Raw genomic sequence first — 58,257 nt, forward strand, 5'->3', positions numbered from 1 at the left:
TTGTTGTTAATAATGTTGTTATTTTATTTTATTATTATTGTCAAAAACGTTTTAAAACACCTAAATAAATTTTCTGAAGATTTATAAATTGCATTTTTTTATTTACAGTAGGCCTATATATCTTACATGCCGATTAGTCGCGAGAAATGTGAACGGTAAGGTTCTCTCCGAGCTCCTAAAGTGCTGAAATGAATTGCGTGCGTAATGAATAAATTCAAAAGCTTTGACAGTTTCTAAAATCTAAGAGCGTCCAAATGAACCAATCAGCGTGTGTTTAGGAGGAGCGTGCTAGAGCGGGAGACGGTCAAAAACTGATGTCTGCACGCGTACTTGGCATTGCGTTGCATAACGGACACAGAGAGACTTAATGAAAACACAAAATGCATAGACTGCAGTTATAGAGCAACAAAACGTACAAAAGAAACCATCTTAAAGAATTGTCAGACAATATTACAGACGGGCAGGTCAGTGACATCATTGTTAAGTGTAAAGACTAAAAAAAGAAAGATAAAAACATCTACTTTTGATAACGTTTTTAAGTTTGTGTCCATGGATAAATCTAAGAACTTTCGAATTGATGCTCTGTTGTCAGAGAGCACTCAGCGGATAGTACGGGAGGATTCACCGGGACTGTGTAATGACATCGAGCCCATGACATGCCAACGGACTGTCAACTCTCCTCCTCGATCTTATCAGCTTCATACAGGGGTCATACCTAAACCGGGTATGCTAAATAATCCTCACTCAGGATTAACTTCACTTTCTCAAGGGTCTATGCCAGGAATGTATCTCTCACCTATGTACTCCATCACAGCACTTGCTGCGCAGCATCCCACCTTCGCGTATTCTGGTTTCGCGCCACCCTACCCGGAGCACCTGAAAGCTGCCGCCATGGCCAGCTCATTCCCGTTAGAACACTGGCTCCGGGCAGGGCTCATAATGCCCCGCCTCGCAGACTACAGCGGTATGTATGGAAGCATGCGTTGTCCCTTCTGTGTAATATAATTGACATTTTATAAATATATATATATATATTTATTTATATCTATATATATATATATATATATATATATATATACATATATCTTTTTACAGTTTTAATAGTAAATAATTTTACTAATAGTAAGATTTATATACACAAATTGCAGAACCAAATATTTTGTTTCCTAAAATGTAGGGCTAAATTGGGACCAAAATAAAAATATATAAATTATACTTTATTTGCCTAACTTTAATTTGTTCATTATTTAATGTGTTTGATCCATGCATACTATTGTATCTCTCAGCAAAAGCACAATAAAGTGAGTTCATGGGCCATAAATATGCTCTAGCATAACTGAATCAGTATTTACTGCTAACGGAACTATAATGTTAGGTTTTTTATTTTCAGTCATTTCATTGCATCATAAATGACAACTCCATTAAAACTGCCTTCATTTGAAGGAAAACTATAAAGAAACACTTAACACCGGTCTAAGCTTCATCAATAAACTTTTCTGGTAGCATTTATTGAATTTTCATTAAGTTAATGGTGCTCTCAGGTGTTTTATTGTCCTGCTAAAGTAATATCTCTGGGCCCTGTCATCAACAATAAACTGAAGTAAAGCTGTTATCATGGGGGGGGGGTGAGTAACGAGGGGTGAATATGTTCTACCTTGCAGCATCTGCCTTGTATCTCATCTGCATTTCTTAATGTCTCACACATCCTTTCTCAACAAACTTTCTCCTTAGGGGCACCTCAGTCCAGTCTGATTGGAAAGTGCCGGAGACCACGCACAGCTTTCACCAGTCAGCAACTACTAGAGCTGGAAAATCAGTTTAAACTCAACAAATACCTATCACGCCCCAAACGCTTTGAAGTGGCCACATCTCTGATGCTAACTGAGACACAGGTGAGGAGAAGAGGAGAAAAGGGAAACAAAACATTGAAAGTTGGTCACAAGATCTGACCAATATAATCTCCATGAATTTGCATTGAAAAGCTAATAAAAACTCATGATAATAATGGAATAACTGTCTTTTGAATGATTGAGATACTTTATGCATTTACCAGGTGAAGATTTGGTTCCAGAACCGCCGCATGAAGTGGAAGCGCAGCCACAAAGCTAAAGAGCAAGCTGCACAGCTGGAGACAGGCAAGAGAGGAAACAAGCTAAAAGACCTTAGTCGCTGCATTGCACAAGATGATGATGAGGATCTGGAAGCAGAGGATGAAGATGATGAGGAAGAGGAAGAGTTCAGAAAATCTATTAACGTAGGTGTGAGTCTAGCTCACCCCTCGGACTTCCTGCAGCACAGCTCAGAGTTGAGTTACAGCTCTCATGGCTCTTACTCGGATGATGACCTCGAAGAGATCGAAGGAGACAGAAAGATCAGATTAGGGTTATGAGGAATTGATGGCAGCTTTGTGTTCATTATTAATTGGGAAGCTAACTACATCTAGGTTTTAGAACCCTCAAACATCCATAACCTAAAGACTGAGGCTGTTGATATCAAAACTATCCTCATGAGTTCAATGTAACATTCTATAATGAATATTTACAGGACATTTACAGTCATAAATCCAGTTGTGGTATGGTAACACTTTACAATAAGGTTCAATTCTTTAAAATTAGTTAATGCATTAGGTATCATACAGTGAACAATATATTTTTACAGCATTTATTAATCATTGTTAATGTTAGTTAATAAAAATACAACTGTTCATTGTAAGTTAATGTTAGTTCATAGTGCATTAACTAATGTTAACATATACATCTTTTCATTTAAAATATATTAGTATACAGTATATTGTAATAAACTTTAACCAAGATTAATAAATGCTGTAAATTAATTGTTCTTTGTTAGTTTCATGTTCACTAATTTTGTTAACTAATGTTAACAAATTGAACCTTGTTGTTATGTGTTACCGAAGTCATTAATGAAAATGGTCTTCCAGTTTATTTGCACTTAAAAACAAATTATTGACTGCTGCTTTTAAACTGCAAATGTAAACTTTTCCAGACTAAATAGTTTTTTCCTTATGTGATCAAAATCTTTACTCTAAATGTTAACATTTTGGTTGACAAAAACAGTTGTAGATCTAAGAACTAAACGAGGAAGCCTTTGCACTGAAAGTCACAGGCTGACACATGTGCTTTACAGCTGTTCATAAATGCAACTGTGATTTCTTGAACATATTTTGTTCAACATAGGCAAGAGTGGACACCAATGAACAGAAGATTGTCCAAAAGGTCACTGGTGTCAGTTTTCGTCCAGTTGCGTTGACTGAGGAACATGGAGGAACGGCTAAATCCTCAACAAATATTGAACAAGGGCAAACTGAACAGTGCATTACTTAGTCCATTAGTTTATGTCATGTTGTTGCTGTTGGTGTCTTTAATGTTATTTAACTCTTATAGATTATATCTAATTTATTCTGCTGAAAGAGATCAGTACTGTGTTTGAAGGATTGTGTGACCGTCAAACATTGCTTTGAAAATATGTACTTGGAGAAAAAGGGAAATAAACACAACCTTGAACATGAGTACACAGAAATCAATCTGTTAATGTCACTGAACCCTCATGTACTTCGAGAAAAACACTGTGCTGTGGCACAGATTTCGAGCACACGAGCAAAAGATTTCAAACACAATTAATATCCCTTCTTTCAGGCACCCCTACCCCACATATTCATTGCCCCACTCCTCTCCTTTTTAACCTCTAGCTGACATAGATGTGATTACAGCACAGATGAATCTACAGTGCATTATAAACAATGTAGGCCTTGGTATTTATAGCCACAACCTATAAAATATGAATTACTCAGGGGGGTTTACTGATAGGAAAATAATTAAGTTAATGAAGGAGAGGTAAAATAATCTACTCCTTATGCTGATGTCACTGGGCCATTTAATTTGCTAAAAGATGAATTACCTCAATGACCAAAAGAGCATTTTAACGGAGGCGTGGTGTAAGGCCAACAATTAGATATGCAATCTCAGCCAAACTAGAATAGGATATATGCTGATTAAATGCACTGCAGTGAAAGGAATAAATACTTATCCAAAACCAAAGGGAAATCGGGCACTTAAGGAGGCAAATTGTAAACTTTTATCATGCATTTGGGAAATTACACTTGCGTCTCGCAGAAAAAAGTCTCGCTGTCTCTAAATGTCCCTCGGCAGTTTCCGTCGTTTCCATGGAGGTCGAATACACAACTGAACCGTCAGTGAAACTTTCAACATAGGGAAACAAATACTAATATAATTCGCCACGTTTTCCATTTCGTTTGATGGTTTTTAAAAAGAACTGCACGACGTGCAGAAAAAACACTTTGGTAAGCTATCATTTTAAAATACATTAAAAATTGTTTTACGATTTCTGTGGTTAAATAAGGAAGAGGCGCTAGAATAATAAGCGTTTAACTTGATAAAATCTGTTTTAATACTTAGAAAAATGATGTATGATTAATTTAAAGAGATGGTGTAGTTATTAATTTCTGCTTGTACTGTAATAAATATGCCATATTAATCAAAATTACAGCATCCACAAATGCTAGTGTTTTCAGAGATCAAAACCCGTAGTGTAAACCAGAACAGCTACTGCATCACTTTATCAATAACATTTAATTGTATTACCCTCTGAAGCAATCACCTTTGCTGTCTGTGTTTTCCTTTAGGCAAATCACTTATGTTAATAGAGAGCTAAAGAAATGAGTGGCAGGATAATAAATCGCACCTGCTTCAGTTAAACTCAGACATCATATCAGGCAAATAACAGACAATGCTTTTGAGATAAATAAAGAGGAAGACTGTTGAGAGTAAGCTAAATGGCTATACAATTTTTGCACTTTAAAGAAATGCATGAAATGCAACATGTAGTTTACTTTAAATAGGTAGCCTATGTTCATTTTCATTGGTCAGAAGGAATTTAGGTTCACCTAATTTAGGCCTGTTAACATAAAGTAGGCTACTAGAATCACATCTGGTCATATTAAAGAAGACCGTGAATGCCGTAGTATTTGACCTCATGTGGTTTGACCTTTTGTTTTAGTTGTAATGTTGACTGATCGTCCAGTGAATCCTCTGAACTCTGGCATTCCCTTTGGAGTTACACACAATTCCCATAGAAAGGTAAGAAGTGTTGGCAGTTTTTCTTTTCTTTTTTTCAAAATTTTTTGACAAAATAGCTATCATTTAGCTTTGATTATGTGAGTAAACATAATGGAGAGAACAGAAATAGTCACACTTTTGTGAATATAGGGCAGGTTTGGTTGTTAAAAGGATAGTTCATCCAAAAATGAAAATTCTCACATTATTTACTCGCCCTCCTGGCATCCCAGATGTGTATTCCTTTCTTTCTTCTGCAGAACACAAATTAAGATTTCTAGAAAAATGTTTCAGCTCTGTAGATTCTCACAATACAAGTGAATGGGTGCCAAAAATGTTAAGCTCCAAAATCCACATAAAGGAGCATAAAAGTAATCCATATGACTGCAGTGGTTAAATCCATGTCTTCAGCCATGATATTATAGGTCTGAGTGAGAAACAGATCAATATTTAAGTAATTTGTTTTATCATATATTCTCCTTCCTGCCCAGTAAGTAGAGATCTGCACTAAGAATGTCAATCACCAAAAACACAAGAAGAAGAATGAGAGAGTGAAAGTAAAGTGGAGATTGACTGAGCAGGGAGATGAATTTATAGTAAAAATGGACTTAAATATTGATCTTTTTTCACCAACACCTATCATATCACTTGGAGAACTTTTATGTTGCCCTTGTGTGAATTTTGGAGCTTCAAAATTTCTCACCCATTCACTTTCATTGTATGGACCTGCAGAGCTGAGATATTCTGCAAATAATCTTTGTGTTCAGCAGACGAAAGAAAGTCAAACACATCCGGGATGGCATGAGGGTGAGTAAATGATGAGAGAATTAAACATTTTGGGTGAACTTTAAAAGTTAATTTGTGGCATACAAAAATAAATTTCACATTTCCACCATCATTGCACTGGAAAACGGATAAGCCTACAGTTTGTTCATCGTACACATGCTGACCTTTTATGACAACATACAATGGGCTTTTCAGCCAAATGTAAACATAATAAAATAAAACAGCAGTAAATAAATAAAAAGATGGCATACAAAGAAATATCACATTTTCAAATAATATAAAACATTTTCTTGTTTTTGCAAAGAATACATTTCTATCTAATCAAATTCTATCTAATACCCCGAACACAATTCAACCTTTCAGAGTTAAAATCTATCGTCATAATTCAGTTGACCCTTGCCTGAATTTATCCTAGATTGGTTTGAATGTGTTCAGTTGTTTACTCCGCATCTATCGCAAAAATATGATATTGAAATTTTAATTTAGAGTATAAAATTCACAAAGCAGTGTCATAAGACATTTGGTGCTTGAAACTGACATACAAAACCGCTGACTGAGATAAGAAGCATTTGTTTGTTTAAACTTATAGTTACTGAGAGCCCTAGTGACAACAGCCCCATGTTAAAAGAGCCTCTGTCTCTCCTTTTCCATTGTTCTTTATTCTTCTACTTCTTAATCATGTTTCATGCCTTCTGTTATGTTCGTAGAAAGTTTTTGAAAAAAGTTGACTGGTTCGCTTTGGCTCTTCGTAATCAGCCTGCTAAAATGCTTCACTGATGTATACTGCTCTCTGGTGGTGTAAAAACGAATTACACAGCTGCTAAGCTTAATTGAGTTGTCAATGATTTTGACAAGATACAATCCAAGGATAGGCCTGTAATCCATGCCGACCTTAACGTCACTGAAATAACAATGAAATAATTAGAAACAGTTGATATCTATTTTAGATCATGAATTGCTTCTTTTGTTTTAAGCAGGTCTCAAGCCTCCGGTCAGGGGGCCCTAAGAGGAGAACCCAAAGCTGCTTCTTTGGGGTGGAGACTTGGGCTGAGCTGGTTTGGGAAGGCTGGGAGCCGGGTTTAGAGTATACCAAACCTCTGTTTCTTAAAAGCATACATGAAAAACTTCTGAAACTCAGCTTCAGGTCAGTCCCAGGAACTTAAAATAATTATGTTGATGTAAATTGTAATTTTTTTCAGGGCTAAATGTACTGAGAAGCAAATATTGAGTGTTTTTCTAATTATTGTGTGAATTTCAGACCACCTGTGTCCAAGTTCTTCAGCACACCATTTCCTCAGACAATTCTTCTGAGCCCAGGAACATCCTTTTCTCTCCCGGTCACTTTTCAGCCCCTTGAGAAAGTAAGGTTTAACTCACCCATGTTTTTTAAGTTGGAATAAGTTAACCTGTAATTTGAGATAGACCGTTATTCGGTTTGATTGATATTTTTAACACATATTTAAACTTTTCCACTTCACCTTCAGAGGTTAGTGATCAATGATGAAGTTGTTATTGTGCCTAAAAGCAGAAATAAAACAAAAATAAAAAATCAGTTATGCATATCGGTTATTGGACAATTGAACACAAATTGTCCAATAATCATTAATCATTAATCCATCATTAAAAACCAATATCGGTTGAACTCTAAATTACATTATAGTCTTCTATTATCCTATAATAAAATAATTTCATATCAACAGTTTCACAACAAGTAGGGGCATATTTTGCATGGAATGCGCTCAGGACTTGAAGTTTTTTTGGTAAACGTCAACTGCTAACTTCATCCGGTCCTTAAAATATGTATTTAATCAACTAGCATTGTCAGACAGTTTGCAAGAGCTTCTGTATTCCTGCTCAGAGGTATAATTCAGGCTGCTGCAAAAATAACATTCTGGATTTGCTTATGCAACTTTTTGCCCTGCTCTTTCCATTTCTAGTTTGAGCATGTGGACACTATAGAGTTTCAGAGTAAGGAAGGCACATTCCAGGTGTCTCTGCGTGCGGTGATTCCGCATCATGCCCTGGAGGTACCAGACATTGTGATGCTGCCACCCTGTGCTGTCCAACACCGCTCTCAAACCAGCTTCCTCTTTCGAAACTCCAGGTAAGGAAAAGGAAGGCTGTGTGACAAAAGATATTGCTGTCACCTAATGTAAGAAGTCTTGAGACTACTAATTACAGTGTTGATCACAATACAGATAGTGTTTTTGGATTATTGTTTTAATATGCAATGCTAACTGAATAATGATCCAATATTATGTATCAATAGTGTTATAAAACCTCTCTGAATGTACAGTACATTTTCCCCCTAGTAAGCTGCAGACAGGATTTAGATGGTCTGTGGATCCTCCGTTCCAGCTGTCCCCAGAGACTGGACAGTTAAAGGCAGAAGAAGAGTGCAAGATTACAGTGGAGTTTAAACCATTGGAGGCTCTGGTGTACACGGCTGAAGCCTGCTGTGCTTTCGGTGATGATGGCGAGAGCATCTGTACTGTACTTCTGCGTGGACTGTGTGAGTGGACTAAGCTTATTAGGCTCCGAGGTCACAAAAAATATTATGCTTAATATTTAGTTTGGTGATATTTTGAGAATTTTAAAAAGCAGGTTAAAAAGTTGTAGGGTATATTTTTGTCTTTTTTTACACACGACTTAAAGGTGGGGTATGTGATTTTCTTTTTTGACCATTTTTTCAAAATAACTTGAAATCCTATTCCTAACCCACTTACTGGCTGTAAATTAGAAGCACTGAAATGAAAATTAAGCAATTTAATCATCTGTGGAACGGGCAGGACTCGAAAAACTCCAGCCGATCATTTTCAAGACCATCTAGAATCATTGGACAGAAAATGTGTCAATCAAACGGTCGTACCATGCCCCCCTCCCCCCACCACCCTGGCGCGCGTGTCCCGTTCGTGCGCATACTCAAAGCTCCTGACCCAGTAACAGGAAGTGCAAGTCGCCCTGGGAGAGAGAGAGAGAGAGAGAGAGAGAGAGAGAGAGAGAGAGAGAGAGAGAGGTGAAGGTGTAGTTGCTTCCGTTTGTAGAATGGCAGACAAGACACCATCACAGAAAAGAAAATCTATTTTCGAGAGAGCAATTGCGAACAAAACGGCCGAAAGAGAAAGGTCAAAAACAAGGGTCATTCTAGGCAATGCTTTTAAACGTTGGCGGCAACTGAAGGACTACCAACAGATGCGGCTGTGGCATGTTTTCTGCTTGACAGGTGAGAAGCTGATTAACTAGTAGTATTTAATCAGGGAACTGTCTTTACTGACGATATGCGCATGAGAATTGTAGCTGTTCTAACGTTATAGCCCAGCCATATGATGAACTATCTAGCTAAACAACCTGTTTGGGGAGGAAGCTGATGTGAGCGATTGTATTTATGTATGGAGAATAGAGCTTTTATAGTGCTAGTGGGGTTGTTCCACATTTCTATGAATCCTGTTTTGAATAGAAGACCGCTGTACAGACGCCAGGGCTGGCTATGTTCTTTTTTTTTTACAGTTATGAGAAAATCAGCTCCAACCTATGCTAGCCTGGCTCGCTCTCGCGCATCTGAGTTTTCGCTCGTGCATGATTGCGCGTCCATGTTTTTCGAATGGGTGGAGTCAGGGCCAGCATTGAAGGAGAGAAGGTAGGACCTTATGAGTTGTGTATTTTCAAAATCTGCCGGCCGTTTTGCAAATCACATACCCCACCTTTAAGTGTGAAATTTCTGAGCCACTTTAGCATCACCAAACGGAATTGCAAAAATAATGACAAGTTAAACATCTTGAATGAATACTTCATGCATCTACCTTGGTCTGGCATGAGTTTGTCCCACCCCAAACTCATGCCATTGGTTGAGCCCATGTTGTTATAGCGCTAGTCAGGAACAAACAAATAGAGCAGAGCAGTTTTGATAACACCACAGAGCCATAGTGTTAACACTTTTCAGGGCAATCAACCTACGAACGACATAATTAGTTATCTCTGCATATTATAATGGTTAGGAGAAAGTGTTTTAACATTGAAAATATGTCACACATTACCTTTAATTTCCTTTCCACAGCCAAGTACCCCCACATTCAGATCATCTGTACTCAGCAGGAGGAAGGCTGTAAGCTGCTTGATTTCGGCAGTGTAGCAGTAGGGGACTCTTTTGAAAAGCACTTTGAGATCTACAACCCCTCCACTGTATGTTTCCTTCACACTGCTTTCATTGCTCATTGAATACATAGACATTACACAGATAGCCTATGTCTTTTCTCTCTCAGTCACTTTCTCTGTCTCCGTTAGGTTACTACAACTTTCATTCTATCTTGGTTGAGACGACCTGCTCTTATGGAGTCAGTGTTTCGCTGTGAGGTGCGCGAGGGGCAGATTGCTCCAGATTCAGTGTTAAAAGTCCCTGTCTGCTTTTCCCCATTTACGGTGGACAGCATAAGTATGGACTACCTCTGTCTTACCTGTCCTGGGGCTGTAAGCAAAGACATGCTCAAAGTGTCAGGTTCCTGCATAGGTACGTAGACCCAATAACACCTTTTCCATAGCTGGTGTACACTGATAAAGAGTGTTATGAATAATCAGATCAGGTTAAATATTGGTTCATTTTGGTTTTATAGTCTTCTTCTGTCCACTCTAGGACCAGTAGTATCTTTAAGTACCACTTTGCTGGAATTTGGCTGTGTTGAAGAGGGCACAGAGGTCACACAGAGGGTACAGATAATCAATTCCTCAGAAGTATTGGCTTATTACCAGTTTGACGTGGATTCTGGCAGCCATAGTGTATTCAGTGTTGACAAGCCCTGTGGCACTGTGCCAGGCAGTAGCAAACTCACCTTGCTTGTGAAGTTCCGGCCACACTACCCTATTGCTCATCACAAGATAATGACGTGTTTGCTGCTGCATAGGGTGGGTACATCCATCCATCCATACATCCATCCATCCATCATGATTTCTTAATTTGCAGTATTTTGATTGATAAGTGCTGTTCTCTTTAAAGGAGCCACTGTTTCTGGATTTGATTGGCAGCTGTCACTCAGAGCAGATGAAGCCAGCCATTTTAAATGCAAGACATCTGGATGTGTACAGATTAAATCTGTTACGAGGACTCACCTGTTACCCTCCTGACGTACTGAGTGCCATGTTGGAAGAACACAAATTGAAACTGGATGATAGCGGAGCATTGCTAATGCAGGAGGTGGGTGTGTACTTGTCTTCCTGTACTGTGATTTACTTATAGAAATGTTTTAATGTTGCTTTCACTTAAACTGTATTTATATTTTTCTTAAATAGCAAGACAAACTTTAGAAGATTATACCCCTCAGTTTATTTTTGTACAGTTCTTATTCACAAAAAATGTAGGGTGCACCACCGAACCAAAAAGTTAAAGTCTTCCATGAAAATGCATTGGTGAGGCATTACATAAAATTGTGTCTCAATGGATCTCACCAGCACTCCACAACCATCTTCAGCCTACGGGGTCCTCAGGAGGAGTATTTCCACACTAATTCAGCACCTGAAGCAGAAACAGATCTTGACAACATCTTAAACCCCTCCAGGTTCCCCACTCCACATGTTACAGTTCAGCCTTCTGTACTCCTTTTTAATGATGGCCCAGCATCTAAGTCAGTTTCCATCACCAACCAAACCAAAGGCAAAATTTGTCTTATGTGGTCTCCTGGAGCCAACTCTCATTTCTCCATCTCTCCTCTGTCCTTTGATCTGAGCCCTCTAAAGTCCACAGCCTTCAGAGTGACATACAGTCCCAACCAAGAAAACAGCTTCCATGCAGCACACCTTGAGTGCTTTGCTTTTTACAAGGTAATGTAAGACTGAAGTGAAGTTGAGTTTTTAAATGGATGTCATGTTGTAGCGTTATGAGCATTTAAATTTTAGCGAGACAAAAGGCTTGGTTTGAATTGTTTTTTGTCATCCACAGATTCTCAGGGACCATAGACACATGGAGGATCAGGCTTTGTGCCCTCCCTGGTGCCTTACGGTCAGGGTAAGCGGTCATTCCTTTCAGCCTGGAAAAGAGCACTTCATCCCCAACTTCTCTCTTCAACACCCTCAAGTAGTGAGTCAATGCTGTCATCTTTAAACATACAAATACTGTAGCAAGAGAGTATAGATGGAAAAAGTACGTAAATGCACTGTAATTGTAAGCCTGAACATCTCCATGTGCCCCATGTGTAGGTATTCCCTGCATTAAAACGGGTATCCTACCGCAGTATTCTCCTGCAGAACACAGGGGATCTACCCTTGATCTTCAGCCTGGACCCAGAGGAGTGTCCCTCAGCATGTGTGCTGCCACCCAGTGGCTTGGTGCCTCCTGGCAGCCACCAAATCCTCACATTCAGATCCACTCCCTCTGAGGATCACCCTGCCAGTATGCCTTTGACATTACAGATGAATGCCAGCCCCAAACACACACAGGTTAACACGATATCCTTAATGGCAGTATGGTAACTAGATAATGCAGATAATGCAGTGAGTCCAACTCATTCTGTGCTGTGTTGTATGCTTGAAACGTCTTGAGTTATAGAGAAACATGTCCATTTGACTAGAATAAACTACTAGAACATTCTGTTCTGATCTTGATGACTAAGAATCTTCACAGACTGTATGTGGTATTTCAGTACCTCATTTTCCAAAAGAGAAGTTGGTCATTTCTAAATACGTAGTACGTTGTAGTTTAGGACAAGCCTTTAAGTAACATATCAGGAAATCTCATTATAAAGCCAACTGAAATTGAATCTATAGAGTATTTTGCCAGATCATTTAAGCCTAAACTTTTAAATGAAACGTTTTGTAGGTCCTGAATGTGGTCGCTGTAGCAGAGAAGCTTTCCATATGTGTGGAGGGGGGTGGAAGTCTCTTCTTTAAGCCCATAGCAGTGGGCTCCTGCTCTGAGCAAACCATGTGGGTGAAGAACCTGAGCAGGGTACCAGTGGAGTTCCAGTGGAGGCTGGGCAGATCTGACAGAAGGGTTCTCACTGTACTGCCAGACACAGACACACTCCAGCCCAATGAATCCAAGGTGATGCTGGTGTGTGTGTGTGTGTGTGTGTGTGTGTGTGTGTGCTTGTTTGTGGTGTTTTGGGGCATAATAATATTGCTTTGTTTTCAGGTACAGAAGTGGTATTTTGCCCCAATTGAGGAGATGATGTACAACATGAAGCCCAGTCTCACTTTCTGGCCTGTCCAAACACCACAATGCAAGAAGTCTCGTCTAACCATTAAAGCTGTCGGACTGGCATCCAAAGGCTATCTCCAAGTGTGTTCTTTAAATATTAGATGAGGACAAAGCTGACCACCTGATTTGGAACTCAGATTATTAGTAGGAAAATAATTGGCTGTTTGTGATATAGAAAAAAGCAACATCTATGACATTTCAAATTCTGAAGTCTTCATTTGAAGTTATAACCTTACCTTTTTAAATCTAATAACTTTAATTTTAATTTAATACAAATTTCAATGTGGTTTGAGATATGGTCATTTATAAGTATTTCATGTATAGGTTTTTCTGAATAAATACCAAAGCGTTCGAAACGTTGCAGTTGTTCAATAGAAATTGGATCAATAAAATCAGCATTGTATCCTACACCTCTACCCAACTTTGGTTGGATGTGTACACCTTTATATTATTTCTCCAAAGGTTTGTGGTAGGTTTGTGGTATATCTGTGTATCTTAATGTTCTAAAATTATTTATCCCAGGCAGAGCAGCCTATTATAGATCTTGGTGAGGTGCTCGTTGGAAGCTGTAAATCATTTGGTGTTTCTCTACTGAATGACAGCTCCTGTGCTGTCAGCTACACTCTGACCGCACAGCAAAGTGTTACTGTTACAGGCCTCCCTGATGTCCTGACTCAAGATTCTTTGGGTAGGGCACACTACAGTTTATGAATTTTATGCATTGTTAAATCTTTTTTCATAGAAATTGTGTTTTTTTTTTTTTGTCTGCCATTGCTGGGAGACTTCAGAATTTATATTAAATTGAAAAAAATGTGTAGAAGGATGAATTAAATGGCTTTCATCTTAGGCCCTGGTAAAAAACATTTGAATGTTTTTGTTTTTCAGTTCTGGAGATGGAGAATGTAAATGGAACCATACCTGCTCACTGCAGACTGCTGATACACTGCACAGTAAAACTGGCTCACAGAGCCCATTACTGCTGGACCATCAGTTACCACATCCTTAGTGCCACTGGTAGTATACAAATATTTTGTGTTATTTATGGTTGAAATTGCAATTCTGGATATTTTGTTGTATTAGACAATATTTCAATACTTTCTCTGCTGAAAAGACCAGCATTCCTGGTCACCACCATCCTGTATGCTGTGTTTTTGATGCTGGTCTCCAAACCAGCAGGTGTGTTGGTATACCAAACAGGCTTTTATATAGCTGAACAAATGTCTTGGGTTACTTAAATGTAACCACTGTTCCCTGATAAAAGCGGAACGAGATGCTGTGCTGATTTTGTGCTTCGGGAACGTCTTTAGGAGTGACCAGCTGTGAATATGTGTGCAACACTTCAATGAAATTGACTAGAATGTATAGCCTCTACTGGTGACATCATTGGATGCACCTGTAGCAGGGCTATAAATAGATGCGCCACAGGTGCATCGTCAGGTATTTTGTCTGAAGAGCAGTCCTGGGGCATACTCAGTGTGGCAATGATGTGCAGCATCTCGCTCTGCTTTTATCAGGGAACAGGGGTTTACATTTAAGTAATCCGAGACGTTCCCTATCAAAAAGCTACACTTTGATGCTGCACTGATTTAGCGCTTTGGGAACGAGAATACTCACGCCGCTGCACCATGGGTGTCTGGACCCCTTACAGTTGTGTAATTGTGCTCACAAGAGCTTGAGAGGTCTCAGATATGAGCTTGTGATGTTGACTCAAGGACCTGAGAGCCCGGAGTGGCATGAACATCCAAACTATAGAATCTTATGAATGTATGCGGAGAAGACCAGCCTGCCGCATTACAAACATGTTGCAGAGGGACACCTCTGGCCAAACCTTTAGAGGAGGCGACCCCCCTCTAGTAGAGTGAGCCCTGATACCTCCTGGCGAAGCTTGACCGCACGCCTCGTAGGCCAGGGCAATACCATCCCTCACCCAAGGCGACATAGTTTGCTTGGTGGCGGCTGCCCATTTGTTGCAGCCCCATGGAAAATGGATAGTTGCCCTGACCTACACCACTAGCTAGTGCGGTGGACATAAGTCTGAAGGGCACAGACTGAGCACAGTTCGTGAAGTCTTTCATGCTCCGGCGTTGTAAACGGCGGGGAGCAGAAGGCTTCGAGAGTGACCGGATGTACGGTCGAGAAAGAAACCTTAGGCAGGTAGTCAGGATGAGGGTGCAAAATTGCTCTAGCAATTCCTGGGGAAAAATCTAAGCAGGCTGGCAAGACAGACAGAGCCTGTAGATCCCCAGTTCTTTTTAGAGAAGTAATTTCCATAAGAAAAACCATCTTGAGAGTCAGAAGTTTATCAGACGCTGACTCTAGAGGTTCAAAGGGGGTCTCAACCAGACCCCCAAGGACTATTGCTAAGCCCCATAAAGGGTTCCTGGTCCTAGCAGGAGGTCTCAACCACATGGCTCCACGAATGAAGCGAACGAGCAGAGGATGTCTCCCCAACGGCATCCAATCAGGGCGTGACAAGTCGATAGAGCTGCCACGTAATCCCTGAGAGTGGCGGGGCATGTGCCTGCTGATAATTTTTCCTGCAGAATGTCCAGAACTGAAGCAATCTGGCAGTTAACTGTATCCGCATTATGTGCACTGCACCATCTTTCAAAGACACCATATTTATTGGCATAACTTCCTCTAATTGAGGGAGCCCTAGCACTTCGAATGGTCTCGATAACTTCAGGTGAAATCCCAGTGTCCCTCAGTTGGTACCCTTCAGGGGCCTAGCATGAAGGGTCCACAGCTCGGGACGGGTATTAAATATTGTCCCCCGTGCCTGGGACAGGAGGTCCCTCCTGTCCAGAATCGCCCAAGGCAAGCCGTCAAGAGAGACATTATCTCCGAGAACCATACCACCTTGCTGGCAAACTTTGGCCAAGACTCCCGGGAGCAGAGAACTTTACACTTTACACAAATGAGTGCTCAAACAGGCACTCCAAAAATTATATTCTTAAATATTCTGATGATACTGCTATATTAAGTTTATTAAACAAACATGATAGTACCTCTATTTATTATGCGGAAATTGAGTCGTTTGTTGGTTGTGTGATTCCAATTATTTAAATCTAAATACAAATAAAACGAAGGAGATTATATTTGATCCTGGAGGCATTGGTGACTATAGCCCTGTATTCATACATAGCCAGGAAATTTGTCAAGTGCAGTCCTTTAAATATCTCGGAGTCTACATTGATATTTTACTTACTTGGGACAAACATGTTGATCTGGTATGTAGTCAACTTTATCAAAGACTGTATTTTTTGCATCGACTACGATACTATGAGGTGAACAACAAAATCCTTCTGCTTTTTTACAAAGCTATATTAGAGAGTGTTATAAGTTATGGCTTAACCACATGGTACGGAAACCTTAACTGTGAAATCAAAATCCAGACTGACGCACATGACTCATATAGCAATGAAACTGACAGGACAGAGGGACTATTACAGCATCCAGTCTCTGTATGAACCGTGTACGTTAAGGGAAGATAGAATAATTTTAAATGACCCATCTCACATTCTTTTTGTTAATTATGAATTGTTACCTTCGGTTTTAGAACCTTAAGGTGTAAATTGAATAGATTTAAAAATGTATTTGTGCCTTTTTCTATTAAAGTGCTAAATTATGCCAAATTATGTAGACTGTATGCTTCTATCGTGTTTTGAATCTTTATGTTATTAGATGCTTTTACTGAAAGATATACTTTTTATGATTGATGGAAATGTATGCTATGTTGAATTGTTGTGTATTTGATGTACCCTTTGTATTGTTATTTTATTATCTTTTTCGGTGATGTTATGAAATGCAAAAATGTTGAGTCCACCACAAGTTTCCCCTAACAGGGACAATAAAGTACATTCCATTCCATTAACAGAGGAAAGTAGAAAGTTCTGACAGTCAAGAAGCACAACACACACAGAATGATCTGAAGACAAAAGATCTGATGATGCATCTGTGGTGCATCTATTTATAGCCCTGCTACAGGTGCATCCAGTGATGTTACCAGCAGAGGCTATAAATTCTAGTCAATTTCATTGAGGTGTTGCACACATATTCACAACTGGTCAGTCCTAAAGACATTCCCAAATCGCTAAATCAGCGCAGCATCAAAGTGTAGCTTTTTGATAGGGAACAAGTCTTCACTGGTCCACCTGCTAAGTTAGCAACTGTTAAGCAACATGACTATGCTGGCCCACCAGCTAAATCAGCATCAAACCTGCACTATCCACCATCAAACAGCCTCAACCTGGCCTATGCTGGTCTTTTCAGCAGGGTTATTGACAAAATCTAAAATCTGCCATTATGCCTGTTTGGGAGATATGCAGAGAAAACATATCAATACATATTCTGTATATTTCATTAAGATCACAATTTAAAGTCTTACATTTCTCTCTGTGAGTGACTGTAATATACATTTTTCTCCTCTTCTGTATTTTTCTGTTCTTCTTTCTCCATTGGTCAGTGGGGTGGCCAGGTTCTGTGGGAGGAGAGCCCCAGTCGGTGTGCCAGGTGAAGGCAGAGGGAGTGTACCCCACACTGGAGGTAATGGATGTCCGTAGCTGTGGCAGTGTGGAGGGGCTGAGTAAACTGCAGCTCTGGCACCTCTTCAGTTTGGATGCACTCAATGCTCACCTACGCAGTGATCCAAGTCCAGCTGAGCTCACCTTCAGGGTGCCCACTAAACACAGGTAAAACATGCAACATCTTTTAAAATCCGAACACAGGTCACCCTCAGTTCTGCATGAATTTCCATTCTGGTCCAGGCTGGTTTGGTGCTGGTCTGTCTAGTAGACCACCATACTCCTGGTGTTTACAGTACCAGCAAAACTTGGTGGAGGCATGACTTTTCTGATGATGCTGGTTGACCAAGGACGTGTTGCTAGTTAACCTAGTTTAGAAACCTGGTGGGCAAAAAGCACCAGCACACTACATACACTGGCAGCCAAAAGTTTTGAATAATGTACAGATTTTGCTCTTATTGAAAGAAATTGGTACTTTTATTCACCAAAGTTCAGCAATGACAGCTTTGCAGATCCTTGGCATTCTAGCTGTCAGTTTGTCCAGATACTCAGGTGACATTTCACCTCATGCTTCCTGTAGCACTTGCCATAGATGTGGTTGTCAGGCACTTCTCATGCACCTTACAGTCTAGCTGATCCCAAAAAAGGGTTAAGATCCATAATACTCTTTTCCAATTATCTGTTGTCCTATGTCTGTGATTCTTTGCCCACTCTAACCTTTTTGTTTTTCTGTTTAAAAAGTGGCTTTTTCTTTACCATTCTTCCCATAAGGCCTGCACCCCGAGTCTTCTCTTTACTGTTGTACATGAAACTAGTGTTGTGCAGGTAGAATTCAATGAAGCTGTCATCTGAGGACATGTGAGGTGTCTATTTCTCAAACTAGAGACTGCTGTACTTATCCTCTTGTTTAGTTGTACATCTGCCTTCCACATCTCATTCTGTCCTTGTTAGAGTCAGTTGTCCATTGTCTTTGAAGAGTGTAGTGTACAACTTTGTATGCAATTTCATGCATTGTATAGCCTTCATTCCTTAAAACAACTGACGAATTTCTAGAATTATTTTCTTTTTTTTGCCATTTTTTTTAACCTAATTTTTAACTGAAGACATGCCAGTCTATTGCATACTGTGGCAACTCAAAAACAAACACAAAGACAATGTTAAGCATCAATTACCAAACTGAACCAAATAGCTTTTAACTGTGTTTGATATAATGGCAAGTGATTTTCTAGTAACAAATTAGCAATTTAGCATAAGGTGTTGGAGTGATGGCTGCTGGAAATGGAGCCTGTCTAGATTTGATAAAAAATGACAGTAGTGATGGTGCTGTTTTTTAAATCAGTAATGTCCTAACTATACTTTGTGATCAGTTGAATGCCACTTGAATTAAAATATAAATTTCCTTCCGAAACAGCAAAATCTGGACATTATTCCAAACTTTTTGCCACCAGTGTATGTTGGTCACCATTTATGCTGGTCTTTTCAGCAGGGAAATTGTTATGGACAACAATGCAATTGTAGCTTTATTGTTATGGTATAATTAAAACAGCTATGAACTCAAGGATTTCTCTCTTTACCCCTCTATCTTTTGATATATTTTTAAAAACCTCCTTTAGTCTTCGACACTGCCCTTCCATCTTCACCTCAACCATGCTGGATTTTAACTTCAATGCTGCTCCACTAGACTCAAACCCCTCCAGTATTCTGCTCATGTTTAAGAACACAGGAAGTATTCCTGTAGAGTGGTGAGTATCCATAGCTGTGTCTGAGTTTATTTTCTTATGTAGTCATTCATAAATAAATGATAAATTGGTCAAAATGGTCTCATCTGGCACTCAGGTCATTCTTGTTCCCAGAGGACCAGCAGATTGAGCTGGAGTACTGGGCTGAGAATGGAGATTTCAGCCCCTCTGAGCTCCAGCTGATGAAGATTCAAGACCATAGGCTTTTCTCTGTCTCCCCACGCTCTGGAAACCTCCGGCCAGGTCAACAGAGGACAGTGCATTTTTCATACAGGTCTGGTCAAAGCACAATTCTGCTTTAACTCAGTATTCAGTTTGTTTTATAATGCAAAATAATTCAAAAGGAATATGCTTCTCTCACAGACATGGCTTTGTAGGGACAAATCGTCTTCCTGTCCTGTTGAAACTTTCACATGGAAGAGAGATATTGGTGAGGCAAAGTATTTTTCAGTTTTTATTGCATCATAGTTTTAAATATAAAGTCAAGCTCAGTGGTAGAGCTGGCATTTTCAGCACAAATGGAAAAGCCTGGGTTAGATGCAAGCTCCAGTAATTATATAAAGTCCATATTAAATAGCTGTAGAGGCAAAGGCCTTTTAACCCCCAAATAATAGATCACTATTTGTTTAAAAGCCTTGTCTGCTTAGTTTTAATACGTTTTCTTAACTGTGCTCATCTTTCCAGCTCAACTTTTCTGGAGTAACTGTGGAAAGAGATAGACGCTACATTCACCTTTCCTCCAACAGGCACATCTTTGCCCCTGTGGAAATCGGAGGGTTCAGTCCTCCGAAACAGGTCAGTACAACTTCCCTGAATTGAGGTTTTGTTGAAAGCTGTCGGTTCACACAGATCTCACAAAAAATTGTAAACACCAGTTTGAAAGTTTTGAATGCTAAAATCATTGTTTGCTTTCTGGATGTTCAAACTGCCCATTTGCAACAACAGTTGCGATGCACTCCATGAGCTCAAGTACTTCTTTGAATGGATGTGACATGTCATGTGACTGCATGCCCAATTTTCAGAAACATCTGAGTAGTAATGGCATTTATAAACCACTAACCTTAACCCTTATCATTACAGTACTGAGACTAAAAAACATTATTTTTCACAGATATTTACAGTCATCTAGATGAAGATATCATCTGTTTATTTTGAAATGGTTACAGAAATGTATATTTCATCTGCACAGGTCTATGAGCTGTATAACGCAGGTTCTCTCTCACTGAGGTACCACATCGACACCACTCCACTGAAGCAGCTGATGGAGGAGAATTTCAGTCACCCAGTCTTACAGTGTCTGAACCCTGATGGAAAGGTGGAGCCAGGCCTCACAGCCTTGACTGAATGGATCTTCTCCCCACTTGAAGCTAAAACATACAGTGTTAGTTACTCCTCATCCACAACCTCTTAAAATAAGTGCAATCATTTAGTTCTGGCTACCTTGTAGCTTTAACAGTTGTTTTTGTTTTAAAAGAGATGTATTCGTGGGCCATTTTGATATGCATAATGACGCATTTGGCCAGAGCCACTCAGTTTTGTCTTTTAAGTGTCATAGTGTTTAAGAAGGGCTGGGTAGCTCAGCGAGTAAAGACGCTGACTACCACCCCTGGAGTCTCGAGTTCGAATCCAGGGTGTGCTGAGTGACTCCAGCCAGGGAGGGTAGAATCACATGATTAACCTCCTTGTGGTCGATAAAATGTGGTTCTCACTCTCGGCGGGACGCGTGGTGAGTTGTGCGTGGATGCCGCGGAGAATAGCGTGAAGCCTCCACATGTGCTATGTCAACAAGCCATGTGATAACATGCTTTGACTGTCTCAGACGTGGAGGCAACTGAGATTCATCCTCCGCCACCCAGATTGAGGGAAGTCACTACGCCACCACAAGGATTTAGAGTGCATCGGGAATTGGTCATTCCAAATTGGGGAGAAAAAAAATACTAAATAAAACAAGCAGCATAAGAAAGGATACAGACCATTCTAGTAAAATGAATGTGATACATTTGGTGGCTGTAGGAATGGAAGTTAAAAGAGTCTTTTGCTGGACCATCCTGAAAAGTGCAGCCTTTGGTGTGATTTGAGCTAAAGTATCTAATTTTATGATGCCGCTGTTGTCTGATTTTATTGATGATGGCCGGCAATAGAACTGACTTGCCTTAAAGGGATTTTCTTGTTCTTATTTTGTTGCAAAATGCCTTATTTTATAGGTAGATATTCCTATTCATGTTGTGGAGGGGGACAGCATGTTTGTTACATTTGAGGGCCGTGGCATTGATGAAAGAGAAGCCATTCAGGTATATGATGGATGTGTTACTGTGCCCTGCACTCAAAGAATCCCAGTACCTGGACAGGTAAGAAAGGGGACACAAGGCATACAAGTAGTTTTCCACACAAATGAGAAACCCTGCTGAATTTAGTTTCTTTTTGTGTGTAGGTGGTATTCCTATCAGAAGAGAGAGTGTGTTTTGGTGATATCCCAGTTTGCTCTCGTAGTACACGGCTCCTTTTTTTGACCAATGTCTCCCATACGGACCACATCGTGTATAAATGGAATGTAACAAGCACAGACTGCCAGCAGGTTTGTACATTTATTATTATTGTGCTTGTATCAGAAAGGTACCCTGTATTTTTGATCAGACAACATGGCCAGCCTGTTCAATATATGTCAATAACTATTGACTGCATGTGTTAATTTGTTTGTATCATTGACTGTAGGCGGTAAAGATTTGTCCTGAGAGTGGTTGTCTAGCACCAGGGGAAAATATTCTCTGCATCCTAACACTACAAGCTTCAGGCAACCCCAATTTCTACCAGCAAGATCTCATCTGTGAGGTAACGCATAGAAAGACACATATGCATGCATGTGACACATACTTTATGGAACTCTTCATCTAAATGTTTGGTCCTCTCTTTAACAGATAACTCTTGAGGAAATGCTATCACAGTATCAAAAAGACCTTCAACAGTGGGAGGGTGAGACCGAGAGACAGAAACATGAATTTACGATCACTGAAAAAGACCTGATGCAGACAAACCAAATGGATAAATGCGCTCAGGTCAGAAATCAAACATTTACATTCACTGGCAAGGCACTGGCAAATACCTTGTTACATACCACTCCATGTATAAAAACATAATGTTAACAAAAATATTTGACCCCTCTTGAATCAGGAAGGTGCAGTGTTTGAACAGAAAACTGGCACAAGAAAATATAAGGTAAAGCACATACAGAAATTACAGAGAAAATGTAATTGATCTTAGTCAGTTTTAAAGGGATAGTTCACCTAAAATAAAAATTCCCTCATCATTTACTCACCCTCATGCCATCCCAGATGTGTATAACTTTCTTTCTTCTGCAGAACACAAATCTAGATTTTTAGAAGAATATTTCAGCTCAAGGCAATACAAGTGAAAGGTTGTCAGAACGTTGAAGCTCCAAAAATCAAATAAAGCCAGCATAAAATTAATCCAACCGACTCCAGTGGTTATGTCCATATCTTCTGAAGTGATATGACAGGTGTGGGTTAGTAAAAATAAGGACATAAATATGTATCTGTTTCTATCAATCTCCACCTTTGACCAGCCCCAACTAGTTGGTGACTGAAAGTGAAAGTCACTTAGACAACAGAATTTGAAAGTGAAAGTGAAAGTGGAGATTTACAGAAAAAAACGGATTGAATATTTAACTGTTTCTCACCCTCACCTATCATGTCACTTCAGAAGTCTTGGAGTTAACCACTGGAGTCTTATGGAATGCTTTTATACTGCCTTTTGGAGCTTCAAAATTATGGTCACCGTTCACTTGCATTGTGAGAACTAACAGAGCTGAAACAAAGCACTCTAATGAATAAACATCAACAATAAACTTAATCGAAGTTATTTATCAGCAAATGAGAAACCAATATTTTTCCGTGTGGCAGACTCTTCCGCCCATCCGTAGCAGTGATAAAGCGGTTTATAGTTACTACGTGAGACCCAGTCGGGCAGAGAGGCGAGCCCAGCAGCAGACAGGCCAGGAAAAGAGAAGACGTCCTGAGCCTCCCCGTCCTGCATTACTACACTTGGGTGTCACTGCACGCTCTCACCCCCTAATGGAGTACCAGACACATTTCCCCACTCAGTTCAACACCCATTATGTCTACAGGTATAGTGGGGTCAGCATCTGAGAATGAATTATTTTTTTTTTTTTTCAATTAAACCTGAAAAGCTTTCGTGCAGTACAAAGACGTGTCTGTCTCCAGTAAAGTTATGTTCGCACAGCATAGGTTTGCTGAAAATGCAGTTATGAGTCAACCGAAATGTGTGAACCATATTAAGCATTCAAATACAGGACTGACAACCATATACCACTATTGTGTGAATGTGGCCAATATGTAGGCTTTGTCATACCAACATAATTAGAAAAGGATGCAGACTAGAATCATTTTCACTAGAAGTATTTACCTTTTACCTTATCAATAGATATAGATACTTTATTTTATGCAGATGACTTAATGTTTCTTTTTATTATGATATTTCTATTTCTGAATGCTTGTTTAGATCTTGGCAGCCCAAGCTTTCCCAAACTGGCACAGGTGAAATATCCCATTGCCCTGGAGACCTGCCCCCTCTCACCCTTGGTCCTGAGAGAGACATAATTACACATGTTCTCACAGATATACTACGGTATATCCCCTTACATTGTCTAGTGCATTCTGCAACTCTTCTGTCTCATCAAATGGAAAATGTTAATTCCCAAAAAATGCATGCAAGTTTTACTAATAGGAGGTCACTGATCATTCTGCCTTCTACAGGAGTCTTTTAGATGAGCCTCAGTTCCAGCAGTGTCTAATAGAGGGCGACACTGAGCAGGTGCCATACTTCTCACAGCTGCGGCCTGCCCAAACTCTCCCCACACAAACAATACACCCCTCTGCAGTGGGGAACAAGAACCCTGGAGAAATGTCCAGTGTTTCCACTGCTGTTCAAGCAGAGCTTTACACAGAAAGCACCAGCACTTCAGACACACAGAAGAAGAGTGAATGTGAGCAATATTCTCTGCAGGAGCTTCCGCGGGAGCTCAAGATGAAGGTGCAAGAGTCCATTCGCAGGTGCTCCTATTTTTAAGCAGACAGAGTTTTAGTTCACTTGTTAGTCTGATATACAGCATAAGGTTTTCGTTGATAAGAAAGTAAGGAGGTCTATAATACCTGGAGAAAACTGTCAGCATTCTCGTTCATCTCAGTGGTACCTGCTCGGTTGGCGCATGCATTCCTGGAATTAAATTATGCTGGGCTGTCTCTAGCTATAAGCGGCCAATCAGGGCCCCGAGCCACCAGAGGGCTTCGCAAAGCAAGGTCGTTTAAAAAAATAAATAATTTAGGGCTTTTGATTTAACAAAAAATTAAATAAATTACGCAATTTAAATCGCAATGTCCCCAGATTGTAATAAGGAAGATTACTGAGAAATGCAAGCTTGTAGTACCACCTGTTGACTCCAGAGGGCAGTAATTGAAATTTCAGCTGTGTGGCAATGCGCAGTTTATACAGTGAAAAAACAACCAGACAGCACAAAACAGACATTTGTTATGTTCTTAAGATAACGTTGTATAATCATTTCATCGTTATATAGTAAATTATTGTACACAAATGCAGGCTTCTGTCCACCGAGGCGTTTTTTACATTTGAAGCTCAGCTTATTATGCTGAATTCATTTAAATCTGTGTTATGTGCCCTCATCTACAGACCACCGTCATATAACAAAGATTTTATAAATGAGTTCTCAGATTTTTTTATCTGCTATTATTCCTTGCTCAGATAACATTTTAATTTGGGGGGATTTTAATATTCACGTGTGTTGTCCTTCGAGACCACTGGTCAAAGAGTTTGTTAATTTATTAGATTCTTTTGGTTTATTTCAGAGTGTTGCTGGCCCTACACATATATGTGGTCATAACCTTGATCTGGTTTTATCTCTGGGTTTTTCTATCAGCAATGTGCAAATTGCTGACACTGTGTTCTCAGACCACAAGACTGTTATTTTTAACCGACATTTTTCATGCAGTGATCAAGTTAATGATGGCCCTGTTGCTGTCACATCTCGTTTTATCACTCCCTCTACTGCTAGTAGTTTTTCAGCTGCTTTTAATGTTTCTCCACTGAAATCACTGCTGGAGTCTCCTTTTTCTGATATGGGGCCTGAGGATTTGGTCTCCCAGTTCAACTTGTCATGTTCTGGCATCTTAAACACTGTGGCTCCATTAAAAATTAGGAAGAAAAAGTCAAGGCTCAGCCCTGGTTGAATAGTAATACCCGTGCTCTTAGGCAGGAGTGCAGGAAGGCTGAGCTGAAAGTGGCTTAAAGATAAACTACAAGTGTCCTATGAAATTTTGAGAGACTGTTTGACTAAATTTCAAAGAGCAGTTAAATTAGCCAGATCAAGCTATTTTTCTAATATCATTTCAAAGAACTGTCATAATGCTAAAGTTCTCTTTTCTACTATTACATCATTTCTTCATCCAGTTGCCCTTACTCCCATCTCCCCTTCGGTGGACACATGTGAGCAGTTTTTAACATTTTTTACTGTTAAAATTTCTGGTATACGCTCACAGATCTTACCTACTATTAATGATCCTGTTACCTATCCTGTTCCGCAAAATTTATTGACCTGTTTTGTACCTGTGTCCCTGTCTCAACTCAAACATATAATCGCACTTATGAAGCCTACTGGTTCTATGTGTGATGTTATTCCATCCACTTTGTTTAAAGAGGTGGTGGAATCAATTGGTCCAAGTGTGTTATCGATTATTAACAGTAGCCTGACTACTGGTATTGTTCCCAACTGCTTTAAGCATGCTGTTATTCAGCCTCTTCTTAAGAAAGCAAACCTTGATTCATCTGATATGAACAGCTTTAGACCTATATCAAAATTATCCTTTATGTCAAAAATATTAGAGAAGACGGTGCTTGCACAATTAAATGATTTTTTAGCCATCAATAATTTGCTCGATCAATTTCAGTCAGGCTTCAGAGCTGGTCATAGCACAGAGTCAGCTCTGTTGAGAGTTTTAAATGATATTTTATTAGGTGTGGATTCTGGTAGTCCTGTTGGTCTTCTGCTGCTGGATCTTAGTGCCACTTTCGATACGGTTGATCATGACATACTTATCAATCGCCTAAGAGACCAGGTTGGTATTCAGGGGTTAGCCTTGGATTGGGTCTCCTCATATCTCAAGGGTAGAACGATTTCAGTCTGTTTAGAGAACTGTTATTCATCAGTTGTTCCTTTAACATGTGGGGTTCCTCAGGGCTCCATTTTGGGACCCGTTTTATTCTCCCTCTACATGCTTCCGAAAGGAAAGATCTTTGAGAGGCATGGCATACACTATCATCTGTATGCTGATGACTCTCAAATTTACTTTCCTATTAAACATGGGAATCACCACTCTTTTGAGTCTCTGCATAAATGCATGGCCGATGTGAAGTGTTGGCTGGCAAACAACTTTCTTCAATTAAATGAGGATAAGTCAGAGTTTATTGTTTTTGGTCAAAGGGGATGTGACTTAAATTTAGAAAGAAATTTGTCACTGCTTCCAGGGAAAAACTTCCCTATGTAAAAAACCTGGGTGTTATATTCGACTCTGAGCTCAGGTTTGATCGACAAATAAATGCTGTGGTTAAAAATAGTTTTTTCCATCTTAGAACTATGGCAAGGTTGAAGCCCATCCTTTCTTTTGATGATTTGGAGAAGGTTGTGCATGCCTTTGTGTCCTCTCGATTGGACTGTTGTAATGCTTTGTATCTGGGTGTGAGTCAGGCCTCTCTCTCTCGCCTGCAGCTGGTCCAAAATTCAGCTGCTAGGCTTTTAACTGGAACCAGGAAAAGAGACCATATCACCCCAGTTTTGATTTCACTACATTGGTTACCGATCCAATACAGAATCAAGTACAAAGTGTTGATGTATGTGTTTAAGGCTCTTCATGGTCTTGCACCTGAGTACATCTCTGCCTTAATAAGTTTGAATCAACCTTCAAGGTCTCTCCGCTCTAGTGATCAGCTGTGTCTGTCAGTTCCTCGATCTCGCCTAAAAACTAAAGGTGATAGAGCTTTTGCGGTGGCAGCCCCTAGACTTTGGAATGAGCTTCCATTGGTCATAAAATCATCTCCGTCTCTATTCTCTTTCCAGGGTGCCTTAAAAACATATTTATTTTCCCTAGCTTTTAATTAATTGCATTATAATTTGTACTAGGTAGATTTTATCCTATTCTTGTTTTATAGGTTTTAAATGTTTTTTTGCATTCTTAAGCTGTATTAATGTGATTTTATTTATTTTTTATTACTCCATGTACAGCACTTTGGTACCCAGTGTGGTTTTTGAAAGTGCTTTATAAATAAAATTGAGTTGAGTTGAGTATTGTTATATGAGGGGCTTTCTCAGCAAATATTTGTATATGCGATTAAATGCAATTAATCATGATTCATTAATTGGGACATCATGTAATTAATTCGATTAAACATTTTAATCAATTGGCAGCCCTAAAAATATATATAAATAAATATATTTTTAAATTTACTTAAAGCTGTGAGTAAGACTCATGCAGCTGTTATGGCTCAATTAGACAGTTATAGGGGGCCACTTTGTGGCCAGAGAGGGAACGGAGAATGTAACTGCAAGGACAGAGATGTAGCTAGATGTGGCGCTCAAAGGGTTTCGTAGGATTTTGCTTAGGGCCCCCATATGCTCGGAAACAGTTCTGACAGTATGCAATGGTTGCAACCACATATGCATAGAGTCAATCTCCTGAGCCTGAAATGTCATGCGACTAATTATTCTGAAAATGCATGAAAGTTATATCATTACCATGCTGTTTGGGTGGTGCCACCACATACTTTTGAATGGTCATCATTTGAGACAGATGTTCTTTGGCGCCAGATTTGTGTACTGTAGTAACTACATCTTATAGCAGGGTCTAACCTGTTTACGATCATTTAAAATATGTACTTGTGTCATATAGGCCATACCAGACTGACCCATGGGTATTTATTGAAGGGGGAAGTATCACCAAAATGCCAATATTGTGACATTACTCTGACTGTAAAACATGCTTTTGGTCTGCCCTGTCTTTAATGTCATGAGACAATGGTTTTTATCAGGAAACGTTTTTGAAAGACTTGTTTTGTAAGAAAAAACTTTTAGAATTTTTATCACAAGTGTAGTTAAACAATCTTTTATAGAATTGACACATTGATTAACCTTTCCTTTTTGTGTGTGCATAATGTTTTACAAAAATGTGTTGATTAATCAGTTGTTTAATTATTTCCTGTATTTGCTATGAAATAGCCTTATATGGCTTATATGCTTATATGGCAATAAATCCATCCAATAAAAACAAACAAAAAATATGTACTCTTATAAAGCACTTAGGAACAACTAATCGATATTTCAACAACATATCCTTGTTCTCTCTGTTTCAAACTAATCTTTTCTGCAAGGTTGCCTGAGTTTTGTGATCTGGTGGAGGATATTTTGCTCAATACCTTGCAGAACCTAATGATGGAGGCTTTCTTGGGTGAGCTGGTGCTGACGGCACGGCCACGAATCATCGCTCTTCCACCTTCCTCTTCCAGGTAACATTTTACATTAATCAAACTTTATCTTTCAGTTTTGAAAAATGAATAGTGTTTTAACCAACAAATCCATCCAAGTGGCAGTGATCCTCAGGATTGCAGATTTCTACAGATTCTCTCTTGTTGTTTAATTAGCCGAAGAGGTATTCGCCATGGCTTCTCTTTCTTAATCTAGACTCCAACAGACAGTCCAGTGCCGAACCTATGAGAAGCAGAAGCGTCCCAGATTGACCAGTCCAAGCCAATTCATGCCTTCCTTGGCTATACTGTCAAACCAGGAGCCACAGCAGTAATTAACCACTCTATTACAGTAATTTAACCTTCAGTATCAATTTATGGCATATATGACAATGATTTGTAATAAACTGGATTCAAAATGACAAACTTCTGTGTCATTTCTCTCCCATCCACAATAATTACATCTTTCAGACTAATAAACGATTCAAATGTGTTACATGATGTTCAATATTATACTAACTCCGCAAACCATGTATAACTAATTCTACATATGGTATGAGGCAGCAACAGATGTTTGCAGTGTTTTTTTGTATTTGTGATGGACCTGACTGCCTGCCTGTGGTTAGTCCCATGGCATTTAAACAGAGTAGTCACATGGCCATAGTTACCCATTATCAAGTTAAGGCCACAAAATAACTTAAGTAGCACGAAATTCTGTCTTAGTTCAGGGAAGAAGATGACTCTAGAAGACAAGGTTCTATAACAAAAGTTTTAGCTTATTTTTATTTATATTTAAATAAATAAATCATTGATGTTCTAAATGGGTGCATTTTATTCTGGCTGCTGTCCTACTCATGAGACTGAGGAGAAAGATTGTATATTAAGGTAAGTCACTATGCTAATAAAAACAATTTTGTGTTCTGTTGAAAGACTAATAACAATAATATTAATAATAATTGAAATGGATGATTGAGTGCATTTCCCAAAATAACACAATATGTAAAACTGCTCCACCAGGACCAATGTGTCCATTAGCAGTGAGACAGCAGTGGGTCCTGAGCAGCAATACTGTAGATTTGTACCTGAGAAGAAATTGTGGAGCAGTTCTCAAACCTCCATCTCCACTACTGAGGGGGAATCAGACACTGAATTGCATGCATTCATCATGATGAGGAACCAAGTAGATAAAGATACCGAGGTGAGGAACAAATATACACACACTTTGAGATATAGTCCCAGAACTAAGTGAAGATATTTGCAAGATATATTGCAGCTGTGTTTCTATGACACTATGCATCTATTACAGCCAGGACTGTGCTTATGTTTACCATTTCTATCAACTAGACTGCTAACTATTGGTTTAATATTTATTAACTTGCCTCTCTCACATAATGTATTGTAATTTATTTCTTTTGAACAAGCTTTTTACTTCTAAAATTATTCATAAATTCTCTGTGAATCACAAGATGTCATGGACTCGGTAATTTTGAATTATGTTCTTTTGAATAACTGCCACCGGTACACGAATGAACGTCACATGAATTCTGGACAATTTCCTTGAAGTTTGGTGCTGTAATTAAAGTTAGTGGCATACAGTGTTTATACTGAGCACACAGCAGGCACTTGTGTTGGGACAGGATCCCCCTCTAACGATGTTATACAGCCATTGCATTATCATCCTCCTTGCTCCTCCCAGTGCCATCATTCAATGAGCACTGCTGTCCTGAATCAACTCCAATCAGGTTATATAGGGGAATATTTTACTCCTGTATGCTTCTGAAATACTTCGTTCAGCAAGCTCATAATTTCGAAATCCACACATCTTTGCATTTTTAATGCTTTTGCTTTAGAAATTTGAAATGGACTAAACTCTGACTAGTTTAGAATATCAGATTGACTTTTTCTGCTTCTCATACAGAGTTTGGCCATTATTAAATAAATTACAAGTTGGAATCTAAGCTGATGCGATTTGCCAATTTACCAAAATTTTATTCAGTTCACTCAACTGTACCAGAAAGACAAGTGATGATGTTTCATGGGTTTACTTCAGAGATGACCTTTGATGTTAGGTCACTGATGTGGTCCTCAACTTTGATCAAGTATGGAAGAGAAGTATCATTTACTGAAAACTTTTCTTTTTATTAACAGAAATGTTATCACTTTTAAGTGAAAATCACTATCACAGGGTCAGAGCAGAAATTCTTGCACATTCTTTGCTCTAGTCTTTCACTTTGACTGCTCTTCCTGTTTTCCTCAATTCCTAACACTGGCACAGGTCATTTATTGATTAGGGAAGTAGATGTTCAGGGTATGTAGAAAAATAATCTTTACAAAATGTGTGTATGTGTTAGGAATGGGAGAAGCTGAACTATGATATCCACACTTTGAGATGTGCTCGTAGGGAAGTTTGTACACGCTGGAAGAAGATCTTGCTTCAGCTAGGTGAGGACTGTTTATTAAATTAACTTATGTTGTACATCTTTCTGTATTAATTTTGTGTTTATATGTCTTACTGTTTTTAAAATACTACTTAACATGGATTGGATCATGGTTAGGATAGCTAAATTAATAGGCTTATCAACTTTTAAAAGGGATGAGAAAACACTTCCCATATCTCTCATTGTTGGTGTCACAGGCCGTGCATTCAATCAAACTCTATGGTATTTTGGTGCAAAAACACCTGTCACTTGGTAGAAGTGAACCAAATTAGATAGATGCCATCACGGACAGGTTGTGTAACATGCCCTCATCCTCGACTACATTAAATATGGGTTATGATTGGTAATATGTAGGGTCTTCCCTAAATGTCCAATGCACAATACGGTTCATATAGCAAAACTAGTTTTCAGAACCAATGTTCATTTTTGTGTTTAAAAATGTTATTTACTTATGCGTTCATGTTTTTGCACAATGCCAGCCTTACAGATTGTAATAGCATACCAAGTGAAATGTGACACTCATTTGCCAATGGCTGTGTGTGTCTGAAGAAGTGCATTCATGTAATAGTACGTGCATGTTGTTGATCCAGGTTACCACAGGGAAGCTGACTCCTTGCTGACAGTGAACAGAAAGCCTATTCTGAGTGACTGGGAGAATTTGGAGAAGGCCAAAGAACTTCTGTGCATAGTGTCAGAGACGACAAACCTCTTCCCTCGTGGGCTGGGCACTAATGAAAGATACCTCTTTGTCATGGTAAACCTATTTCTGTATTAAAGGAATGTTCCGGGTTCAATACAAGTTAAGCTCAATTGGTAGCATTTGTGGCATAATACTGATTACCACAATCATGGCTGGTCAACACATTAGGCGACATAGGCGACCGCCTAGAGCGGCATCGTTTCGGGAGCACCAATCTACCTAGACAATTTTAGCATGTGTCCAATCTGTTGAACAAAATGCACCCTGTGCGTTCTGATAACGTGTTGTGGTGCCCCCCACAGAACATGTTGACCAGGTACTAAATGCCTTACTACCATACTACTCCTACTGATTCTTTTATATCCATGTTTGGCAAAAATAGAGCAATTTTTGGAGCAATGCCTGATGCTTGAAATAATCTCTATTTTGAGTCGGTTCTTCTCAGTGAATTTGTATAACTTGCAGACAGAATCGTTTGAAGTGCTTTGTCTCGCAGTAAAACAGTAACAGGACAGAGAACAAAAACAACTCTGAATGAAGTGTATGTTTACTTACAATTCATTGAAACAGAGCCTGCAGCTGCATTGAATCGTTTGCCAGTGATGAAGAAGAATGTGTGAGTGTGAGTGCAGTCTGTGAACAATTGTCTACTGCAGGTAAAGACATTTTCTAAATAAAAGTGGATCAAAATACAAACAGTACATGAAAGCACTTAAAAGTACCAAAAATTACCAAGCCAATACCATGTTTATTGGACATACCATAATATAGTATAAAAGTAAACAGGTTTTACCATATTGTACCATCACTGTACTATAATACTGCCACAGCAGGCTTTTGAGAAAGATAACTTCATCTTGTTCTGTGTAACGTGAAAAGGTGTCAATATGTTTTTAGTCCATAGTTTCATTAATGCTACAACATTTTCTTGGGTGACTTGAGGGTCTGGCCTAGGGTGCCAAATGTGGTAGGAACGGCACGGACCACAAAAATGTATTTCCACTTCTCCCACTTTTTCTTTAAAAAAAGCAAAACACTGGGTAACAGTGAAGCACTTACAATGGAAGTGAATTGGGGCCAGTCCGTAAACATTAAAATACTCACTATTTAAAAAGTTCAGCCACAAGACGTAAACAATATTCGTGTTAATGTGATTTTTATTTTGATAAAATCACTTACTAACCTTTTCTGTGTAAAGTTATAGCCAATTTTACAACGTCATTGCAATGATGATGTAATGTCAACAAAACATAAAACGACTGTACAAATTAAGATTCAAACAAATTTACAGCTCAAATAATACATGAGTTTTAACAGAAGAATTGATATAAGTACTTTTATAAAATTTTAAGCTTTCTCTGCCTTTAAACCCTCCAAAATTTGGCCCCATTTCACTTCCTTTGTAAGTGTCTCACAGTAACCTAGATTTTAGATTATTGTTTTGTTTTTTAATGAAAAGGACAGACGAGTTTAAATAAATTTTTGTGGCAGTCAGTATCAGAGCTTAACTTGTATTAAACCCAGAATATTCCTTTAAGCAATAACAATAACCTTTCTATACTGTATTTGTTTATGACATGGACTCATTATAATGGTCATCATGACAAATCATTTGATTAATTTAGTGGAGTTTTCCACTAAATTACACTTGGAATGTGAGCTGCTTGTGATCGTTATGGGACACCATCCAAGTGTCACATAGTCTAAAGCCCTTTTACAATCATGCCAATTGATTGTCTGAGTGACGCTTGTGACACCACCTTGGGAGCTACGTCACAAGCTCCATAAAGGCACTCGCTTTCATGTTATTGAGTCAGATTTTCTGTTCTACAGTACACTAATTGTCTAAGCCCGTATTTGTTTCTAGCGACTCACATTGAAGTGAGGATTATTTTTATTCCCTTTTGAGTGGCAAACATGTAAGGATGTCCTTGACACAGCGTTAATTTCAGAGCAATTTTAATGTGTTTTTTCCAAACATTTCAAGGGATCGACGAGGACAATGACGCATTGTCAAGGGTTGCAATTTCTCACCACGAGGCATTATCCCCACTTGTTCCAGTTCTATAGCCTCCAGATTTTGAGCTCTGTGTGCTGGAGCTATTTGGGATTTCGGCTTTGTGTCTGAGAAGATAGGAGTTCGAACGGAGACCAGAATCCTCCTCGTGTTTGTCACCATCCCCCTGAGCAAAAGCGTGAGTCTCGTCGGACATGCTCTGAGGCCTAACTGGGAGGCTATTTTCTGACGAACAAAACGTGCGAGAGACCATGCGCATCATAAGCTGTTGCCATTAAAAAATGCTGTATGAGAGAATTTGTTGTTGGATGGTAAGGAAACAAAATGGGTCCCTTTGTCCCTATTGTCTTTTTCTGTGTCATTCTGGGAGAATGCACATGAATAAAGCAATGGAGGAGTGGCCTCACTATCTCTCTCTTCCCTCCCTATTTGAAGTGCTACTCGTGGCCGAGGTGCTCATGCATGGACCGGTGAGCCCGGCTGCAGAACAAGGGTGCTTAAATAAGAGAATATTCCTAACTGAGTGATGGCGAACCAACGCACGGAGTGCTTCATGAGTGTCATTATTCTCTTGGGATTCTATCAGGAAATGCAAGGTATTTTAACTAGTTATTTATTTCTCCCATTTGTGGATCATATAGGCATTCTGTCAAGAGAAGAGACACGCACTGCTGTCTGCTCAGTGTTTTGATGGCGGCATAGATGTCGCTTTTTTCAGACAGCTGTTGGATCTACACTTGATGGAATGCATTAAGGAATGCCTTTGAGTTCCCTCAATTTCCCTGTGGCTCATGCTGGCGAATAAGTTGGCCAAGGCTATGCTTTTGTTTGCGAGGGTAAGAGACAATGGAATTTGTACCTCCTTCTATGAATCATGGTTAGTAAATGCATCTCACAGATGAGCGCTTGGGGTTCGTATCACCGCCATTCAGAGGGCCGCCGTCTTTTGACCAGCCGAAGCCCACTTAAGTATATATTGATGAAGCAGAGTTCACTATCAAGTCTTGTTTGCCGTTTTCCATGCCTCGAACACTAAAAGTTGTGTTTGTCTAGCCGGTGTGCAAAAGAACTTCGTATTCTGTGACTGGTTTAGTGTCTAACCCGTATTTCAATACACCAGTTTAGCTCAGTTTCCCCCATAATTTGTGCTGGCAAAAGAGCATTGCATATTTTCACCTGGAATTTTTCCTCTGCCTCCATGACCATGGGTCTCAGGGCAGGTGTAAAATAACTTGATGTACAATATAAATAGGTCTACACACGAGCCTGACTGGCTTCCTGTGTAATGAAGGGTGAGCCCCATTCAGTGAACAAAGTTGGACCATATAAACGTATCTGTTTCTCCCATTTGCCCTTCAGTCAGTATCAGGATGCGTTCGCTGCTATACATGCATTGAACACCCGACAGCCGGAATATGGTTCAGTTTCCCCCCGCAGCTTGCTCTGGGGAGTGAATGTTTATTTATTTTTTAACGCTTCCCGAATTCAGCCGCTGTCTTCATGACCAAGGGTCTGGAGATATGCATAACAGAATTCAATGTTCAACAAGTACAAGTGTACACAAAACAAAAAAAGTGTATACAGTTAACATAAGCCCCCAATGTTCACACACTCTTCCCCATTCAAAATACCAGGGAAATGGTTTATTTTGTCAGCATACCTGCTGTAAATACATTTCAGGGTTCTCATCATTTATGCCTGAATACAATAAAGGCAGAAACATTATTAAATAACATTCAACCAGCCACAGTAGTAGAGGTGCAAAAGCCCCCTCCACAGTGCCGCTGGTTGTGGGAAAGCCGTCAAAAGTAGGTGAAGCACACCATCTAGTGCTTACATGTCGCACTACAGGTGAGAGCTATGCATTAATTAATCTGTCTACCCAGCTAGCGGCTTGGCAGCAGCAGTGCTATTATAGTTACAGAAAGCTAACTAAAATCATTTTCGTTAACTAAAATAAAAATAAAAACTGAAATTATTGGAATTTTTTTTTTCATAATTCCAAGACTAACTCAAATAAAATAATAATAATCTCAAATTCATTTTAGTTTTAGTTTTTTACTTGCTATGGTGAATATGGGCTAAGTGGGGCAATTTTGGAAATTTTTATTTTCTTGACACTTTTCCAAATGACCAAACGACACATAATCTAACATTATACCTTTGAAGATCGCTTGGGATGTCTTCTACTTTAGTCAAAAGCAACAATATTCAATACTGGGAAGTAGAACCTTCCAAAATCCCAGATATGTTTAAGCAGCATTGCCATCTGGTAAAGTGGGACAGAGGAAAATGTATTCTCTAGAAAATATACAGTATATATTTGAAAATAATTTGATATTTTCTTCTACACTTTCACATCATAAAATCAAGATAACTTTTACTTGTATAGAAGCTTAACTAGATTTACCTGATTTATGTTATTTTTCTTTACCATTGCTTTTTCCCACCAGTGGTCATGAAATGAGTTCTGCCCAAAGTAAAATCATAAATTTTAAACCTCAAAAAGATAAAAGAATAGTTGAAGCAAAAATGTAAACTCTCTTATCATTTACTCACCCTCATGGCATCCCAAATGTATATGACTTTCTTTCTTCAGCTGAACATAAATTATTATAGATAAAATATATAAATATTAAGAATATTTCAGCTCTGTAGGTCCATACAATATAGAAATAAAAACTAAATAAAAAATCTAAATTATAATAACACTGGGCAGCAGTTGCAGGGCGTTTCGAACTGGGTACTTTGAACGATAGAGCACAGTTATGTCATTAAATTCTTCCAGGCTCCGCCAGTGTTCAATTGGGTTGTTCCGACAGATTTCTCTGTTCGGGAAGCCCCGTTTTTGATTCGGGAAATTCACTCTCTTTCTTTTTTTTTGTGCCAATGTGCTCTTAAGTCTTCATGGTGGCATAGTGACTTGCCTCAATCTGGGTGGCGGAGGACGAATCTCAGCTGCCTCCGCATCTGAGACCGCCAAACCGCACATCTTATCATGTAGCTTGTTGAGCGCATTAACGTGATATAGCGAGATATAGCGTATGTTGAGGCTTCACACCATCCACCGAGGCATCCACACAAAACTCACCAGGCACCCCATAGAGAGCGAACCACATTATAGTGATCACGAGGAGGTTACCCCATGTGACTCTACCGTCCCTAGCATCCAGGCCAATTTGGTTGCTTAGGAGAGCCGGCTTGAGTCACTCAGCACACCCTGGGATTCGAACAACTAGCTAACTCCAGGGGTGGTAGACATTGTCTTTACCACTGAGCTACCCAGGCCCCCAAATTCACTCTCTCTTAGAAAAAGGGGCAATAGAGGAGATTCCCCCTTCTCAGTGAGAATGCTGCTTTTACAGCCATTGTTGTATGCAGGACATGTTGTATGAATATGAAGCCTTGGAGGACATTTTTGTGGTGGCAGGGTGATCCTCTCCACATTCATTTGTTATATTTTATAATCTGGATGAGGGTTTGACTCCTGCTTCTCTCTGTTAGAACAGAAGTAAATTCATAATTCCTTTTTAGATGCTTTAGATTGCTTGTGCGTGCTTTATGCTTACCACACAGGCTTAGACAGTTGGCAGCTACTGTTCGCATGGCGTGAATGTATTTTGTTCCCATAGCAATCATACGCAGCTCGAGTTCCACAAAAGGGAACATCTCTGTTACGTATGTAACCTGCTGCATAGCTGTCCTTACTCTCAAGCAGCTGCATAAGCTTGTTCCTTTTGCAGAAAATCTGATTCGATGGAGCGATAGCGAGTGCCTTTATGGGGTCCATGACATGTTGCTTTACCGCCATCAGCCAATAAATTGCCATGGTTGTATAAGGGCTTCAGACCACGTGACACTCAGACGGTGTCCCATAGCGATCATACGCAGCATATCGTTCCCCTCAGGGAACCAAGGTTACATACTTAACCAAGACGTTTTTACACTTTTACAAGCAGCACAGGCATTATAATTTAAACATCCTCTTTGTTATAATCATTTTCTAGGATCGCCTGGTGTCTTTGGACAGTGCTGAGGACTTTGTGCATTTGGCCAAAGAGAAATATCCAAGAACGGAGCCTTGAGATGGAGAGGATCTATCAGTTTGGGCTTCTTTATGCATGGAAGGTATTTTTTATGATACAGAAAGACACGTGGGGGTATGATGAGATGGGGAATACTTGTCTATTCCCTAGTGTTGTAGGTTGGTTGAAACCAATCATAATTCTTCAACATCATATTTAGGTACTTCTTCTGATTTCTTTTTTTTAATACATTTTTTTAGCACTAACCTGATGTGAACTCATCAATGTTTTGGCCAGGGGAAAAAGGAATTTGTGGTATTCACTTCTGAAATATGAAATAACATTTCTGGTGCAAGCCGCTATTGTAAATATTTTATGTGCCTTTCAAACCTCCACTTTTTAACAGTCATTTGAAATGTACTTCAGATGTTAGATACAAAATACATATACACTGCATTGCAACTGCATTCATTTATTAATAGTCATATTCAATCAGATCATTATGGTTTCAAATGAAGGTGGTTTTATGACTAAAACAGAATTAAAATAAAGTCCATACATGTTGCAATATATTTATTTATTTAGTCTTTCTTATACATCACTACGCAATCTTAAACTTTCATACATGTATATAATTAGCTAAATTAGACTTTACTTTGTTTTGGAAATTTGTTGCCAATATAACTTCTTTGTAAAATGACAGGTTTTACTTTTATACATTTCTGGTTGTCTGGTAAATGTTATCTATAGTCTCATTAGGGTAAATCTAACCCTATATATTCTTCAAAAGGATAGAATTATCCCTTGTACTTCATCAAATTCACCAGCAGAGCTCAGCCTAATCTCCCCCTCAGCAGCAGTCCAGTATGATCTCACTAAACATCTGAGAGGGTATATCTCATGATGATGATTGACCAAAGTGTTTTTTGCAACTCTTTGTTTGATGGTGAACATGATGCCATGTGTTTCTTAGTAATGTATCTCTATCAGACAGTAAGTGAGAGCGGTCATAATTTCAGCTGTGCACACTGAACTATATATTGTTCTCTCTTGGGTCTGCTCTGAGGGGCCAGAAACAGATGGGGAGGGGGCTTTATTATAAACCACCTCAGTCTCAAAGCTTGGCTCTTTTGCATTGTTGTAGCAGAAACCTCTTGTTCTGATTATGTGTATGCATCTGTTTGTGTGAGATTGTGTATGTGTGTATATGTGGGACAGCGCTGGCTGCGTTGTCACGTCCCTCTAGCCATTGCTGGAAAAGTTTGTCCATTACCAAAATAAGAACAATATCCAACTCTCTAAAGCTGACATCATCTCAGGGTCTGTCAATGAAAGATGGCCAGTCCTCTTACAGCTCCTCACAGCATTTTATACCAGAGTATTTGATTGTATTTCATAATGACTATAATTACTGCATGGAGTCCGACTTCCTGCCAGCTCTACAACTGGGTCAGGGTTGAGTACTGTAGTAAAGCAGGGAACCTGTTCTTTATTTATCAAATCTACTCTATTGTAATTCTTTTAAATTCTTTTGAAGCCACATGATAGCTTTGGATGAGAAACAGACCAAAGTTGTTATTCACTGATAACCTTACCCTCAAGTGAGCTGTTAACCAAGTTAGTTGATCTTGAGTACTAGATCAGAATTAATAATTTAGACTGGTTTTGTGAAGCTAAAAAACTAACTCATTGAAAAGATCTGACTTGAACATTGAAACTTCTATAATTTCTTCTTTCATGTTTCATAGAACAAATAAATAATTATGAGCTTGGAATGACATGAGGGTGTGTATAAGATGATAGAATTTTCAATTTTGTTCCTTTAACTCTATTTCTTAAAGGGATAGGTCATCCAAAAAAAAATGATGTATCTTATCATTTACTCACCATTATGCCATCCCAGATGTGTATGACTTTCTTTTTTCAGCAGAACACAAATGATATATTTCAGCTCTGTAGGCCCATATAATGCAAGTGAATGGTGATCAGACCTTTTGTAGTTCCAAAAATCACAAAGGAAAATTTAAAAGTAATCCATACAACTCCTGTGGTTAAATCCATATCTTCAGAAGTAATATAATAGGTGTGTGAGAAACAGATAAACATTTAATCCTTTTTTTTTTACTCTGAAGTTCCACTTTCATATTTGAAAGTCAATTGTGGTGCCTATTTAGTTTCACATCGGAAAGTTAAAGTTAAAATGGAGATTTAGAGTAAAAAAAAAAAGAAAATAAATATTTCTTTCAGCAAGATGGTACACTCAGAGTAAAAGCATACAGCTTTCAGGATAATAGATTTAGCATAACTTTTAGGATACCACAATATCTCATTTGTGGCATACATTGTTGTGTCTTATAAAGTAAAAATTGTGAGTCTGTCTTTATTTCTTTGGTTCAAACTTGATGACATAAGCAGACCAACCTGACTGGAATTATGCTGAATTACTAAATTATTACAGAAATTAAATGGCAGTTTTAATTTCAGAGCATTTAAAGGACCACACTGTATGTTTTTTATGTTTCGCTGGCTCTTGTTCATCCTGAAGTCATTCACGCCAAATTAGACCAATGCAACGTTCCATATGGCCAATGATTTTGACATTTCCCTGCTTGTCACTCACCACACCACAGGGCATGACTATTGGTGTAATTTGCTCAGGCTTGTAGTATATACTCACATTCAAACCATGTGTATATGACTAACAGTGGGAAACTTTATTTATTTACAGGAAACCAAAATGCTCCATTGTGAACATAGTTTGTTACTGTGTCAACACTTTACGATGATGGCCAACACTAAAACAAGTGACATATTAGTCAAATATTCATGCTAAAACATAAACTCTGGACAAAAGCAACACTAATATGGAATACCTATATGCTCCTATTTAAGTACATATTTAATGCTATGATGGGGGGTGCAAGAAAGTTTTTCTCATCATTAGGACTTTTGGCAGAGAGTGTAGTCCGTTTTGTCTCTCTGTCTCCCTGCTCTGTTCCACTATGAGGTAAAACAGACCTGGAGCCAGAGATCACTCCCATTGTCCCTGTAATTTGTATGTGAGAGATCAGCTAGTATAGCGTAATTTTGTAGTTTAAAGAAAATTAGTAGAAACTCACAGAATTGCTTTTCAATTAAGCAGCCAGACTGACCAGGAACCAGACAATAATTGAAACTCTGTATCAGTATGTTACAGTAAAGATATCATGAAATTCTATCAAAATAACTGTTTCTGTCTAGTAAAGGAAAAACTTTGGTACATTTTATTAACTCTTCTTTTTTGGAATTGCATCAAAAACATTAGGGCCCCATTTTAAGTGTTCTAATAAATGACAATTGGTTTAATATTTTGTTATCTATTGCAATGAGATTTATAGGTTTTTAAATGTAGCTTAAATGTTCAAATACTTTTTGGAGTGACTATATATGCTCTTTAACTGTTTCTGCGATTTTCGTTTCTGCGAAAATTGTCAGGCATGAGCAAGGAACAGTTATTTATGTTGAATTTGGTCTTGAGGGGGAATAAGTATGTAATATACAGTACAATCCTGAATGCTGCTCTGAGGAGGCCACACTGTGTTTCCTTATTGAGGGAATTGATTCTGCTGCTTGCAGCCAAAAATGATTGGATACTTGCCTCATATGTAATGCAGTGATATAAATTGATGTTCGTCTTTCTATAAAAGACGCAAGCACAGTTCTAAGCACTGTTCTCCTAATGAGGCTCCAGCAATGTTGATTTGATTTCTCTATTCTCATAAAATTTTGTGTTGCAGTAGAAAGAGGAGCATGTAGCCCCAGGCATGACTACAGAGGGCCTAAGGTTTGAGGTTACTTAGTAATGCTTCTTATCACATGTGTAAATCATACCAACTCCTGCTTATTTTACCCCAGACTGCTGTTTTTAATGAACTCATAAGGTCATCATACTGCGATTCTTAGAGCAAGGATTTCTTTTTTATTATTTGGAAGCATAAAAAGAAAACCGAATTTAGCCTTAACACAGTGCTCCTATGGCTGAGTTTATCCTGAGAGACTGGTTACAGAAATCTTCAAATTATTGAAACCAAAAAATTAAATAAATAAAAAAATCAAGACAACAAAATTAATGCTTGAGGCCACATACAAACTAATATGTTTTTAGTTGAAAATGCATAGATTTTCCTGTGTTTACACCTGTCATCCACACTGGAATGTAATTTTCCTCCATCAAAATTTAGATGTCAGGCCACCAGACAGAGGTAGGATAACCAGCTTTAAATCAACTCAGTTGACTCATGGGACGTGCCCTTATTTACACCCTTCCTGTACTCTGATTTATCTCACCACAAGACACTTCACAACCTAAACTGACCCCTATGGCTAAGTCTACAGGCTCGCTCAACCCCCTCAAGAAACATTAGACTTATTTGGTTCAGTTGACATGAAACCCATTATGCTTTGTTCTCATGAGACTGGACCATATTGTATTCGAATTTGCACGTAAGCAACCTGGCATTGACTTTTCCAGTGTTTTAAGATTCTGATGCTATTCATTGATTTAAACAGTTTGGTTGAATCTGCTTTGAGGGGTGACACGGTCTCTTTGGAGCAGACCAGAAATCCAGATGTGCTTGGAGGGTGAAATGTGCAGTTATGTCACAAAAGCATGGGGGTAGAGAGGGGGGCCAAGAAATTTGTTCAAGAGAGAGGCCCTCTGAATGGAGGTAAACATACAGAAGAGAAAGCTTTACTGCCATTGGATTCAGTATAGTATGTGCTTGAGACAAATCAGCTTGTGTTAGATTACACACATGCATGTCTTCCCTGCGTTATGCACTGACAACCCTAATAAGTTGACTTTACTCAATTGATTGAGTAAACTCATTCCCTCAATTGGATTGAGTAATGGTATCTACAAAACTTATAGTTGGTGTTTATATAGAATAAACTTAAATATTTAAGGTAACTAGATGCAAGTAGTCAACTCAGATTTGCTATTGAAGTATTACTTATTAATAATTTTAGTTAAATTGACTCTCTGAATTTAGATCAATATCACAGTTAAAAAAGAACATTATAACTGATTTTAGGTCAATCATAAATACACTTATTTAATCACTGAAATGAATATAATTCAGTTGCACATGCACAAGGTAAAATTAAATGGTTAACAGGGTCCAACTTGACCAAAGGGGACAGAGATTACCCTAATGCTTTCATCACACGAAGCCACTATTTGCAACAAAACAACATAAATAATGATAAAACTAAAACCTCTATGAATTCTTAATAACTATTTCAATTATTTAAAGTGCCATTTGATCAAGGAAACAGGATTAAATAAATCAAGCACAAGGTATTGTGTGTATTCTGTATATTTGTACTCAAACATTTGAGTTTAACACTTAAAAACTTAAGTCTATAGATTTTTAAGAAAATTATTTCAAGGAACATAGATATTGAGTTATGAGCCCACTAATTTCAGTTCATATTTAATTAAGACAACTTGATGTTTCTAATAATGACAACATTAGGGTTTACAGTGTACTGAAAGAAATGATTATAACGTGTTCATCTGTGATATAATAATCTGTGTCTGTAATCCAGCAAAACGCATGCTCTATTGATTGTATGTGTGTTCCCATGGAATAACTGGCTTGCACCAATAGAACCATCCTGTTTTACAATAAAAAATGCAGAAAACAGTTCGAGAGAGTGCACATTAAGAAAGCGAGATAGATGTTCATGCTGCCACATAATAGGAATAGGAAAAACCCAAAACATCTTATACTGTAGGCACACACTTTCAGGTAACACTAACATCTTCATAATGTTCATTTATGAATGTACTTTTATTCATGGTTAGTTTATGTTTGATCATAATGCTATATGATAACTAAAGTATACATCTTTATACAATGCATACAACTTTTAATTTTAAAATAATATTTGCATATGGAGAAATACACTTAACTAAAATTAATACTGTAAATGTTGTAAACAAATTGTTCTTAGTATGATACCTATTGTGTTAACTAATGTCTTATTTTCATTTTTAACCACTTACTGTACATAATGAAGTGAAAATTGCATTCAAGTTTTGTTTAAGAAGTAAATTTTCCTTTGAAATGAATATCCATTTGATAAACACAAACACACAGCTGATTTCAGTTTGGTGGTGAACTCCCAGACTGGCAGACTGGTAGAGGCTGATCTTAAAGCAGCCCAGTGTGGTGGATATGAGGCTGTAATTGAGCAGGAATCTCCCTTTTTATGGGATGATTTATTGACACTTTATAGCCTCTGCATGGTGCAGTCAGATAATTACTAAACTTAGCAAAGCCTCTTCAGTGCATCCTTTACAGTAACGCCCTACAGATTACTGCTGTTTGCACAGGAAAACACAATTTCTATTTAATTATGAAGTCAATCACATGTGATATGGTGACATTTATTGTCTTAATTCTTTTAGTGTTCTATAAAGGTTTACTGTGAGCTTTTGCTTTGTAAATATCAGGTATTTTGACTTTGCATAACAACTAAGAAATTGAGTTTGAGATGGGGTCATTTGGGGTTCTGTATTTTACTGGAAAATAACAATGATTGCAAAGACTGGTTTGGCTTTATAACAAGACATGACATGACTTTCAGCAACGTGTAATCTGCATGCTGTGGCCTTTCACCTAGGGCTATATGTTGGGGCAGAAACAAGCACAAGTTAAGAAAGTTGTTCCATGACTCTTGCCTTTTGATTTTTATCTTATAGACTACTGTATATTAACTTGAGCTGTCAGACATTGACTCACACACTTACATCAGCAGCCTAAGGCACAGAAAACACACGAGTGAGCAAGAACCCTAAAGAATCATCCCAGGGGTGGGGCCAGAAGGGTGGCAGCTGCCACCCTAGAAATGTGCTTTGCCACTCCAACTCGGACCCTGTGCACGTCCTGGAGATGGCGCAAAACGGCTAAACCTGTCCGTGTTGCGGATGCCATAACAACGTTCCGCCCGAGTGTGGGAGGACACAGCGTTCCACCTCAGTAAACAAATCAGGGGGGGAAACACATACAGTAACCATGCCTGGCCATTCATTTAACCATGGCTATACAGTAGCTAGACTCTTCGTTGACAGTCTCAGTCCTATCAAAGAGACTGAAATGCCAGTCTGATGGGTCCAGTGAGATGCTTCGAGAGCCTGCAGAGCTCAATGTTTAAAGCTCAACCACATTTTAGAAGTATCTCAGGTTTTGGCCAAGAACCGAACCCACAGTTAAGCTAAGTTTAGTCTATAAATACCAATGAAAGTGAGACAAATATGTTGGGCCATGATTCCCCTGTGAGAGCGTATGCCTCTATGTGTTATATAGACACACCCATGTTGCTAAGGTGGCAGAAGTTGATGAAAGGGCAGTGTGTTGTCAACGAGGTATTGAATTTAAATGGAAAAAGAGAAAGAAATATGAAGATTCATAACATTTTAAGATATTCCAAAAAGCTCACTAACAGTCTATTTAATTCAAATCCTTTCTGATATCCCAGAGACGACTATAAGTAAGCCACTTGAAAAGTGTAAACTTTGTAAATATTGCTCTGTTTGTTTGAGCATCCTAACCATGAGTTTAGGGTGGGACTATCTGTTTCCCAACCAATGGAAGTTGGGGGAGTGGTTGGGAAACCTGTTTGAAAGCAGTGGAATAGCACACAACCATACAACTCTTATTGTTTCTGCAGTAAATATATATGCCAGAAATATTAATAGTATGATAGGAAGGCATTCTGAACTTTCTGAATTATGAACTATTATTTTGCTATTCATTTTGGTGATGCTAGTGGTGCAGAAATAACGTAATAGCCTTTGAGGCATGCTTTTTGTCTCTTAGTATAAAGTGAATTCATAAGAATCTTCTTGCATGTGATTTATTGATTTTTCTGGGATGGACATGAATAAATTCATTCTGTTATGGACATTAGAATTCATAGCTTATATAAAAAGCATATATCAATGACACTTCTGAGGCCATGTGAGCAAATTAATTTACTCTAAATCTGACTCAACTGACAGGAGCCAAAGCTTTCCACACACAGGAAATATTAGCCAGGCCCAACTGTCTGTCTGTTGAGGGTTTTTTTTGGTTTGTTCTGCAAAGAATTTCCAAAAGTCTGCAAAATGTCCATGACTAAAGTCAGTAATCCCTTTACTGAAAGTTCTCCTTTTCTCTTTTCCCCTTAACACACACAAATACACACACAGCTGCCATAGCCAGGATGAGGGCAAGTTCCTCTTTATCTTTTTTCCTCCTCCACCTTTCTATTCCACTGTCCAAACTCCCATCTTTCAGCCCTTTATAGGCCTCTCTTTTTTAACTCATTGCCTCTTTAATTTGAACTTTCTGTGTAGTTTTCCTGCCTTTTTCATTTACCCCTCACACTCCTTCATCTTAGTTTATGTCTGTGTTTTTCTTTTCTTCTCCCCTCTGCCTCCTCTCTCTGCATAGATGTACCGAGAGGGCCCCTGCTTGTGTTTCAGTCATCGTGCAGCCTGAATCATGTAGCCAGCAATCAGGTCTTTGTGCTTATATTTCATTATTTATTGAGCAAACCAGCCCTGCTGCTTTTCTTTCTGGGTCTACAGACTACACTTTTACACTCCAAAAATATTTATGTGTCTGATATCAGCCTTGTTTTTTGCTCTCCAGCACACATCGGGGGCAGAATACGGAATGTCCTGTGCACACATTCAAACCTCATCAAAGTAATAAAGTGATGTCTTTTGCAGTGGTGCGGGAAATGTCATAGACTCTGTAAACAATAATGCCGGGCAGTGATATTCGTGTCTGAATACATGTGTAAGTCATTTTGTGTGGCTTTGTATGTATGTGCTATTTCTCTGATGTGAATTCACTAAACGGTTCCATCACTTTTCTGCATGTATTTCAATGCATTCACCTTTATCTACGCTACCTGCACTGGAATTGCACTTCTGGGGCATTTTTAAGTTGCCGCCTGCAATTTTTCACACTCAAATTTGAAAACTCACCATTCACACATACTATAGACTAATTGCTAAGAAATCTGTCTCATTTAAAAAACAAAAAACAAAGAAAATACTCTTTTTAGAATAAATTATATGTTATCAATCTTATGATGATTTTTTTTTCTTTCTTTTTTTCCCCATCATCCTAACTTTGTAAGTGTTATACAAAAAGATACACTTCAGAATCGATTATCCGTTTATTCCACAACACCCAAAAGTTACACACCCTTCGTTCGTGTACTAACAACAACCACCGCACTTCAGGAACTTCATAATAAGAGTCCCATTTTTATTCCCGGTAAACAGTCATGTTAAATCTTAAACAATATTCAGCACAGAGGTATAATGTGCATGAACACATTTCTTTAATGTCTTAAACTTAACAAACTCCCACTCTTCAAAAAAAAAAAAACTTAATAACAATAATCTTTCAATTCAGCATACTAACAGGACATACTGAACAACAACCTCCTTGAACAAAAATACGACCGAGTATATTTTAACAAGCACTCTAGTACAACTCAAAGACAGACTGTTTTAATTCAGTTTCCATTGTCCTTCACTCAGTGCTTTGAGTAACTGACAAGCTGATGCCCCCTTCTTGGTAAGGCAGTCCGCAAGTTGTTCTTTTGTGTTGTACCACAGTACTCAGCTCAACTCTCTGTGTTTGGACAAGTTCTTTGATACTACTTATCTCCAGGCGAGTCTTTTCTCAGAGACTGACTTTGTGGACTTAAGTGCATCAGCAAGCTGAATGATTGTCTGTGACACAGATTATTGGTGGAGCATGTTCAGCATCACCAGTAGTTAGTTCTGAGAACAGTGTGGACAGAAAGATAGAATTGTCAATTCCATCAGACATCGCCAATGTTTCACCAGCAAGTGTGCTCCGCACAATCCTTTTGACTCTCTTTGATTGCCATGAAAGGGGTGAGAATTTTCCATTTTCTCCCATTAGAAGAATCAGGTGCCCTCCTTGGGTACCTCCATCTGAAAGATTTCCAAACGAAGCATCACTGAACACAATTATCTTAAGAGCACTGTCTCTGCCCAAGTGTTGGAAGTTTAGAATTACCTTCTTGGACTTAAGTTTGCACACTATCCGGTTTGCTTCATGGATTGTCTGGACAGTTGCATTTTTTATGTTTGATGTCAAATTGCTAGCATCAAATATAACATCTGGCCTGCTCTGCCTTGCCACCCAGAGAATTTGGCCTATTTTTGACCTGAGCTGATCCTTTTCCTCCTCACAGAGAGATGAGTCTTGTTCCACAGCTCGTGAAGGATCCATATGTATGGGCTGCATGTGTTGAATGTAGTTTTCCTGGTGTATTTGTACTTTTCTGTCAACAGTCACAAAATCTATTCCCACATAACAGAAGTGATCATGTTCCTCACGTCCAACTTGGAAAACAGATCGAAGGTGTGGTATTACAGTTGTGGAGAAACTTTGCGTGCCCCCCCATATGAAGTCATCCACATGACATGCAAGCACCCCAGTTACAGTGCAGTCCTGATCTAGCCAATAAAAAACAGCTGGATCAACCTTGGACATTTTTCCTCCTGCTTTCAGTACTATGTCTTTCACTCTATTGTACCAGTACAATGAAGCATCTGCCAGACCATATACACACTTTTTGAGCTTCCATAATGCTCCCTCACAGATAGCCTCAGGGGGAGGCCTGATGTAGATGTCACGTGACAGTTCTATTCCCTGCAGAAATGCAGATTTTATATCCATGGAATGAAGTGTCCACTGTCTTTGACAAATAACTGCCACCAGCAGTCGAAGAGACTCTGAAGCACATGTGGGTGAATCCTTTTGTAGCTCTAACACATTTAACTCCTCAAAACCTCTGGCCACCAATCGTGCTTTCGGTACTAGTCCAGTTAGTGTTTCCTTGAGAGTGCACACCCATCTGGTAGAGATGCACTTTTGTCCCTCATCCTGAACTTCCTCAAACACACTGTTATCTCTCCAACTCTTCATCTCATCTTGTTTGGCTTGGTTAAAGGATAGATCTTTTGTTACCAATACATCCTCACTAACATTTGTGACACTACCATCAGTAACAGCAGGTTCTATTTGAAGACACTCTAAACATGATATGTCAACTGAATCTTTACTGCCTGCAACATTAGTGGGTTCTATGAGCAGAAGGTTGTACCAGTTTTTATATTTGCCAGTAGCTTTGCCTGCACGCCCTAGTACTTTTGCTGTGTGTAAAGCCCCAGTGTCTCTGTCTCTGTATTTTAGAACTTGCCCTGTTTTTAGACGGACATCAGTTCCCTGCTCTGTATCACTTTGTGTCCCTATGTCGTCACTTGTGTGTTGTGCTGCTACATTCTGCTCCATAGTGGATGCCCCTGTGTGCTCAATTTGCACCGAACTCTGCTGCATTTCACTTAAAGCTTCTGTTCCCTCTGTGTTGTTGACAGCATCTCCTGTCATCTCCTGTCTATGCACATTGTTTGTGTCAATTTCAGCATCATCCTTATCGACATGTTGATCTCCGCTGTCTGTGTTTACTTTTCTTAGTCTGAGGTAATGTACCCTAATGCAGGTTCCTCCATGTCTGACAAACACCACTGCACCATCCTGGCCAATGACAACTCCTGGTCCTTTCCACTTTGGACAATCAACTCTCTTGTAGTACACTTTGTCACCCATTTTATATTTTTTCATCTGTGTTACGCAGTTGTTTACGCAGTGCTCTCCGTATTCTTTCTGAGCATTCTGCTTCAGTGAACGCCTTTCTTGATGCATGTAAAGCAGAAATGTGTTTTGCCACCCACTCACTTTTCGTGGTGCCCTCTAAAGCTGGGGGCTTGTCGGTTAAAACAGAGGGCAGGTTGGGATTCTGTCCAAACACCAACTGATGAGAACTGTAGCCATGGACATTTTGCATGGTGTTCTTTGCCATAAGAGCCCAGTCCAATGCAGTGTCCCAGTCACAGCCGTTACTTGTCTTCACTTTCATTATGATCTCTGTAAGTGTTTGGTTGTGTCGCTCTATAAGTCCATTGCTCCACGGGCTGTATGCTGCTGTTGTCTTTATTTCTATGTTGAAGTTTTCTGCCATGTCTCTAACCTCATCATTGTTAAATTCTCCCCCATTGTCACTAAACAGTTTCTGAGGTGGACCATGTACACTTATCCAGACATGGACAAAGTGTTTCACTATTTCAGAAGATCTTTTCGTGGTCAGTATGCTGCCTGCACTAAACCTTGTGAACTGGTCAATAATGTGGAGATACCACACACCTGGTTCAAGTTCATGCAGATCTACTGCAACAGTTTCATTGTACTGAGTTGCCAGTGGTAGGCCAACAGCAGGCTTTGGTTTGGTCTTACTGTATCTTTGACACGTTTCACATTCACTCACAATTTTTTCCAGAATAACATTACATTCTGCATCTTTATTGCCTGAGCTAGTAATAAGTCTCTGCAGTCTATCAGCAGAAGCATGACCGAATTGTCTGTGAAGCTTCATCAGGATTTTGTGTTTTTCTGCTGAGCTAATTTTTTCTGAGATTGTCAGTATTTCCTCGTCACACTGACTTTGTACATCCTCATTCTTTTGTTCCGTTAGCGAGACATCTTCAACAGCTACCAAGACACAGTCATTACCTTGAATGTTTCTCTTTTCATTGTCCATAATGTTTACACAGTAATGACCAGAGCTTGTAAAGTCAAGTTTTACAGGTTGACTGAACATCACCGCACTGTCATTCTCCATATCCAGCACTGTCCCTGCTCTTTTCATGGATGCCTTGCTCAAGAGTAATGGAATCTTCGCTGGCACAACTTCAGTTTCAATATGACACTTAGTTTGTCCAATCTTTGCAGGAATTTTCAACTTTCTGTTGGAATAGACCACTTTTCCATCACCGAACTTAAAGGGTCTGTGACTTTGTGTTTCTGTCTTCCTCAGGTCTTTTATCTCGTTTTGGCTTAGTTTAGCGATGTAGCTATTTATCCATTCCTGTCCACACACAGTCCGTGTGCATGCAGTGTCTATTATTGCTGAGCCGAAGCACTCTGTCATAAATATTTCTGCTTCAGTGGGCGACTCTTTTGTATACAGAGTAATGTTGCACTCCTCTATATCATCTGTTTTACAATCTTCAGTCAGTTTGACTTGCTCACCTCTGTGTGGACAGTCTTTGGCCCAGTGGAACGTGCTTTGACAAACAGCGCATTTTGATCTGCGTCCATACCTGTCCAGAGGGTTAGTGCCAGGCAGTGGTGTCTTTTGCTGAACATTTGGCGACCATGGCTTGCTCCTTTGTCGTCTTTGTTCTGTTACATATGCTGTTTCCTGATTAATCCCCACTGTAGAAGCAGACTTTCCTCCGAAAATCCTCTTCAGTGCTGACTTCATTGAAGCAAAATTCAAATCTGTACATGCTGTCAGAGCTAACTGTCGGTCTTTCACTTCTAAGCACGCAGTGTCCAGCAGCTTGAATGCTAACACTGCATCGGGAAGCTCCATCTTATATTTACGCATCTGCGAGTACCGCTGTTCAAAATCAATTATATAGTCTGTCATGGAAACAGCGCTATCTTTCATAATCCGGTCAAAACTCGAGTACGCCTCATAAACTTGGTCCTTTTCTTCTTTGAGAAACAAATCATCGAGTTTCACAAGTAAAGTGTCCATGCCAGTGTCCTTATTCAAATCATCTACCGGTATTTCCATCGCCGTTTCTCTCGCTCTTCCCGACAGCGCCAAAGCCACAGCAAGTGCCTGTTTCTTTTTTTCGAGCTCCGTAACCCTGGTCCAAATTGCGACTTCATTCTTCCAACTTTCATATGGTTTTCCTTCATCAAATGTTGGTGGTACTCTGTAGTTGCTAACCATCCTCTGCTACCAATGTTATACAAAAAGATACACTTCAGAATCGATTATCCGTTTATTCCACAACACCCAAAAGTTACACACCCTTCGTTCGTGTACTAACAACAACCACCGCACTTCAGGAACTTCATAATAAGAGTCCCATTTTTATTCCCGGTAAACAGTCATGTTAAATCTTAAACAATATTCAGCACAGAGGTATAATGTGCATGAACACATTTCTTTAATGTCTTAAACTTAACAGTAAGCATGTAATTCTGGTTCTGTTTGCTCCATCTCCACCCCAAAACTCTTTCTACTAGAATTTCTTTCTTTTTTTCTTTCACCTTCTCTCACAATATGCAGATCTTAAGTGTAGGTGGCATTCTAACACATTTCATCATTCTCATCAATAGACATTGTCTAATTTTCAGTTCATGCACCACCCCCATTGTTTCATCGAATGTCTCGGCCTCTGAATGGACTAGAAGCACAATCTTTTTTGTTTTGGATATCTAAGATGTAACATTGGATTACTCATACAAGCAAGCTCACAGACTAAGGTATGAGCAGATATAAACATTTTAAATGCAGAAGTGATGGTTATCTATGGAAAGCTCAGTTTCTAAGCTTTCAAACGATACCCTATATGCCTGACTGATGTATCCGAAGACTTGAACATTTCACAGGGTTAATTTCTTCGGAGGGGTGACAAAAGCGAGTCCTTTTCATCTGTACAGGCTGTAATACAGTGAAGAGGAATGCGTATTTAATAAACTGTACACCCAAACCTAAACCTAACCATCATTAAAGTAAAATGTTAGAAGGATAACCATTAAAATGTAAATTAAAATGTGTAAAATGTGAAGGGAAAATGCAACCTCTGAATCACGCTCATCACTGATATTGCGAAGGTGATTACTTCCTGTGTTCTAAGAGGGATCTGAACCCAGATCTCCCACGCTGCTGACACAATGCACTTTCGATTACGCCATGAAGGAAGGTAAACATGCTGGACTATAACAAAAATGTCTGATATGAGATTGTAAGAAAGTCTGCAATGACCAATCCTTGGGTGCTGGGACTCTGAAACATGCCGACTTCCTGTGTGATCATGTTGGATTTCCTCCAGCTATTTTGAAGAAGTTCCAGAGGGGCAAACCCATGACCTGCACTCAGAAGAGAGAGGCCAATGCTTTCCATAGTGTTGGTCTCTTAGCAAAGGAAATCTGCATGGAGATTGAGGGGGTGTTGAAGATGGACATGAGGGACTGTTCGCTTCCTGTTCGCTCACCAATGGACTGAGTCAAGTAGAGCTTTCTATCACTCCATAGCTTTTCCCTTTACCCCATATGAATGCATCCACTACAAAAATACCTATCAGCATCAGCTAGTATTACCTCATCAGTCGTTGGCCAGTAAAATGTTCAAGCGGGCTTCACATATAATTCATGTGATTTTTTTTTTTTTTTTTAGTTGGTCACCAAGTGCTTAAGTTTTGCCAAATGTGGAAAAGCCACAGAGGTTACCGCATATGTATGGTGGACTTCCTGTCCTAATCTTCCATGGAAAATCTTGTTTTCTCTGACTCTATTTATGTGCACTATATTAAAGATGACTTTCTATGCATGTGCTTGTTTTAGATGTAACATAACTCCAAACTTTGCTTGTTTTATAGCCCCAATAATATACAAAATGTTGAATGAAGCTGGATCATTCAAATCCTCACAGTCTCACAGCCAGAGGTACAAAGAATTAAAGAGATTTTTTTCTATTGTTTATCAGCAATTCATAGATGGAAATTCATGAAATGGATAGCTTTTATTACACTTAGCGATTTTAAAGGGATCGTTCACACAAGACTAAACTTTGTATCATTGTATGGGAAAAATAGCAGATGCAATGAAAGCGAATGGTGACTGAGACTAACATTCTGCCTAACATTTCCTTTTGTGTTCCACAAAAGTAATGGGTTTGAAACAACACAATGGTGAGTAAATGATGACAGAATTAGTATTTTGTGGTGAACTATCCCTTTAAGGACTAAACATGGGATTCAAAACAGAGGAGAAGGGCCATGTCCAGCATAGGCTAATTCACTCCCTCAACTCTAGTACACTGCACACAAATCATATACATTATTCCAGAATGTTCCCTGGGGCCACAGGATGAAGTCCTATTAGATCCCTAACTAATTCTAACAATGTCTCAATTGACTGGTGCAGATCCCACATGGGATTCTGAATGCTAGAGCACTAACAGGTTGGCTTTAAAGTAGTGTACAGATGCTAATGTATGCACATTTTCCATTGGGGTGGGAACAAAATGGCTTGGCATGTCAAGGTCAGAGCACACATTGAGACATTTGGGAAATAAAGAACAGGAGATAACTAAAGAGAGATCATTAGAAAAGGGATATTTACAGAGAACACTGATTCCGGATTCTGAGTAGGCCTTCTGTAGTTCACTTTGTGTCTTCACTTGTAGTGACTTGTCCCTTGTTTAATGGATTTTAAATATCTGTAATTACTGTGTTCTCCGGAAAGGATATGGAGTGGTGTGTGTTTCCACTCTTTACATGCTCTGAGAAACACCTTGCATAGCTCATCTTGCAATCAAATCTCTCTCTTACTTCCTGTAGATCTGTTCTTTCTTGCTTGCTTCTTTAATTCTAAATGCTATCCATTTGTATTACACTGCATTTGAAATCCAATTTTTTATACCAACATTCTCTTAAAGAGTTTTAGCATTCTCCTAAATCAGGCCTGAGGAACTTCACAGCCTGAGAAAGCATGCTCAGTTGAGCTCCTTCTCATCCAGAGTTAAACCTTTAAAGTAATAGTTCAAACAAAAGCAAATATTTTATATAATTTACTCACCCGTATGTAGTTTTAAAACCTTAGGACTTGTTTTGTTGTTGTTGTTCTGTGAAACACAAAAATATAAATTTTAAAGAATGCACTGGTTGCTCTTTTCCATGAAATTACAATGAATAGGAACTGAGCCTTTGCACTATAATCCAAGTCTTCTGAAGATATACATACTGTAAGCTTTGGGTGAAAATCAGACTGAAATTAAGTCATTATCAACTCGATCTCATGAGAAGTCATACATAATTACGAGTTGGCTATTTCGTATGGTCTCGCACGATGTTGTTCTCATAAACTCCTACGACTTCATCATGTGCAAATTCCCAGTGTCCAATGCGGAATAAGCATGAGTTCCGCACATGAGGCATTAAGGACATCTTTATTAATATTCAGGTTTGGGAGGGCTACTTTTAAAATGTATTCCACAACAGGTTACAGAATACATGCTGTAAAATGTCATTTGTAACGTATTCTGTTAGATTACTCAAGGTCAGTAACGTACTCTAAATACTTTGGATTACTTCTTCAGCACCTGTAGATATTTTCTCTGGTTTTGACTATAAAAACTGCCTGTACAGTAAGACAAAATACATGTTAAAAATACATTCTCTGAAAAACCTAAATATCTTACGCAGTGTTGTTTCTAAAACAAGATAAATCAAACTGATCTTGTTTTAAGGATTTTTAGATATTTTTACTTGGAAACAATACAGAAATTATTATCAAGAATATTATTTTTGCCCTAATATTAAAGGTCTTACTAGAAAAAAAGAAATTATGATCTAACGTGAATTTTCTTGATACAAATATCGATCTGATACTTGGTTACATGTGCATGTAAAATAGCTAGAAATAGCATTTTAGTTTAGCGTAAAGCTGATAATATACACTTCAAACTTACTTCTCTGTCTGCTCGTATGAATGTAACACATCATAAGAGTTTTTCACCGCTGTTCAAATGCATCCTGATGATTTCGCTGTGCGTGTGCTGTCATTATTGATTATCTTCCCCTTTAATTCAAACCTAGTCTCATAGAATGAACGTTACTATAACAAATTTGTTTATTTTATGTGCCACGTTCTGTTTTCTGGCAGTTTCCTGATGAAATTAACTCTAGTGATGATACAACAACTATGCGTTTTATTCACTTTAATACAATTCAAGACTACAATGGCTGATTATGACTTTATAAACACTTAATTTTTGCACTATTACTCACATACTTCTATGTTATGATATTGTGGTACTTTTACTATAACGCATCATATATAAAAACAATACATATAAACACTTGTATGACAGACTCACCTACATTTACACACTTATTCCAACATGATTCGTTTTCGCAGTAGCTCACCTCAAAGAGTGTTGGACTTTGGATTTGGAAGTCTGCTGTTTGAGTCCAGTCAAGGATTCAAGTTGATGTGTGAGACAAAAGTGGCACAGAAGCGACATGAAATTACATGGTTGGTTAAGAAAGTGTGCTTTCATTTCGTATTATGTATCTGCACACTGTTGGTTAGGTTTAGGTGTTGGTTTAGGGTCAGGATTATGGTTTTGTTTACCTCATTTGCCTTTTTGTGTAGGTGTAAGTTAAATTTTAAGGTGAAGGACCATCTAATATTCACCTTAAAAACCTTGTCTTTATATAACACCATTTCACTTCATTTTGTGTGTGTGTGTGTGTCCCTCAGGCTAATTCGAGAACCGGAACTTCAGAAGATGATCCCTCCCACTTGTGAATTAATGATTCCAACCAGGAATCAACTGGGTCAACTGTGAAATTAATACAGGTTTGGAATGACATGCTGGTGGGTAAATGATAACAGGATTTTGTTTTTAGAATGAAATTCCTTTAATTAAACCTAACTTAAATCAACCTGTCTTAAATTTATATAGGTCCCTTTACCGGAGGCAGAGGTATTGTTAAAAGTAGAGATCAAGAAATGAGAGTCATATGTTACACTGATCACAAGAGAGTGTGTGAAAATTCTTATTGATTTTATGTAGAAGAATTAGGCAGGTCTGGGGGGAAGTGCCCCCACCACGTGCCCCCAACTCTCAACCCCCCGGACAGATGATGTAACACTCGCACACCCCCCACCCCAGGTCTGATGACACTCCACTTGCAACCCCACCAGCACCCTACCCCCTTAGGATGAAATAACACTAGCACCCACCAACACCTGTCAGACAATGTAACACTATTTAACACTTGCACGCAGACTGGCCCCCCAATACCCCACTGCCGGTCAAATGGAATTTTGGTGCAACCCCAGACTGATCACGGTACCCTGCCCAGCCCCTCCTGTGAAAAAAATCCTGGCACCGCCCCTGCTCTGCGGTTCTCTGTAGTTTTAATTTTACCTCTGCATGGGGAATGCACAAAACAGATAAATATAATTGAAAGAGAACACTGGTTAGCCTAATTTTGAAGACAGAGAAAAAGCCACAAATTCACAAAGCTAATTAACACATCACTGATTAAGATAGAAGACCTCCTCAACAGCTTTAAGATTAGCTTTCTGTTCTAATGTGAATTCAAATTTACACTGGTAAATGGCTAGGTTTGTTTATTTATCATCAGAAATGACTCTGTAGCAGAAGCAGGGCAGGACCTGGTAAGGTAGAATCCCTGTGGAGCTAGCCTAGCATTTTCATCCCCATGGGGAGCAGCTATTGCAAAGAGATAATCTAGATGAGCCCAGACTATCCCTTATTTTTTTATTTACTTATTCCCTGGAGAGCTGGTATCATATATCACATCACAGTTTGATCTTCAGAAGTTTAGTATAGTTCAGTTTAGTTCAGATTTGCATGTCAGAACGTGACAGAGACTGTCAAAATCCTCCCTCCTCTCCTATCACCTTAAGTTCTTCCTCTGGTGATTATAAAAAACTAAAGGAACAAATAGTCACAGCTGATGCTGTCCTCTTAGTGGGTAAATAAACTCAGTGGGTTGTTTCCTGGGAAGAAAGCAACAAATGGGTGAAAATGTGAGCCAGTGACAAAAGAAGTCATTTTAGAGAACACACAATAACACTAATAGAAATGATGTCATCATTTACTCACCCTCATGATATCCCAGGTGTGTGACTTTCTTTTGTCTGCAGAACACATTTGAAGAAAAATAGAAAAATAAATGTGAATGGAGATTTCTCTTTTGAAGGTCCAAAAATCACAGACAGTGATTTTAAACATCATCTATACCACTCCAGCGGTTAAATTAATATCTTCTAAAGTATTAATATTTAAATACTTTTTAACTACTGTATAAACCATCACATCCGGTCAGCAGCAGTAGAGAGCACTGAGTTCACATGGTCCCTCGTGCAATGTTTTCAAGTTGCCATGTGACAAACATAATGTCACGTTGTTCTCTCAGTTGAGACATCCAGGATAAGCACACAAACACACCATTGTGAGTAAAAAACAGATACAAATACAGATCTAAACCAAGCCCA

General features: G+C 38.9%; 3 protein-coding genes across 3 annotated transcripts; all 3 read left to right on the forward strand.

Moving 5' to 3' along the window:
- Nucleotides 1-357: 357 nt before the first annotated feature.
- On the forward strand, nucleotides 358-2,572 carry LOC127659292 (motor neuron and pancreas homeobox protein 1-like). The gene is made up of 3 exons (XM_052149042.1): nucleotides 358-964; nucleotides 1,732-1,892; nucleotides 2,054-2,572. Exons 1-3 carry the CDS (start codon nucleotides 550-552, stop codon nucleotides 2,387-2,389), a joined length of 912 nt encoding a protein of 303 aa, XP_052005002.1. The 5' UTR covers nucleotides 358-549; the 3' UTR covers nucleotides 2,390-2,572.
- A 1,622-nt stretch (nucleotides 2,573-4,194) lies between these two features.
- On the forward strand, nucleotides 4,195-29,294 carry cfap65 (cilia and flagella associated protein 65). The gene is made up of 33 exons (XM_052148771.1): nucleotides 4,195-4,318; nucleotides 5,035-5,114; nucleotides 6,851-7,020; nucleotides 7,135-7,237; nucleotides 7,814-7,980; nucleotides 8,189-8,388; nucleotides 9,931-10,055; nucleotides 10,158-10,380; nucleotides 10,504-10,772; nucleotides 10,864-11,061; nucleotides 11,316-11,684; nucleotides 11,803-11,940; nucleotides 12,060-12,299; nucleotides 12,679-12,903; nucleotides 12,994-13,140; nucleotides 13,582-13,747; nucleotides 13,945-14,073; nucleotides 17,525-17,750; nucleotides 19,196-19,324; nucleotides 19,419-19,595; nucleotides 19,685-19,751; nucleotides 20,006-20,116; nucleotides 20,511-20,702; nucleotides 21,526-21,669; nucleotides 21,753-21,896; nucleotides 22,034-22,150; nucleotides 22,237-22,374; nucleotides 22,490-22,534; nucleotides 23,239-23,462; nucleotides 23,858-23,983; nucleotides 24,112-24,408; nucleotides 28,790-28,924; nucleotides 29,100-29,294. Exons 2-33 carry the CDS (start codon nucleotides 5,040-5,042, stop codon nucleotides 29,215-29,217), a joined length of 5,334 nt encoding a protein of 1,777 aa, XP_052004731.1. The 5' UTR covers nucleotides 4,195-4,318; nucleotides 5,035-5,039; the 3' UTR covers nucleotides 29,218-29,294.
- A 325-nt stretch (nucleotides 29,295-29,619) lies between these two features.
- On the forward strand, nucleotides 29,620-38,547 carry LOC127659336 (melanoregulin-like). The gene is made up of 5 exons (XM_052149113.1): nucleotides 29,620-29,767; nucleotides 29,900-30,080; nucleotides 31,234-31,324; nucleotides 31,911-32,074; nucleotides 38,045-38,547. Exons 1-5 carry the CDS (start codon nucleotides 29,703-29,705, stop codon nucleotides 38,120-38,122), a joined length of 579 nt encoding a protein of 192 aa, XP_052005073.1. The 5' UTR covers nucleotides 29,620-29,702; the 3' UTR covers nucleotides 38,123-38,547.
- The last annotated feature ends 19,710 nt before the right edge of the window (nucleotides 38,548-58,257 follow it).

The sequence above is a fragment of the Xyrauchen texanus genome, chromosome 18, assembly GCF_025860055.1.
Source record: "Xyrauchen texanus isolate HMW12.3.18 chromosome 18, RBS_HiC_50CHRs, whole genome shotgun sequence".
NCBI classification, from domain to species: domain Eukaryota; kingdom Metazoa; phylum Chordata; class Actinopteri; order Cypriniformes; family Catostomidae; genus Xyrauchen; species Xyrauchen texanus.

Excerpts from the sequence above, each read along its gene's own strand:
- LOC127659292 (XM_052149042.1), top strand. The coding sequence starts at position 550 with ATGGATAAATCTAAGAACTTTCGAATTGATGCTCTGTTGTCAGAGAGC. Across the intron at positions 965-1,731 it reads CCGCCTCGCAGACTACAGCG|GGGCACCTCAGTCCAGTCTG; the intron begins GTATGTATGGAA and ends CTTTCTCCTTAG. Across the intron at positions 1,893-2,053 it reads TGATGCTAACTGAGACACAG|GTGAAGATTTGGTTCCAGAA; the intron begins GTGAGGAGAAGA and ends TGCATTTACCAG.
- cfap65 (XM_052148771.1), top strand. The coding sequence starts at position 5,040 with ATGTTGACTGATCGTCCAGTGAATCCTCTGAACTCTGGCATTCCCTTT. Across the intron at positions 8,389-9,930 it reads TGTACTTCTGCGTGGACTGT|CCAAGTACCCCCACATTCAG; the intron begins GTGAGTGGACTA and ends TCCTTTCCACAG. Across the intron at positions 23,463-23,857 it reads AACACCCATTATGTCTACAG|ATCTTGGCAGCCCAAGCTTT; the intron begins GTATAGTGGGGT and ends ATGCTTGTTTAG.
- LOC127659336 (XM_052149113.1), top strand. The coding sequence starts at position 29,703 with ATGGGTGCATTTTATTCTGGCTGCTGTCCTACTCATGAGACTGAGGAG. Across the intron at positions 31,325-31,910 it reads GAAGATCTTGCTTCAGCTAG|GTTACCACAGGGAAGCTGAC; the intron begins GTGAGGACTGTT and ends TTGTTGATCCAG. Across the intron at positions 32,075-38,044 it reads AAAGATACCTCTTTGTCATG|GATCGCCTGGTGTCTTTGGA; the intron begins GTAAACCTATTT and ends ATCATTTTCTAG.